Below are 72,089 nucleotides of genomic sequence, written 5' to 3'. Positions count from 1 at the left end.
CTGGGGATTCCATAATATGGACTCACTCATGGCATGTAGATCTAGGGCTTCGGAGCGGGATCCAAGTGCCGGTGGGTGCTTGGGCTTGAGATTGCCGTACTTAAAATTGCATTAGAGTTGTCCATTGCATTAGGTGGAAACGGGATGGTGACCGACCGACTGCCTTCGGTATTCACATCTCGTACTTGTATACGTACGTATGGGCTAGAGGGGCGAGAGGATAGCCGGCCGACCGTATTTCAGTATCTATGGACTCGGCCTCTGGCCTATGCACATGCGTACCTCACTCATACAATAGGTGAATGCTGGCTAGGATAAATGTTTACCCAGTACTATGACCCTTACCGACAGGGGGTTAGGTGTCGGTCAAATCCGTGGGTTCCGACCGTTATTCGGGTATACCCACCCGGGAAGTTCGAGCGCCAACCGTATTTTGGGCTGAACGCTAAGACGGGATTTGACTTGGGGGTTTGCGTATATCTCTTGGTGGAGACCGGTACGGCAGGCTTCCAGCGTGACTCGGGTTTGTCATCGCCGGTATACCATCCATTTATGGTACCGATGTCGGGGATGCAACCTAAGGTGTTGCTATAGTACTATACCTGACTTAGTTGTGTGTTAGGTGGATAACAATAAAACTATACATCATCATTCATTCATGTAGCATGATTGTAAATTGTATGTGATGTACGGTCTACCTTGGTGGTATGGGACACCTTGGTATCCGTCCATCATGTATGGTTTGCAGTCAACCCCATTCATTATTATTATTGTGTATGCTTGTGTGGCTTAGCCACTCATTGGGCTCAGTTGGAGCTCACTCCTCGAGGAAACATATTTTTAGTTGATGCAGGTACATTCGAGCAGAGTGGCACAGAGTACGAGACTCCTGAGGCTGGTTACGTTGATTGGTGGGCTCCGGAGATCGTGGAGCACGGACCAGAGTGTTGCTGCGATGTGTGTTCCTTAGCGGGACAGTGACTTATGGCCGGTGGCCATCTTTTGATGCACTTGATTATTCATTTTGAATTACAGGCGTATTCTTTTGATTCCTTTCATGATAGATGTATTATTTATATAGTAGGTAATACATAGGTCCTGATTGGAATGATTTGTACTGGGAGGATTACGTAAACAACATTATATAAGTTATCACGTAGATTCTGTAGACTCTGATATTACTATTTTAATCTGTTTTAATCTTCTATGGTCATGTGTATGAGTTAATCCTATTTACTGCATCTGCGATCTTGGCAGTTTGGGAGCGTATTGGTACGCTCTAATTGCATTCCCCGTGGTTCGGGAATGGGGGTGTAACAGTACATGCCCTAGATTCCATAATGATGGTGTTGATTAGTGGGGGGGTTGTATATGATAAATTGTTATCATATAGGGAGTTATTTGGAATTTGCTAATTTAATTGGCTCTTTATTTAATTAATGGATTTGGTACTAATTATAATTATCCATTAATAATTAAATAAAGAATCTAATTAATACTTTCCCTATTAGATTCTGTTTCTTCACCTGTGTAGCACTTTAAGTTTAAATAGAACTGTCAGACTGAGAGAGAGAGAGAGTTAGACTCTCACTAGGGCTCTATTAAATCTATCTAGGATTTAATTAAACCTTATTATTATAAATAGGGGACCAACACGCAGAAAGGAGAAGAAGCTCTTCACGTTTTTGAGCAGACACTCTCTCTCCTGCATTTATGGTTTCTCTCTCTCCCTCTTGTGATCTCTCTTCTTCTTCTTGCTTCTCTCACCTGTGTTTGAGAGTTAGGGTTTGTGAAACCCTAGATCTGTGCTGAGGAGTTTGAGGGCATCTGGGATTGACGTGTAGAGCCTTGGTAGCACCATTAGAGGTTCAGATCTGTTTGCTTGGAGCGCACACTAGAGGAAAAACCACTGTCTATTGGAGGAGCAACACTTGAGGCTCATCAGGTTAGCAGTTCTTTATTAATTCCTTCAGTTTATTGATTATTAATATTTATGGGATGCGAAAGAAACTTGAATCGATTTAATTCCGCTGCGCATTCGAGTATGGGATGGATCCCTCTTGCCATGTGATGGACAAGAGATGAATTTCTTCGTCCCTATTGTGATAATTAATTTTATGGGACGCAATAGGGAAGGAGAAACCCTAATAGGGATGCACCAGGGTTCCCATGGGCGACCATGGGAAACCCTAAAATTTAATGGGGCAACCATGGGACACCATGGGATAACCCAGGGCGTGCAAAACTTTAATTTTGTAGTATATTGGTTTCCCTAGGGAACCATGGCATGATCCCTGGACCGTTGTTTGGCCAACAGTGTGGTATCAGAGCCACCTTTCTCACCCATGAATATTGAATAATTAATGGATTAATATGATTGTCATGAGTGGGATGCAAGTTGCACATGGGTGGTTAAAATTATGGTTGTTGTAACAACCTTCTCATGTGCACATGGGTAGTTACAAGGTTGTTAGTATAACAACCTACCCATGTGATGATGGATTTGGTTTGTTTTATTTATTCCAATTATTGAAGCATGTATCCAATTAGGTTGTGATTACTAATTTTTAATCATGTTCTATATGTGGGGGGGGGGGGGGAGCACACGCTGCCAAGCCTCTGCGCACACCCTCCCCCATGAACCTACCCTTATACGCATCCCTTTGCGGGCTGCTGCCTGCGGGCAGCAAACTTGCTGGCTACGGGCCTGCAGGCTGCTGTCCGTGGGCTTTAGACTACGGGCAGCAGGCCTGCGGCCTGCAGCCCAAGGCTACTGTCCGTGGGCCTTGTGCCTATGGGTTGCGCAGGGAGTGCCTGTAGCCTGCGCATGTGGGCTGCATGCACCCCCCTTGTTTTCCCTCTAGTTTAACAATAAAAAAAAATAAAAAAATAAAAAGAAGATTTTTTCAAAACAGTATTTTTATTAATTTGTTTTGTTTTTGGGAGGAAGAAGATGGGTGAAGGGATCCTTCCCTCCACCCACTTGCTATTAAATTATGATTTTAATTTTATGGGTTGGGATACATGTTATCACATGTGATGTGGTGGTTCAATGATTGAAGGAATCCATGTAATTTTTATTAGTTTACTTGCTTTAATGCCCATGCATGAAATTATATTAGGATGTGATTATGGGAATGGCATTCTAATAAATGGATGGATTATTTATGTATGTGATACATGGGGTTATGGGTGGATGTGATGCTTCTCTCTCTTTCTCTCTCTCCCCCTATCTTTTTTTATAAACATATGTACTCCACCCCATGGGCAGCCCAAATGGTGGGTTGGTTTCTTCATGCGGGGTCTCTTTATTATTATGGAAAGGAAAGTGTATAGAATTTTTTCTAGGTTTCCATTGTAATTTTAGAGGAGTTAGGACTCCCAGGGCATGTAGATGGTGATCCACATGTGGCGTTCAAAGCTTATGGAGATGCAAATCACCTACTTTGAAGACGTGATCGGGCGGAGGAGATGATCAAGGCGTGGCATCCATGGCATGATAAATGCACCCAAAGTTATTAGTTTTATTTTATTGGGAGGGTTCTTTAATTGCTTCTGATAAAAATGCTTCCATCCCATAATCACTTTTAATTAATGTTGATTAATTATGTTATTTTATTCCATCCATGATATGTATGAGAGTTGCTTAATCCCTCTTTAACCATAATACATGTATGATATGGACTAGTCTTAATCGGTAGACATGTCCATGGACTCCTATTGAAGATAAATGTAGAGATTGTGTGATATGGCCCACATACGCTGACAGAACATTGCCAGGACCACCGTCACATTTATCTATATTTACCTCTATCGGGATATGTTAGGGTATGGATAGTGAGAGGGCATTGCGATAGTGGGCCATCTTTCATGATTCCATGATTCTAACTAATGCGATAAGTAAGTACATGACTTGGGTGTGTGTCAGCCAACAGGATCTGGACATAGCACCCAGGTGATCGAAAATATTGGAAGCCCATGAGGCAGACAGCTTAGTCCACACTACCATGGTGTGTATAATGACTCCCGATAGGGTAAGTTATGCATGCAAGGGTTGTAAGTATCCAATTCATCTTTTGGGTTATGAGGGAATCCCAAATCACGAAAGACCATTGATGTGTGTGTTCAATTTATTATTTTCAATGGTCATTAATTGGCATGTAGTTATTTACTTGTGCATGTGTAGATTAATATACGATGGCTGCCGTTAATTCCAACCTGTTAACACTCATTAGAGAATACAAACTTAATGGTACAAACTATGTTGATTGGTACCGGAGCATTAAGTTGCTCCTGACTGCTAAAGGACTGTATACAATTCTAGATGAACAAGTTCCTCTTCAACCCGACCCGAACGATTTTGAGGCAAATGAAGAGATGCAGGAGTTCCTCATGAGGGATTCCATGGCATCACTATATATACTAGGATTGTTGGAAAAGTCAGTTGTAGACTCGGTCAAGGATATACGCACTGCTGGGGGTAAAATGGATAAGCTTGCTGAATTGTTCAATAGGCAGTTGACACACGCACATTCTGATGCTGTGAGTCAAATCCATAACTCCAAGATGTCTCAGGGGACTCCAGTGATGGATCATATAATGAAAATGATCAATCTGTTTGAAAAATTGGAATCCATGGGGACTGATTTCAGCCTGTGATACAAGACTGATGTGAGCTTAGCGTCACTCACTTTTGCCTACGCACCTTTTAGGATGTCCTACAAGATGTCCGAGAAGGAGATGGAGCTCACCGAGCTTGCTAATGCACTGGTAGAGGTTGAAGCGTCCTTGAAAAAGGACAAGGCTGAGGTCAATGCAACTGAGGCAAAACCTTCTTCAAATGGGAAGAAGAAGAAAAAGGGAAGTAAGGGTAAGACCTTGAAAGCCAAGGGTGGGAAGTCTGGCAATAAAGGCAAAGGCAAGTGCTTCTATTGCAAGAAGGAGGGTCACTGGAAAAGAAACTATCGTGCTTACCTAGCTACTGTGAAAGATAAGAAGCCGGATGAAACAAAGGCTGCTAAAGAAGGTATATGTGATGTTCACATTCTGTATGAGTCTAATTTGTGTTTTGAACCGATCAATTGTTGGTTGGTGGATAGTGGTTCCACTGTTCACATTTGCAATGATTTGCAGGGGTTCAAGGAGACAAGGAACCTGGAAAGAAATGAGGTGCATCTTCGGATGGGCATTGAAGCTGAGACCATGGCAATGGCTGTGGAAACTTTTATTTTGAATTTTTGTTCTGCTTGTTTAGTTTTAAAGGATTGCTATTATGTACCCTCTTTTAAGAGGAAGATTATTTCAGTTTCAAAACTTGTTTGGGACGGGTATAGCTTTTCTTTTAATACTAAGTTAATTATTCATTTTAATAATTCCTATGTGGGATCCGGTTATATGCAAAGTGGTTTGTATTTTCTAGAATGCCCTATTAGAACGAATGTTGTTTCAAATGTTGATTTGAAATGGAAAGCAGCTCCAGTGAACTCAACATACCTGTGGCATTTAAGATTAGGTCACATCAATGTGGACCGAATCAGTAGATTAGTGAGGAATGGACCCTTAAAGAGTCTGAGGGTGGAACCATTCCCCACATGTGAGTCATGCCTTCAGGAAAAAATAACCAAGAAACCCTTTAGCAATAAAGGTGCTAGAGCCACAAATCTGTTAGAGTTGATACATATTGACGTGTGTGGACCCATAAACATACAAGCAAGATATGGGTATGAGTACTTTATCACATTCACCGATGATTACTCGAGATATGGTTACATATACTTGATGTATAGAAAATTGGAAGCCTTTGATAAATTCAAAGAATTCCAAGCCGAGGTCGAAAGATAGCTCGATAAACGCGTAAAGTCCTTATGATCAGATTGTGGAGGGGAATAACTATCGGATGAGTTTAAAGATAATCTCATATTCCAAGGGATAGTTAGTCAGCTAACTAATCCAGGCACACCACAATAAAATGGTGTATCTGAACAACGCAATCGGACCCTATTGGATATGGTCCGGACGATGCTCACTTATAGTGAGCTGCCTCTTTCTTTCTGTGGGTATGCTTTAGAGATGGTGATATATATCTTGAATAGGGTTCCATCTAAGTCTGTAGCCAAGACACCTTTTGAGTTGTGGAAAGGGCAAAATCCCAGTATTCAACACCTTAGGGTATGGGGTTGCATAGCACATGTGCGAAAGCAACAGACAGACAAGTTGGAATCCAGGACTTCAAGATACTATTTCTTAGGCTACCCCAAAGGCACAATAAACTATTATTTCTATGACCCGGTTGACCACATGGTCATTGTAAGCAAACACATCACATTTCTGGAGGAAGAAATGATGACCCAGAGGTCCGAACCAGTAGTCATTAAAGAGCTATCAGATGGCTCAGAAACGTCACTTCCTGAAGTGAGACCAATTGACATACCCATTAAAATACCAAACCCTGAAGAACCTCGACGCAGTAGGAGGACTATTAGACTACCCACCAGGCTTACTCTTCTAACCAAAGAGGAAACAGTGGAAGAGTTCCACATGGTATCGGTTGAATCGGATGATGATCCGATAACATACTCTGAGGTTCTAAAGGATGTTGATGCCACTAGGTGACTGGAAGCAATGCGCTTTGAAATCGATTCGATGCATTCCAACAAGGTCTGGACTCTAGTCGATCCACCACTTGGCGTCAAGCCGATTGGATGGAAATGGATCTTCAAGAGGAAGAAGGGTGTAGATGGAAAGGTTGAGAGATTCAAAGCGAGACTGGTGGCAAAGGGCTATACCAAGAAATAGGGTATAGACTATGAGAAAACCTTTTCACCAATAGCGATGATGAAATCCATCAGGATTTTATTGGCTATCGCCGCACACCTTGATTATGAGATCTGGCAGATGGATGTGTAGACTGTATTTCTAAATGGGTTCCTTCAAGAGGAAATCTACATGGAACAACTAGAGGGGTTCTCTTCCTTGGAGTAAGAAAGAAAAGTGTGCAAATTGCAGAGGTCCATTTATGGGCTGAAGCAGGCTTCCATGAGCTGGAACATCAGGTTTGATCAATCAATCTAATCATTTGGTTTTGATCAAAACATGGATGAACCATGCGTTTACAAGAAGATCAGTGGGAGGGCAGTATGTTTTCTTGTTTTGTACGTAGATGACATATTGCTGATTGGTAACGATGTAGGTTTTCTTTCATCAGTAAAATAGTGGTTATCCACAACGTTTTCAATGAAAGACCTTGGTGAAGCTAGCTATATCCTTGGGATCAAACTCGTAAGAGATTGCTAGAAAAGAATGCTAGTGTAGACACTAATTTTTGTCACCTCCCTAATTGGTGATGATGACAACGGGACATGGACGATGAACGATGCACACTCCCTCCTTTTAGACCCAAGATACCTGACCCATAAGACCAAGAACCATGCTGATCACAAAATGGCCCATTTTAGGCCCAAAAACAAGGAAAAATGGCACTGCGCCCTCACGGCGCCGTGGGGATGTGTATCAGATTTCCACGGTACCATGAGGGGGTGTGACATCAGCTTGCTGACGTCACCCAAGGCGCCATGGAAAAGTCCCCCACGGTGCCATCCGTGGACATCTCCACGGCGCCGTGGAGGACTTATCTGGCCAGGAGAGAGAGGGGGTCCCTCCCTATAAATAGGAGGGTCCTCTCCCACATTTCCCAAGAAATTTTGGGTGGAGAGACCCTCCCCAAGTGATTCTTAGCCTCTTTTCCTCCCTTTTCTCTCTCATTTCTCCTCCTTTTCTCATGAGAGTGTGAGTGCTTGAAGTTTTCTTGTGGCGGACAGATCCTTCGATTGTCCCTTTGAGTATAGAGCGCTTTTGCTCCTTGGCATTGTTATCCCATCTGTGCACGGATAACCATCAAAACTCCTTTATTATAGACATTATTCTGTCTGTTTACTCCTCTCCAAATCACTTGAAAGAGCTGTTACTCCGCCGAAAAAAAAATCGACGTCAGTCCATTTGTCTATCTCCCCTGAGCTAGGGGAATACAACCATACAGGTATAATTACTGCATTTTGTTGATTCAATGTAGTCCTTTCATATTTCATTGTTTTAGTCCGTATTTTTCATATATGCAATGTAGTTTGTTATGCTTTAGTTCAATTCATAGCATCTGAATGTAGTTCATAATATCCCCCATCCCCGTAATAAAAGAGAGAAAACATTCATCCTTATGTAGCATCTAATACAGAGAGACCGGCTTTGGCCAGGCGAGGTGGGTGCCTAACACCTTCCCACACTCGTAACTTGACCCCTTACCCAAACCTTTGGTCGGATCATATGGAGTCACATAGCCCGATTCCACTCACAACGGGTAGGGCTACACTTAATGGGTCCTAGGCCCTAACCATAGGTGGGGACTTCACATTATATTAGCATATTTTAATGCATGAACCCAATCCCTATTTATCAATATTATACATTGACAATATTATCCATATCCATATACACACACACATACATCTCCCAAAACCCTATGTCGCCATATACCATAAGGGCTAAGGAACCCTTGTCCCGAGGACCACGGTACTTACAGTGGCGACTCCGCTGGGGATAGGTGGACAAACGTCCACCCGAGGTCAAACTTTCTAAATAGGTGCTATTAATAAATGACAGAATGTTCTCTCTAAACTTTTATGTAAAAAAAAAAGAATAATATATATATATAAAATAAAAAATGTACAAAACAAAATACAAAAAAAAAAATAAAAATAAATACCATAATATGTTTGTCTGGCTAACCCCTGTGTGTACTAACCGCATCATGCATAGTGCTCGAAGTGAAATCAAACGACGAGGGTACTCCCTGTCATGCCTTTCCCCCCGGGGAGGTAAGTCACATCATACTAAGTACTCTGAGATCGGATGATAGCCGCTTCCTGTACCACTTTGTTGCACACATTCACTGCATGGGAACCCCTCTTACCCCCGTAGTTAGTCATTGGACCCCATGAGTAGTCATGGGTAATTCGCGGCGAAGCTACAACCCTTGATATTTACTGTACAAGTTTAGAATCACCAGTGAGGGTATTCACTAGTGTGCTGTGGAGTGCTTTGCCACTCAAAAAAGGCACTAGCTCGATTACTCTGAGTTTGTGTGACTTATTCTCCAGGTATATCAAAAGAACCACGTGCCTACAATTTGCGACCACGAGCGATAGGTATATCGGTTCTGTCAAGGGTGACCTTGTTCTGTCCTATAAAAGCCTACCCATTACATGCATCATGTAGGAAAATAAACCATATATGACTAGGGTACGACACAAACTAACCTTTGTTAGCTGTAAGAAAGATCGAGTTTAGGGTCATTTGACGATTAACTTGGTTTTGATATGAGATGCCACCAAAGATAAGGAATTCCATAGTCCCACGATGGTCCCTCGAAGAAAAATGGAAGTCCACTTCCATATAATGGAACCTTACATGTCCCTCAAAAAAAAAAAAAAGGGCATCTCATTTTGACTCCAGACATAATCGTCAATAACCCGGTAACTAGGATCTTTCTTTTGTTTGTTTTTTTTTTTTTATGTTGTGTTCGAAAATGCTTGGGCAATGACGGCATTTGAAGCCCACATTCAAAGAAGCCCAACCGGAACTCTTATGATGGTTCCAATTACTTGAGCCAAATAAAAAAAATAAAAAAAAATATGATAAAATACAAAAAAAAATAATAAAAAAAAAAAAGAGAAGGGAATTAGAACAAGAAAAAAAAAAAGATTGTTGAATAAGATTTATTCCTTCTTAGGACCTGAACTAGACTATTCTTCTCTTTTTCATAGAAGCACAATTCCATCCTTGCCCATCTGAATCTGACGCGGTGGAAGGCTAGCTCGAGCCAGCCCACCATTCTCCTCAAGATCCCTGATTCCTTCTCATTCTTCTAGTTCATCTTCTGAGATATCACTTGTGAGTAACATGAATCCTTCGGAGGACCACTTGTCTGAAAGTCATGTCAAAGATCGAGTGGATAGGCTGCAAGTAGACATGGCCGAAATGCGACAACTCATGGCACAACTAGTTCAGTCGGTCAATGAACTATGTAAGGGTGGATCCATAGCTGGACCAGCAGAGCAAGAAGTCCGAAAAACTAACCCCGCAACCCTCAAGACTCCAATCATCATACCAGTAGAAGAAAGGGAAGATAGCCACCCTATGGACCCTCCTGAGACTGAAAGGGAGAAGAAAATGAAAGAAAAAGTAGCTGAGTTGGAAGTGGTTGTCAAGGGCAAACTCAAAGAAAAAGATGAAGAAGACCTGGTGTTCTTTCCCGAAGGGAAAATCCCCGAAGATTTCAAGTGGAAATTGGATAAGTTCGACGGATCGGGAGATCCTAGGGCTTATCTCAAGATTTTTGCCACCATTGCCAGATCATGGGGACTTTCTGAAAACCAAATGGGACAGGCGTTCTTGTATTCTTTGGCCGGATCTGCTTTGAGATGGTTAACCCAGCTTGATCACACTCAAACCCAGTCATGGGCCTCTGTGGTTAAAGCCTTCACTAAGCAATATTCGTACAACACCGAGATGGATATTACTCGAAGAGAATTGGAAACCTTGAGGCAAGAACCAAGTGAAGAGTTCTCAAACTACATCATGCGGTTCAAGGAGAAGGCCATAAAAATGTGGAACCGCCCTACTGAGGAGGAGCAAGTCAAGATATTGTTAGAAAATCTGTACAGGGAGTACCGTGAGAAGATATACTACCAACATATCAAGACATTTGATGCTCTTATGACGATTGGGAAGAAGATTGAAGATAAGATCTTTAAAGAAAGGTAGAATCAGGGTATGACCCGAGAAGCATCAGGAAGCTATTCGGCGAGGAAAAACCCAAGAGCCAAAGGAGGAAATACTGCAGGGACAAGTAGCCAGGCGGCAGAAGTCCAGGTGGTAGCTGCAGGATCCACCCCTCTTGTGATCCAAACTGAATCTGAAGCATCCAGGAGAAATTTCAACTTTGAATGAATGACACCCTCGTTATTATTCATCAAGCTCAGAAAGCAGGGAATGATCAATTCAGTTCCTCCTAGGCCTATGGATTTGAACAATCCACCTACCTGGTATAAGCCCAATCTGTACTGTCATTACCACGACCAACAAGGCCATCATACAGATAGATGCCTAGCTCTTAAGCATGCGATCCAGGACTTGATTGACGAGTGCAAAATTGAACTTCAGAAGAAGCAGCCGCCAAATATCACCACAAATCCTTTGCCTAACCATGGAGTAAACATGCTTCAAGAGGATGCCAAGCAAGTAGATCCTACCACTTTGATTCATCCAGTCGGGAAGAGGAAGCTAATGAAGGCACACATCTATATAGCAATGTTGACTAAGAAACTTAAGGAGGAAAAAGAACCATAGATTCGACAAGAGGTGTCTCAGGAAGTGGATCGGCCCGATTCCCCTTTCTATCATCCAAAGTCAGAAGGTGCCACATGGGTAGAATACCAGATACCTGCATAGAAAATCTCACAACCACTGGTGAAGGGGACCTATTCCCCAGAGTCATCTACAGGGTTAGTAAACATGTTGCAGGAAGAGACACCAGTCCAAGATCCTACTACATTGATCCAGCCCATCCCATGGTATTTAGGAAGAGATGAGCAGTCACGGCAAGCACGGGTAGAAAGGATGCAGGTTTGCATTTATTGTGCCCGAACCAACTGTGACGAAAATATCCGAACAGGCGACCAACCACGTGATCAAGGTAGAGGTATAGCATCCATCAACCGGCTTCAAAAGTTGGGTTTCTTGGAGTATGGATTAGAGGGTCTTGAGACAATGACACCATTGTGCAAGTATGGTTTCTCATCATCCAAAATATGTCACCTAGTTCCTGAAGAAGAAGAAGGGAATGAAATCACCAGAGTCACACCTTAGCTCCTTAAAGCAGTCTCAGCACTAGCTATTGGTCAAGCTCTAACAGAAGAAGTCTCTCTTATCCATATAGGGGGGGATACTGATGATAGCTCAGATGAGGTAGACGACCAAGAAATCCATGAGGGATGGATAGAGTATGTCGAACAAAGTCCAATGATGGAGGACAAAGGAGTAGAAGCGATGGATTGGGTAAATAACATCGAAAGCAATGATAATAATGATCCTACCAGCCTTATTCAACCCATATCATCAGATGAGGATGAAAGCAGAGATGATGAAGAGATATCATCTCCAGAGGTCCCCAGAGGCAATTGGGTGGTGTCTAAAGAAGATTTCGAGTGTTGGAGCATGAGCGCCTTCTACCAGGTCGCAGATATACTCGATGTTTCCACCAATACTCAAGAGATCCTGTACAAGGCTACTTCTCTATTTCCAGATCTGGTGTGTAGTAACTTCGCAGCATGTTGTGAGAGCTTGGTGATGCCAAATGAGAGCGATGTACTCGCTTGAACCCTCCTTGGGCTGAAAAACATGACTTAGTTAGTCAATGCTTTGGCCTGTGATCTGTTTGGAACTCCTCCAGAAGACCTGGTGTTGTATTCGGATTCATTCTCCTATCCGGATCCACCCTGAAGAAGTGAAACATGGGACACGTGGATCAGTGATATCAGCCTCGGGGAATTTCAGAATGATCCCACCAGAGGTATCTTTCCTCTGGACATCGATGATGAAGGGGAAGAACCGTTAGAAGAAGAACAATCATCTGAAGAAGATGAAAGTGAGCAAGAATCTACATTAGAAGAATCTGATGATGAAGGGTCCGAACGGGAAGAAGAAACAGAGGATGGGGAACCTTGGCAACCAAGGACGTGTCTGCAGAAGTACGAAAACATTTACGGACCCACACCATGGGAATTATCATTCCTGGTGAACAAGATCCACCGGGATGTGGATAAAATCTAGGAAATGCTCATGAGAACGGTGGTCTTGGATGATAAGTACCAAGAAGAGCTTCAACAGCTGGAACCTGTTAAAGAACAGTGGGCGCTCCCTTAAGCAATTCATCATTTGGAAAACTCTGTAAAGCTAACTTTAGCCTTGGCACAAGACCTATGCGGGACTCTTCCCTCGTATTCGTATCAGGGTAACAGAGAATACCGTACGTGGGCAAGAGCACATGACGATTTCTATATGTGTCATGTCAATGAGGGAGGAGCAGTAAATGACCCAACAGGGAATATCCACCCAGTTATTTCAAGCCCGGAAGAGAGGTCCAAAAGTTCAGTTTCTCAAGGAGAAAAGAAGAATCGCAACTTCTATAAGTCATTGGCGGCAGCCAGAAAGATGTACCAAGCTACTTCGAAAGCCTTTCATGCCATTAGCCAATTGATACCAGAAGAATCTCATACAGTCCAGCAGGTTGCTGAAAAACAAGAAACCTTATTAGGAATCCTAAATCAGGCTAGAAAAGTCCATTATGGCCTTATCTGATGAAGGAGGTAAAACCCGAATTTATCCCAAGGGTCCTCTTATCATCACTGATAGTGACGAAGAAGATGGAGACTTTTGCCCAGTCCAGTTGGTCATCAAAGAAAGAGAGTCAGAGGTTACAAAAACCAGGAGTGGCCAAAACTTCAAGAATAAAGAGTTGACAGTGGAAAAATATCGGTCTAGCCAATCAACGGCGGTTGTTGAGCCAGAAAACCGAGTACTAGACCAATTGAAGAAGGCCCAAGCTAACATCTCAATCTGGGGATTATTAATGGCGTCACCAACCCACCGAGAAGCTGTTTTGAAAGCTCTTACCAAGGTTCAAGTGCCCATAGAAATGGGGCCTGAGGAATTATCTCACATAGTGGGGGGCCACTTATGCCATTCAGTCACTCTTTTTCTCAAAAGAGGATTTACCCCCCGGAGGAAAGAATCACAACCGGGCACTTTACATTACGGTGGAATGTAACAAGAATTAGGTCCCCTAGGTTCTGATAGACAATGGGTCCGCCCTCAATGTAATGCCCCTCAAAGCAACCAGATGCATGGGTTTATCTTTAGACAAGATGAAGACGTCCAGTCAAACCATCAGGGCATACGATAATTCCAGGAGGGAGGTAATTGGGATTCTTACCACCAGTGTCAAAATTGGACCAGCCTGCTTTACCATAGACTTCCAAGTCATCGACATTCAAGCATCCTTTAATATGTTGCTTGGAAGACCATGGCTGCATTCAACAGGAGACTTAGCATCAAGTCTTCCCCAAAAGCTGAAATTCATATATGACCAGAAAGTGATTACCATTTTTGGGGACCCAGAAATGGTGCACACTTTAGCCAATATTGAAGTAGGTGGTTCATCCTCGCAGGAGATACAGCTGGGTGGGTTTGAAATCGACCACATTTTTACTACCTCTGCAAGCGAAGAAGATCAGAATATAGGGAAATTCCCAACAATGTGGAGCGAGGCCTCTGTAAAGATCATGAAAAAGATGAAATATTTCCCTGGATTAGGATTGGGAAAGTATCAACAGGGGGTACCGACATTCCCGGAGATACCAGCCAATGCCAACCGTTATGGATTAGGGTTTAACCTGAAGGACCCAAGGAAGAAAACTGCAGGACAGAGGGACAATGTAACGAATGGCACGCCATATTTCAAGACTCTGAATGGGTACTTCGTGAAAGAGGGAGAAGACTTCCCTTACTGTGGAAATCAAGAACCATGGTTCAATCAAGAGCAGGGCGAATGTCTACCAGGACTTGAAATATTCTTTGAGAATGAAGTGTATTGGATAGCCATGGAATTTGATCAAGCCAGCAAGAAGGAAGTCACAAGGGATCAAGGGATCGACGAGCTGTCAAAGTGGCGGTGATCATTGAAGAAGAGGAAGAAGGACTGGCACCACATCTTCTAATACAACCTCTCCAAGGATCCATAACGAATTGGGCAAGAATGATGGAAGATTTCCATATTAATGAATCTGAAGTTGTAACCAGCTCTAGCATAATCCTGTCTAAGTCTATCTCTGAGTCTGTATCTGAGTCCTGCGAAAATGTCCAGTCCATTGGGTCTGTCTGTACTCTTCCCCTTATCATGAATGAAATTGCTGATTCTAAGTATGTTTCTTCTTCTTCTTCCTATTCTTCTGATGATGATAATGTCCTAGAACATCATAATCTGTTAGAACAATTAGAGCAAAGAAGAGCTCAACCCGTCCGAGAGGACACCCACCCCGTTAATATAGGGACCGATCAATGCCCTCGAATAATCAAAATTGGTGCTTCTCTCAATAATGATGAAACATCCCAAATGATCTCTCTCCTCAAGGAATTTGAGAAAGTCTTTGCCTGGTCCTACAAAGATATGCCTAGCATCGATCCAAAGATTGTGCAACATGAACTACCAACATATCCGGAGGCTCGCCCAGTCAAGCAGAAGTTAAGAAGGATGCGACTGGAATGGAGTGAGAAGATCAGGGAAGAAGTCATCAAACAATGGAATGTAGGATTTCTCCAAGTAACCCAGTACCCTCAATGGTTGTCCAATATTGTCCCAGTCCCTAAGAAAGACCGAAAGGTCAGAATGTGTGTGGATTTCCGTGACCTAAATAGGGTCAGCCCGAAGGATGATTTTTCGTTACCCCACATTGACATTTTGATAGACAACACTGCAGGCCATGCTCTACTGTCCTTCATGGATGGTTTCTCAGGATATAACCAAATTCGTATGTGCCCGAAGGACAGAGAGAAAACTGCCTTTACCACACCCTGGGGCACATTTTGTTACAAAGTAATGCCTTTTGGGTTGAAAAATGCTGGGGCAACATATCAAAGAGCGGTCACGGCTATCCTACATGACATGATACACAAAGAAGTAGAGGTATATGTCGATGATATGATAGTGAAACCCATTAATCGACAAGGCCATTTTGTGGCCCTTAGAAAGTTTTTTGAAAGAATCAAAGAATACAAGCTAAGGCTGAATCCTCAGAAGTGTGTGTTTGGGGCCAAAGCAGGAAAATTACTGGGGTTCCTTGTCAGCGAAAGAGGGATAGAAGTGGACCCTGACAAGATAAAAGCCATCACAGAAATGCTACAACCCCAGACAGAAAAAGAGGTACGAGGTTTTTTGGGCCGCATCCAGTACATCATTAGATTCATATCTCGGTTGACATCCACTTGTGAACCTATCTTTAAACTCCTAAGGAAGAAAGAGCGGAAAGAATGGAATGAGAAATGCCAAGATGCCTTTATGAAAATCAAAGAGTATCTACTTTCTCCTCCTAAACTTGTCCCTCCAGTGTTCGGTGAACCTTTGCTCTTATATTTTTCAGTAGGAGAGACAGCGGTCGGATCAATGATGGCCCAAGTTGGTAAGGCGGATGGAGAAGAGCACGCAATCTACTATGTAAGCAAAAAATTCCTCAAGTATGAAACTCGATATGCTTCAGTAGAGAAGACATGCACATCTCTGGTTTGGGTAACTAAGCGTCTGAGGCACTACATGGTGTCACATCCCATCAGGTTGATCTCTTGAATGGATCCAATTAAGTATCTCTTCGAGAAACTAGCATTGACAGGGAGAATGGCTAGGTGGTTGTTGTTATTATCAAAATTCGATATAACTTATGTCAATCAAAAGTCTGTGAAAGGGCGGGCAATCTCCGACCATCTAGCAGCATTTCCCTCAGAGGATGATTCCCAAGCAACAGAGGACCTCTTCCCAGATGAAGATTTACACTCCATAGAAGTCGAACCGACTAGAGAGTGGCAATTGTACTTTGATGGAGCCGCCAATCAAAAAGGATTTGGCGCAGGGGTATTATTGATAACCCCAGAGGATTTTTACTTGCCGATGGCCTTTAGACTAGAATTTAGTTGTACCAATAACATAGCAGAGTATGAAGCTTGTGCTATTGGGTTAGAAATGGCTCTGTCTGTAGGGGTTGGCAAAATTAAAGTTTACGGAGATTCCTCCATTGTGATCTGTCAAACACAAGGAAAGTGGAAGACTAAGAATGAGAAGCTGAAGCCCTACCAAATTTATCTGGAACAATTGACTCAATTCTTCAAGGAAATTTCTTTCGAGTATCTACCCAGGGATAGCAATTGGTTTGCCGATGCTTTAGCCACTTTGGCGTCCATGGTAGAATGTGATACCCGGGACAAGATCCAACCTTTCTTAATAGAAAGGAGGATCCTCCCAGGCTATGGAGAGCCAGTCAATGCACTCACCGAGGATGGAAGGCCTCGGTATGCTCCAGTGGTCGACTACATCAAGGAAAGGAGGTACCCCCAAGAGTTTTCAGAAAAAGAGAAGAGGCATTTGCGAAAATATGTTACTCAATTTATCCTCCAAGAAAACTTATTGTATAAGAGGTCTTACGATGGTATCCAACTATTATGTGTAGATGAGGATCAGACTCAAATCATTATGGAAGAAATCCATCAAGGAATATGTGGACCACACATGAATGCAAGGATGCTGGCCAAGAAAATTCTTAGGATGGGATACTATTGGGTCACTATGGAAGTTGAGTGTGCTGCCTTCGTGAGGCGATGTCATAAATGCCAGATATTTGCCAACATCATTCATATTCCTCCGATAGAGTTACACTCATTAAATGCCCCTTGGCCATTTTCTACCTGGGGAATTGATGTAGTTAGTAAAATAACTCCACAAGGCTTCAAATGGACACCAATTCGTGTTAGTCGCCATCGACTATTTCACAAAATAGGTGGAGGCTCAATCTTATGCAGTTTTAACTTCCGCCAAGGTGGCAAAGTTCATAAAAGAGAATCTCATCTACAGATACGGTGTGCCACAGCAGTTGATTTTAGATCAAGGCCTGCATTTCAGGGGAAAAGTGGAAGAACTCTGTAACCAATTTGGCATTAAGAGGCATAAGTCTACTACTTACCGGCCACAGACTAATGGAGCGGTAGAAGCAGCTAACAAAAATATGAAGGTCATATTGCAAAAGATGGCAGACACACACAATGACTGGGCAGAGAAACTTCCACTAACCTTATGGGCATATCAGACATCCATCCGAACCTCTACCGAAGCTACCCCGTATTCTCTGGTTTATGGGACGGAAGCCGTATTGTAGGTAGAAATTCAGGTCCCTTCTCTTCGAGTCTTACTCGATAGTCAATTGCCAGAAGGGGAATGGGTAAGGGCCAAATACGAAGAGCTCAATCTCCTGGATGAGAAAAGGATGAAGGCCATGGACAATCTCAAGAAATATCAGCAAAGAATGGCTAGGGCATTCAATAAGGGTGTCCGCATTCGAAGCATTGAAGAAGGAGATTTGGTCCTTAGAGAGCAGCGAGCCACAATCCACGACCCAAGAGGAAAGTTTCGACCCAATTGGAGTGGACCCTACAAAGTCAAGACCATATTGCCAGGATAGGCAGTCCAACTCTCTGATCTTGACGGAGAAGATCTTCGGGGATTAGTCAATATGGACCAGCTAAAGAAGTATTTTGTCTGAGATATGTGAAGCAATTTGAACTACGTTCGACCTGATTCCTCTCAAAGGATACGTAGGCAAATCGATGTATTCGGGTACGGTCTCATAAAATAAAAAAAAAAGAGGACAGGGCATTGTGTTGATTTCCTCCCATAAATTTTGTCAGTCAGCGTCCCTTACACATATGGGTAAATCTCGTCATGTGGCCTTCTATTCCTTGACCTAGCTTAGGAGTAGAGTCATTTAGAGCTGGTTATTAACAAAGGATTTGTTCATTCTATGTCACAAATTGATAACCCAATCCTTGATACAGGTAGTATAAGGGGACCAAAGAAAGAAGGACTCGACGAACAGTTGCGCCAGTGGACTCTCCAGATGAATGTGGATGGGCCTACACTTCTAGAGGATCACCATCTGACAGTATTGGGAAGAATCGGTTGCTTCAAGCTCCATCATGACTTGCTAAGGGAAGTGACAAAGTGCTGGAACCCCCAATTGCATGCATTTTGCTTCGGAGAAGTCTGGCTAGCTTCGACCATTGAAGAATTCCGGGCTTGCATGATGTCACCCCCTTGAGGAAAGTTGTTCCTCCCAACTATGAAGAAAGAACAACTTTTCAAAAATTTGGAAGATTTCTTTGCCATGAATAAGAAAGAGTTAAAGCAAGTTCTCAATTATGACAAGGTGGATGCGTTGAAAATTGTGAAGATCTTCAACAACAATAGATTTGAAGAAGAAAGACAGATCCGACGCAGAAAGTGGGCGTACTTATTCTGTATGATTGGGAGGTACTTGTTAGCATCTTCGAGAAAAGGCATCTCCAATAATTGCAGAAGTGATTAAGCAAATTGAAGAAGGATGCAACATCGCTCCTACCATTTTAGCAGAAACATTCAAAGGGTTTGATACCATGAGTCAGTCTCAGAAATACGGAACAGACTTCCTTCATGGATCTCCGACGGTGTTCCAAATGTGGTTAATGGAAAAACTAAAATTGGTAACACCAATTCCGTGTCCTCACCTTCGGCCTATGCATTATCAAATAAAAAGGGAAAAGTCAGAATTCCACAAGGTCCAAGACTGGAAGAAATATTTGGAGGGGAGAGATGTCCAAGAAATCCAATGGAAAATCAGAAACATCAGGGTACAATTATGTGAGATTCATGGGTTTAACTCATACCAGTTTTTATATCCCTTCCTTAGTATCTCCAAGGTAGGAACAACCTAAGTTGGAGAATTTTAGAACTCTAGAGATGTTGACACAAGAAGTGGTGATTCTGTTATCCGAAAAATGTTACAAATAAGTGATATCAATTTGATGTTCCTATCTTTACTTGTTTGTCTGTCCTTTCTCAATTTCTCTGTCCTTTCTCATGTAATGAAACCATTTACCAATGGAATTTGTGCTTCTAAGGAAAGGGATGGAGTCTCATGTGCATTTCAAAGAAAGAAATATCCAATGAATTCATAAACAATTCGTTTATGTGTACAAAAAAAAGAAGAAGAAAAGTGTACATAAAAATTGCACCAGTATCCATACCAAAATGTATAAACAAAAAAAAAAGAAGAGGGGAAGGAGAGTAAATGTACATAGTTGTAACAATACTTCCAAAAAAAAAAAAGAAAAAACAAAGGGAACAAAAACAATAAAGAAGAGGAGCGCTCACGACTCAGGGGAGTAATCGTTAACATCCAAGCCTTCTCCCTCTCCGCTTTGGGACGCCATCAAGGCATCCCTCTTGACCTCAGCCCACGTAAGGTTGAGCTGCAGCTGCTCATTTGCAAGCCTGAGTCTCTCAATCTCTCTCCGGCAATGGTCGAGCTCAACCCTCTAAAAAAAAGAAAGAGAGAGAGAGGAAAATCAAAAGATAAGCATGAATAAAAAAATAATAATAAAATGAAATAAAAAAAAAGAGAGGGGGGGGGGGGGAAAGAGACGAAGCATTACCATCCTATGGCCCGCGTCCACACGCGAGATGATTGTCTCATCCATGCTCGCCATCATGCGCCTCATGTCGGCGTATTGGCTCGCATCCACCTAAACATGATAATCATCCAAGATGTCAAGAATTTGAAAAATAACGGATGAAGTTAGGAAAGTTGGATGTGCTTACCCCATCATAAGGAAGAGGGAGGCCTAGGTCCATGTCTGCAGCTCGAGGACGTGGTAAGATGACCTCAATCTTCCCAGGCTCGTGGTGGCAAATAAACCATGAATGATACCCTGGAATGTGGTCATCTGGATCAGCAATCCGCAGGGCTAGAACCTCTCCAAAAGGCCCAACACCTGACTCCACTTCCCTTACTCGGGAGGCGCGAGAAGAGCTCCCACCACCATAGACCCCTGGAATCATGGGACGACCTGGAAACTATCAAGAAAAGAAACAAATCAGGATAAAAGCTAGCTTAACAATCTGAGGAGAAGAGGGAAAAATGGAGAAAATCTCACCTGAGGCCCCTCGCGGGTAAGGGGGACGCAGACTGTCTCTCAGAGAAGGAAGTCGGTATAGTCTGTCTCGGCTAGCACCAGCCCAGTCGCAGGCTTACCAACCCTCCAGTGCTCGATCTCATCCCGATCCATCAAGGCTGGCTGATGCACCCGAGCAGGAGGAGGGCAGGGCACCAAGCGAGCCTTAGACCACTGCAGGGACACTCGCTCTCCCAAGTAAAAGGCAAACCCCCATGGGCCCTCGAAGAGGACCCTACAAGTGGAGAGAGCTAAGGCCCTGTCAAACAGGTCCGGCTCTAAAATCATCTCCTCCAAATAAGGGCGGAGAGAAGCCTGTCAAGTAAAGAGTCAGGATCAATGCAAAAAAAAAAAAAAAAAGAGAAAGAGAAGAAAAGAGAAAATAAGATAAACAACCACTTTAGATTTACCTCAGTAGGCTGCAGCTCGTTCAGGAGGCCACAAATGGACCCAAGGTCCTTATGGCGACCATTCTTGAGAAAATGGAACTTATGCCATCGCGTAGTCCGAGGAAAGTTGGTTCTGGGGTCATCCCCAGGTCTAAAAGTGGGGACCCAAAACCGAAGGATCTAATAGCTCCACGTCTATAATAGATAATCATAAATGAGCTCAAATAAATAAGAATAAGATAAAAATAAAAAAGGAAAGAGAGAAATGCAAAGTTGAGAGAACTAACCCATAAGACATAATAGCATCCGATCAGGTTCGGCGACCCCATAACCAGATAGTCTAACATATCTAGGAAGTAGGCGTACGCCGAACCCCCCAATCGTAGCCCACGACCACGTCAAAGTGCTTAAAGAAGCGAATATATGCGGCATCGGCTGTCACCGTACCCGTCATATCGCTAAAGATCACCTCCGCCAGTAAGAAGAGGAGGAAGCATCGAGCCTGCTGATCCTGAAGGACGGACGGCGACTGGTCTGTAACAACCCTCTCATCCCAGGTACCCCTCAGGACCAACGCGAGGATCTCTCTCCCTATAACGACAATCCCCAACTGCTACCTGTAATACTCCAGGCGCTCTAATGGCTTCTTCGAGGCTATAATCCTCTCCTCCGGAGTCAGTGTCACGGGTACCCCACCAAAGGGTAATCCCGTGATCATGTAGAAATCTAGGGGGGTGACCGTCGCCTCACCAAAGGGAAGGTGAAACGTATGGGTGCTCGGCCACCACCTCTCTATCAAAGCCCTCACAGTCGGGCTGTCCAACTCACAGGCTAGGGATGAGGCGATGTGTCCCAACCCGTTCCTAACAACCCGCAACTGTACAGTCGGGCAAAGTGTGCGGTACCACTCTGAAATAGCCTCCAGCCCACAATACTTCTTGGGCGAAGGAAGGGGGCTGCCCTGCAAAGAAAAACAAGGCAAATGGTTAGCCAAAATAGTTGGGACAACAATTAAATAAATAGTAAAAAAAAAAAAAAAAGAATGAGAGAGAGAGACTATAAAAAAGGGGGCATTACCTAGATTTGTATGCCAAAAGATAGTTAGGGTAGTGTCTGGTGGCCTCACTTTGATTTGCCTGCCACTAGGTGCCTAGGGTGGTATCTAGAGGCGTTACCTAGATTTACGTGCCAAAAGACACTTAAGATGGTGTCTGATGGCCTTACTTTGATTTGCGTGCCACTAGGTGCCTAGGATGGTAACTAGAAGCGTTGCCTAGATTTGCATGCCAAAAGACACTCAGGGTAGTGTCTGATGGCCTCGCTTTGATTTGCATGCCATTAGGTGCCTTGGGTGGTATCTAAAGGCGTTGCCTAAATTTGCATGCCAAAAGACACTTAGGGTAGTGTCTGATGGCCTCGCTTTGATTTGTGTGCCATTAGGTGCCTAGGGTGGTATCTAGAGGTGTTGCCTAGATTTATGTGCCAAAAGATACTTAGGGTAGTATCTGATGATCTCGCTTTGATTTGCATGCCACTAGGTGCCTAAGAGGGTATCTAGAGGCGTTACCTAGATTTGTGTGCCAAAAGTCACTTAGGGTAGTGTCTGATGGCCTCGCTTTGATTTGCATGTCACTAGGTGCCTAGGCTGGTATCTAGAGGCGTTACCTAGATTTGCATGCCAAAAGACACTTTGGGAAGTGTCTGATGGCCTCGCTTTGATTTACATGCCACTAGGTGCCTAGAATGGTATCTAGAGGCGTTACCTAGATTTACGTGCCATTAGGTGCTTGGGGCAGAATCTAGGGACGTTACCTCAAATCTATGCGGTGAGGTATGAAGCTAATATAAATAAAATGCATAAATTGAAAGGGAAAGAGTAAGAGTACTGACCTGGCCCCATATGGAGCGGCAACCATGGCGGGCAGTGTTGGCTAAGATAACCCCTGAAGGATACCATGCAGCTCGTGCATCGCGAGCAGTAGTACTGAGTAGTGGCTCTCGGTGAGACTGGCGTCCTCATCGGCGAAAAGACATGATGTGAGTGAATAAAAAGGGAGTGAAGTAAAAAATGAAAAATAGCAGAGCTTCGCAGCAGAAATGAGAGTGAAGAAATGAGGGAGGGAGCCCTCTATTTATAAACTCTCCATCACGCCCACGGCGCCGTGGAGGTTTGCCCATGGAGCCATGAAGTCTGGTACGGAGCCATACACGTGGGGCTGTGCAGACCCCACATGGCGCCATGGACCAAAAAAAAAAAAAAAAAAGAAAGAAAAAAAAAAAAGAAGAAAAAAGAAAATAGAGAAGAAAAAAAAAGAAAGAAGAAAAGAAAAGAAAGAAAAAAGAAGAAAGAACATTAAAAAAAAAGAAAAAAAAGAAAAAAAAAGAAGAAAATATAAGAAAAAAAAAAAGAGAAAAAAAAAATAATAATAATAATTCCCAGTGAAATCCCTCAATACTGAATGCTTCGGTCGAGTGGTGCCTTATCACCCTCCAAACTTGATGGTTTTGGTCGAGTGGCACCTTATAATCATCCAAGTTTGACTTTCGGTCGAGTGGTGCCTTATCACCCTCCAAACTTGATGGTTTCGGTTGAGTGGCACCTTACAACCATTCAAGTTTGACTTTCGGTTGAGTGGTGCCGTATCACCCTCAAATTTGATCTTCGGGTCGAGTGGTGCCTTATCACCCTCCAAACTTGATGGTTTCGGTTGAGGAGCACCTTATAACCATCCAAGTTCGACTTTTGGTTGAGTGGTGTCTTATCACCCTCGAATTTGATCTTCGGGCCGAGTGGTGCCTTATCTAGATCTTCGGTTGAGTAGGTCACCCTCAAAATTCTATCCCAGTGGAGTCCTTCATATTCGATCTTGTGGGCCGAGTGGTGCTTTATCTAGATCTTTGGTCGAGCGGTGCCTTATCACCCTCAAAAATTGTTTGAGCAATGCTCACAAGATAAAGATTTGGTTCTTTCGAGTTTTTCTTTTGAGGATTATCGAAAGATTTCATCGCGATTAACTGCCTGTGTTTAGCAACTCTGTCACCTTTGAGCAAAGCGTCAGCAGTACATGCTCTTGGTGACAAAATTAGTCGGTCTTTTGTCTTTACCCTTCGGCTGTTGGCACAAGCCTCGGCCAAAGTGGGGCAAACTGTAGACAATGATTTTTGTCACCCCCCTAATTGGCGATGATGACAACGGGACATGGACGATGGACGACGCACACTCCCTCCTTCTAGACCCAAGATACCTGACCCATAAGACCAAGAACCATGCTGATCACAAAATGGCCCATTTTAGGCCAAAAAATAAGGAAAAATGACACTGCGCCCCCACGACGCCTTGGACTCCTTCCCGCGGTGCCGTGGGCCCCTTCCCACGACACCGTGGGGATGTGTATCGGATTTCCACGGCGCCATGAGGGGGTGTGACATCAGCCTGCTGACATCACCCACGACGCTGTGGAAAAGTCCCCCACGGCGCCGTGGACATCTCCATGGCGCCGTGGAGGACTTATCTGGCCAAGAGAAAGAGGGGGTCCCTCCCTATAAATAGGAGGGTCCTCTCCCAGATTTCCCAAGGAATTTTGGATGGAGAGACCCTCCCCAAGTGATTCCTAGCCTCTTTTCCTCCCTTTTCACCCTCATTTCTCCTCATTCTCTCATGAGAGTGTGAGTGCTTGAAGTTTTCTTGTGGTGGACAGATCCTTCGATTGTCCCTCTGAGTATAGAGTGCTTTTGCTCCTTGACGTTGTTATCCCGTCTGTGCACGGATAACCATCAAAACTCCTTTATTATAGACATTATTCTGTCTATTTACTCATCTCCAAATCACTTGGAAGAGCCATTACTCCGCCGAAAAAAAAATCTGTGTCAGTCCATTCGTCTATCCCCCCTGAGCTAGGGGAATACAACCATACAGGTATAGTTACTGCATTTTGTTGATTCAATATAGTCCTTTCATATTTCATCGTTTTAGTCCGTATTTTTCATATATATAATGTAGTTTATTATGCTTTAGTTCAATTCATAGCATCTGAAAGTAGTTCATAATATCCCCCATCCCTGTAATAAAAGAGAGAGAACATTCGTCCTTATGTAGCATCTAATACAGAGAGACCGGCTTCGGCCGGGCGAGGTGGGTGTCTAACACCTTCCCACACTCGTAACCTGACCCCTTACCCGAACCTTTGGTCGGACCATATGGAGTCACGTAGCCCAATTCCGCTTGATGAGCATATTTATGTGTGAAATCTTAGGGCATAAAGCATACATTTTACCACATTGGACAGAGTTACTCGATGCTTTCTTGTGCTTTTCAGGTTTTAGGTGAATTCTTGTGAAAATGGAGGAAATGATGCTAAGAAAATGTTTTTAAGCTGTTTAAAGGTGTTAATGGCTTGGATACGTAGCCCATCGAGTCAGTTTCGCAACGGTTCAAACGGCACTTGATTCTGAGTTGAAACGAAGAAGTTACGGCCGTTTCCGTAACGAAGCACGAAAATGGTCTATTGGGGTTTATTTGTAATTATTGACAGTCGGTGGGGGACAAAGTGAATCGAAAGTTCAATTCCAGGGGCCTTAACGAAATTATTAGAATTTATATTTCCTATACCCGAAAGATTCCATTTGGAGGGATCTGGACAGTCCAACTTCAACTTGAGATATCTTGGGCTCCCGAACTCCAAATTGGACGAAATTTGGGTCTATTTTGGGTGATTTTTCACAAGGAACACAATGGTGAGGCCTATATAAGCACCCCATGCTCCACGTTTTCTGAAGAACAGAATGGGTATTTTAATTATTCTTGAAGGAATCCTAGCCATCACCCTTACTCTCTCTCTCCTCCAACTTCTCAAGGGCACTTCTGGAATTCTACTTAGGATAGATTTATTTTGAAAGATATTCTCTCACCTATGGAAAGTTGAAAAGTCAAAGATGCTTTGATTTTATTGCTTGGACAAGATATCTACAAAGAAAAGGAAGCACTTGTTAGAATTGGAAGTTTACTTTTCTAAAAATAGAAGGTCTATGTAAACAATCTTCTCTTCTTCTTCTTTCTATTTGTTTCTTTTTTCTTAGGATTCAAGGCATTGTAAAAGAGGAAGGAGAAGAGAATATTCTCTTTTCTTAGGGAATATTTCTCCTACACTTCCCTCTTCTCTCTTCTCCTCTCTTCCCCCTATAAATACCCCTTGCTCTTTGGGTTGTAAGAAGTCAATTTTTTTAGTTTAGTTTTTAGTTAGTTTCTAGTTCAATTTTAATTCAGTTTTTTTGTGTAATTTTTAGTTCATTCACGTAGTAAAATTTCTTTTCTTCTTCTCCTGCTAAGTTGTGATTTTTGGCCTTTCTAAGTTCTAGTTTGCCTTTTGATTTTCATTTAATGGTTGTAATAGATTTAGTTTATACTTTAATTTCAATTTAAGTCTTCAATTGGGTTGTAATTTCTTAATTCTAGTTTAGGTTTTAAGCCTTCTAGTCTAAGTTCTTAAGTTGATGACAAAACTTGAAGATTTAGAAGAGGAGGCCATGATAAGTTTATGCAAGTATTTAAGCTTTTCAATTACATTCATGCAAGCACATCCAGGTTTTACTATCTAAACTCTCAATCTCATTCTCCCTGTCCTCTATCTCTCTCTATCTTCTTCTTCTTCTCCCTCTATTTCTTTCATTTTTTTTATATGGCTGTGGTATGTGGATGCACTTTTATTCCCTTATTTTTTTTTATGTGATTATGAAGTGTGGCTGCGTTTTTGTTATTCCTTCCAATTTACGTTAGTTTGATAGGTTAGATGTTCATGTGTTAGGACGCCAATTTAATCCCTTAATTTTGTTAGATGCTTATGAGTTAGGATGCATTAATTTTCATTAGTTTAATTAGTTTAATTTAACACTTTAATTTGGTTCACTTTGCACTACTTTTAAGTTAGTTAAATAGAGTGGCGTATATCTCCTCGTGTTCGACCAGTAGCTACGATTGACCCGTACGCTTGCGGTAATTTTTAAACTCAAACAAGTTTTTGGCACCGTTGCTAGGGAGATTATTGTCCACTTTATTTTTCTGATTTTTAAGTAGTTCGAAGTGTTTTAATTTATTCTCTTCGCTTCTTTTTTCTAAAAAAAAAAAAAAAAAAGTTTTTGAAAATCTCTTCTTGTTTCTCTTCTGTTTCAAATAGTGTGCGCCCAATCTAAAGTCCTTCATATGCCCAAACCCAGCCAATCTTGGTGCACCTTGATTCGTTGGGTGGTTTGGATTGGCATGTGACTTATCTTTGGAGGTGACCACTCTTGATAACAGGAAAGCGACATAGTGAGAGCTTTGAAAACATAAACGTATAGTAGTCCTCCCCCTTACATCAGAATCCATTTGGAGTCGTCCGTAGGTGGTTCGTGAAGACTATATGGGTTCCCTTGCTGTCAACCTATATGGCAACCTTACAGCTTTGGAACCATTGTTTTGATTTCTGAGGGATAGATGCACTATCTACCTTGGGCTCCCTCTTGTTTTTAATATTTTTTTTTCTAGTCTTTTATTTTTCTTTAAACTTTTTTTTATGGGAGACCTCAATTTGGGATAGGTGGTTAATTTAGAATATGGGAGATACACTTCCATATAAGACTTTGGGGGAAAGATGGACCTATGCTAAGGCAACCATGATTTTGAAGGAAATGTCTAAACAGGTTAGGAAAGCCAAAAGTAGTGAGATAGAGAACAATTTTGCACTACCCCAATACAATTTTGCTCCCCAACCCAACTATGGGCTTTCAAAAAATTTTGATTGGTCACATCCCCAGACTATCCATGTTATGGAAGGATGCCCTAATCTTTATGGGGGTAGCAATGGTGATGAGAATGCGAGCCCTCAATTTCAATACAATTTTTTTGGCACTTACAATCACGGGTGGAGTGATCATCCCTATTTCTTGTGGGATCAATGGAATAACCAAGCTGGACCACCCAATTTCCAATATCATGGTCAGTTTGGTCCTCCAATGCCCAACCCTCCATTGAATCTCAATGGGCCACCTCTCCTTGAACCATATCACCAACCCCTTGAGTTTCAAAACATGGGTGAGGAGGCCAGACTGAATGAGCTTGAGAAATACATAGACCTTCTCACAACAAGCCAAAATACCATGGAGAAGCAACTCTCTCAACTAATAAACATGGTGCAAGAGGAGGAAACGGGTACATTACCTAGTCAGCCTGAACCGTCCCATCCCCAGTTTAAGGATATTGAAAGTCCACCACCCCAGTTTGAGGTTAATGAGAGTCATTCCCAACAAGCTTCTTTTCATGATGATTTATTTATTGAGATTGAGTCTCCTCAAGATATTAGTGAAGCGATATTTGATGAGCTACCTGGGGAAGTCCCACTTTTTCCTAAAATTTTTTATTTTAGTGAGCCTAGTGTTTTTATTGATTTAGAATCAGATTTTCATGATAATATAGAAACCCAGGAAATTCGATCTCCCCCTCTCTCTTTGGAAAACTTAGATAATTGTCATTTTGAGGATTCCATTGTCTCACATGTTAATTTATCCAAACCTCCTAGGTTTGACGATTTTATTGAGGAGGACAATGTTAGTCATAATGCCTTTCAAGCATATTTCCATGATCCTTATTTGGCAAACCAAGTTCTGCAAAGAGCGGATAGTTGTATTGCTATGATTGATTTGAGTAAACCTCCAATTTTTTATGATTATTTAGATGAGGTTATTCATAATCCTTTTTATGCTTATTGTGATCCCTTTTTGGTTGCTTTTTCAAAGAATGATAGGTGTTCTACATTGTAAATGGGAGAGAAGGGAAGGATTTATGGCCTGAGTTTTATTGCCTTCATTTTTCACTGTCCCATGAGGACAGATTTTTCTATTGGATATTTCTCAGTTGTGCTTAACTTCCGTATTATTTCTCGCTTTACTAAAATTCATGGTCTAGTGTTTTTTGGTTCTAAAGCTATTTTTCCATTTACTGGTCATGGATTGAGATTTCTATTGCTGCTCCTAGCATTTTTTGTAGAGCTCATGACTCTTCATGATCCTCTTTGTTAATTATATCTGGTAAACCCCTTCATCTCCTCCCATGTCCTTATTTTTTTTCTTTTATGCATGCATTGAGGACACTGCATGAATTAAGTGTGGGGGGGATGTTAGGCTTAGTTGGTGAATTTTGATTGTGGCAATAGTTTGGTTTTGTGCATATGTCTCTTTGATTGCAAAACAAGAGAGAGAGGGAATTAGGTGTCTTAGCATGCGAAATAATAAAAAATTCCTTTTCAAGGACGGTGGTTGGTTTGTATCCGGTGAGAGTGATTGAATTGGAAAATATGAGCATTATTTCATTTGATGGTTAGATTTCTCTATGTATTTTATGGACCCTTTGATCTTTTGGCTACTAGTTGAGACCAATTTGTTTCTGACAAGGCAAGGCATGAAAGTGAATGAAAGAAAAAAAAAGAAAAAAAAGAAAGGAAGGTGGAATTCCTTGGGACTAGATAGGACACTGTGCCTCATGAAGCAGGGTGACTTGATTGAAATTCCTTGGAAGGAAAATCAAAAACAAAAAAACTCTTGCATCAATGTCTCAATGTCTTATGGATATATGCAAAAAGCGAAGCTACCAAGTATTTGGGTGTCTGGTGTATGCTCCACCATGTCACTCAGGGAACAGTAGTGGAGTAGAAAAAGAGTTTGTTGTTGAGAAAGAAAAAAAAGCTTTTGCCTTAATGCCTGAAAAAGAAAGTATGGTCAACAATACTCAATGCCTAAGTCTTTGGTTCCATCGATGCTATGGGGAGGTTTACTTGAAGGTGAGTAGTGTTCAAAAAATATGAGGAGATCCCTTGAACTTGATGCATGCTTGTTACTTGAATTGATGTGGGGTGATAAAATTCAAGTGTGGGGGAACCTTTGGCTCCTTGATCTTTAGTTGAACACTTTTTTGGATTATGTGCACTGTCCTACTTATGCTATGATTAAAATTTGTAACATTCATTTATAATTGAATTTTGGGTGTATATTCACTGCAAACACCCACGAGACACAACTCGTCCACTAGGGGTAACCTAGGGGTTCAAAGGCTTGTTGCACATGCTAAGTGCAACCGTGATTCCTACGAAAGTGAGTTAGGATTTTCTGCATTCTAAGTTAGTTTTTCTTTTGCTTTACTTAAGGACAAGTAACGTTCAAGTGTGGGGAAATCTGATGAGCACATTTATGTGTGAAATCTTAGGGCATAAAGCATACATTTTACCACATTGGACAGAGTTACTCGGTGCTTTCTTGTGCTTTTCAGGTTTTAGGTGAATTCTTGTGAAAATGGAGGAGATGATGCTAAGGAAATGTTTTTAACCTGTTTAAAGGTGTTAATGGCTTGGATACGTAGCCCATCGAGTCAGCTTCGCAACGGTTCAAACGGCACTTGATTCCGAGTTGAAACGAAGAAGTTACAACTGTTTCCGTAACGAAGCACGAAAATGGTCTATAGGGGTTTATTTGTAATTATTGACAGTCGGCGGGGGACAAAGTGAATCGAAAGTTCAATTCCAAGGGCCTTAACATAATTATTAGAATTTATATTTCCTATACCCGAAAGATTCCATTTGGAGGGCTCTGGACAGTCCAACTTCAACTTGAGATATCTTGGGCTCCCGAACTCCAAATTGGACGAAATTTGGGTCTATTTTGGGTTATTTTTTGCAAGGAACACAATGGTGAGGCCTATATAAGTACCCCATGCTCCACGTTTTTTGAAGGACAGAATGGGTATTTTAATTATTCTTGAAGGAATCCTAGTCATCACCCTTACTCTCTCTCTCCTCCAACTTCTCAAGGGCACTTCTGGAATTCTACTTAGGATAGATTTATTTTGAAAGATATTCTCTCACCTATGGAAAGTTGAAAAGTCAGAGATGCTTTGATTTTATTGCTTGGACAAGATATCTACAAAGAAAAGGAAGCACTTGTTAGAATTGGAAGTTTACTTTTCTAGAAATAGAAGGTCTATGTAAACAATCTTCTCTTCTACTTCTTTCTATTTGTTTTTTTTTTTCTTAGGATTCAAGGCATTGTAAAAGAGGAAGGAGAAGAGAATATTCTCTTTTCTTAGGGAATATTTCTCCTACACTTCCCTCTTCTCTTTTCTCCTCTCTTCCCCCTATAAATACCCCTTTCCCTTTGAGTTGTAAGAAGTCAGTTTTTTTAGTTTAGTTTTTAGTTAGTTTCTAGTTCAATTTTAATTAAGTTTTTTTGTGTAATTTTTAGTTCATTCACTTAGTAAAATTTCTTTTCTTCTTCTCCTTCTAAGTTGTGATTTTTGGCCTTTCTAAGTTCTAGTTTGCCTTTTGATTTTCATTTAATGGTTATAATAGATTTAGTTTATGCTTTAATTTTAATTTAAGTCTTCACTTGGGTTGTAATTTCTTAATTCTAGTTTAGGTTTTAAGCCTTCTAGTCTAAGTTCTTAAGTTGATGACAAGACTTGAAGATTTAGAAGAGGAGGCCATGATAAGTTTATGCAAGTATTTAAGCTTTTCAATTACATTCATGCAAGCACATCCAGGTTTTACTATCTAAACTCTCAATCTCATTCTCCCTCTCCTCTATCTCTCTCTATCTTCTTCTTCTTCTCCCTCTATTTCTTTCATTTTTTTTTATATGGCTGTGGTATGTGGATGCACTTTTATTCCCTTATTTCTTTTTATGTGATTATGAAGTGTGGCTGCGTTTTTGTTATTCCTTCCAATTTACGTTAGTTTGATAGGTTAGATGTTCATGTGTTAGGACGTCAATTTAATCCCTTAATTTTGTTAGATGCTTATGAGTTAGGATGCATTAATTTTCGTTAGTTTAATTAGTTTAATTTAACACTTTAATTTGGTTCACTTTGCACTACTTTTAAGTTAGTTAAATAGAGTGGCGTATATCTCCTCGTGTTCGACCCGTAGCTACGATTGACCCGTACGCTTGCGGTAATCTTTAAACTCAAACACCGCTCACAACGGTTAGGGCTACACTTAATGGGTCCTAGGCCCTAACCCTAGGTGGCGACTTCACATTATATTAACATATTTTAATGCATGATCCCAATCCCCTATTTATCAATATTATACATTGACAATATTATCCATATCCATATACACACACACATACATCTCCCAAAACCCTATGTCGCCATATACCATAAGGGCTGAGGAACCCTCGTCCCTAGGACCACGGTACTTACAGCTAGGCTTGTCACAGGCTACCTATATAGACAAAGTCCTGACCAGATTTAGTATAGAGAACTCCAAGAGGGGAAGTGTTCCCTTCAGACATGGAGTCAGTCTTTCCAGATCTCAATGTCCTCAGTCTTAGACAAACATTGAAGAGATGAAAAGGATTCCCTATGCCTCAGGAGTAGGGAGTCTTATGTACGCTATGTTGTGTACGAGGCTGGACATTTTCTATGCAGTAGGTATGGTAAGTCGTTATCAATCTAACCCTGGACGTGACCATTGGAGTGCTGTCAAGAATATCCTCAAGTACCTGAGAAGGACTAAGGAATATTTTTTGGTTTTTGGATCTGATAAGTTGTCAGTATTGGGATACATAGATTCGGATTTTCAAACTGACAAGGATGACAGAAAATCCACGTCTGGGATGGTATATCTAATGGGTGGAGGTGCCATTGTGTGGTGGAGTGCAAAACAAAAGTCTATAGCCGATTCTACTACCGAAGCAGAATACCTTGCAGCTTGTGATACAACAAAAGAAGGTGTTTGGCTGAGAAAATTCCTATCAGATTTGGAGGTAGTCCCTGATCTTTTCAAGGGTCCTATTCCCCTGTTATGTGACAACAGAGGGGCCATTGCACAAGCTAAGGAGCCTAGGGCTCATTAGAGAAACAAGCACGTGCAATAGAAGTATCACCTCATCAGAGAGATTATCCAGCAGGGTGATGTAAGTATCTTTAAAGTGGACACAACTGAAAATGTGTCTGATGCCATGACAAAGGGTTTGTCACCAGGTGTGTTTGAGAAACACATAGAGGGCATGGGTTTAAAATGTATGGGGAATTGGCTTTGATGTACAAGTGGGAGATTGTTGGACAAGTGTGTGTCCATCAAACCCAGTTCGGTCTGGTTCAACCCGGTTCACCTTTGTATTGAACATTTTTACATTTTAGTTTGATATTGTCACATGCGGTATAAACTTTTTGAGCATTATGTGTCCCTAAGTTTTACTTAAAATGGTAGTCACGACTAGGGTTTGGGTTGGGCACCCTTATCATATGGTCGTCGCATTGGGTATGCCTAGACATGTGATGTCAGGGTACGAATGCGAGTGCTCACATGTTTGATGTGTGCATTGGCGAAGAATCTACTTTGTCGATTCCCTCATGTATTACTGCCAGATGTAGGAAGGGATAAACATGTGTCACCGACACCCTGTACCTGAGGGAACCCTGTCACTGCAAAGGGTGATCACATTCTTTAGTTCATCAATGACTGAGACTCAAGCGAGTCAAAGTCGGTGTTCTGGGAATGTGTGAACACTTTGTGAGTGAAGGAGTTATCCAACACGGTCACCACTGCCCGATTGGGAAACACCAAGATAGAGACTATCTGTGCATGGTCAGATCAAAATCTGGATCCAGTGCCGTTTTGGAAATGGTTTTGCAAAAATCTATTTTACATAAAATGATACATTATTTATAGTTATTTTAAATAAATTGTTTAATCGAGTTTTGCGGGACCCGATCAGATGCACAGACGCTCTTATATGGACATGTACTATGGATTGGGGTTTGGCAGTACATGTGTATATGCCCTAGATTCCATAATGATGGTGTTGATTAGTGGGGGGTTGTATATGATAAATTGTTATCATATAGGGAGTTATTTGGAATTTGCTAATTTAATTGGCTCTTTATTTTATTAATGGATTTGGTGCTAATTATAATTATCCATTAATAATTAAATAAAAAATCTAACTAGTACTTTCCCTATTAGATTCTGCTTCTTCACCTGTGTAACACTTTGAGTTTAAACAGAACTACCAGACTGAGAGAGAGAGAGAGAATCAGATTCCCTCACTAGGACTCTATTAAATCTATCTAGGATTTAATTAAACCCTATTATTATAAATAGGGGACCAACACGCAGGAGGGAGAAGAAGCTCTCCACATTTTTGAGCAAACACTCTCTCTCCTATGTTTTTGGTTTCTCTCTCTCCCTCTTGTGATCTCTCTTCTTCTTCTTGCTTCTCTCACCTGTGTTTGAGAGTTAGGGTTTGTGAAACCCTAGATCTGTGTTGAGGAGTTTGAGGGCATCTGGGATTGGCGTGTAGAACCTTGGTAGCACCATTGGAGGTTCAGATCTGTTTGCTTGGAGCGCTCACTGGAGGAAGAACCACTGTCTATTGGAGGAGCAACACTTGAGGCTCACCAGGTTAGCAGTTCTTTATTAATTCCTTCAGTTTATTGATTATTAATATTTATGGGATGCGAAAGAAACTCGAATCGATTTAATTCCGCTGCACATTCGAGTATGGGATGGATCCCTCTTGCCATGTGATGGACTAGAGATGAATTTCTCCGTCCCTATTGTGATAATTAATTTTATGGGACGCAATAGGGAAGGAGAAACCCTAATAGGGATGCACCAGGGTTCCCATGGGCGACCATGGGAAACCCTAAAATTTAATGGGGCACCCATGGGACACCATGGGATAACCCAAGGCGTGCAAAACCCTAATTTTGTAGTATATTGGTTTCCCTAGGGAACCATGGCTTGATCTCTAGACCGTTGTTTGACCAATAAAGGACCCATCGGTGATTTCCTGACACAACAGATTGGCGCCGTCTGTTGGAACGACACTAGCCAACATTTCTACTAGTTCGCTTCCTCAAGTACTCAATGACACCATGTAAGAAGGTCGTTCCCTCTACCAATGCTCTGAGGGAGAGGAACGAGACACTACCACCGAAGAGCTCTCGTCAGAGAGCCGATCATCATGGACTTTAAGAGACGGAGAACCCAGAGAACGATCACGTTGATGCAGGGGAGATAAACCTCAATGAAGGGATACCCATGGAAATAGTAGCTAATCCAAACACGCTAGCAACAATGAGCCAGATTACTAACTTGTAGAGACAGATTTTCCAGGACCAAAGCCTCTTTTGGGATTATCTAAGACAGCGGGCGACTTCCTGCATGAGGGTAGTGCCACTGCCAAGGATGGAACCAATCCCTCGGCAGGAGCAAAACCCTGGGAGGCCCACCAAAAGAGCAGAGAAAGCTACGAGTTGTGCAGGTTCAGCCCATCTATAGGGAGATCCTTTACATCATCCAGTGAGAACTGTGGATTTACCGATCCAATCGGAACATGGGGCATGCTGGATGCGTAGATCGGTGGAACTTAATCAGAATGATTTGGTCAGAAGATCAGTATTCCAAGGGCGATTAAGAGAAAATCGTCCACCAAGGCCAAGTCGAACGCATCGTGAAGAGAGTCCCTCATGTTCACATTAGGGCTCAACACGTCGGGACGTCTAATGATCAAGTCGAACCCTACCATGGGAAGAAACAACAAGGAGGGGTCGAGAGCAGGTTCACAGTGAGCGTCCAACCGAGCGTGATAGACGGTCATGTGATACAGAGTTAGATAAAAAAACTCCGAGAGCTAGACGAGCAGTTTGAGGTATTGAAGAAGTAGACAAAGAGTGGAACACACTCTGTGCCAAGCCAGCACCCATTCTCGGCAGAAATCATGAGTGCATCTCTCCCCTCCTGATTCAGACTACCTACTTTCGAACTTTATAGCAGCACCACGGACCCCAATGATCACATCAACTACTTCAATAGGATGATGACCCTATATGGCGGATTAGACGTTCCTTGTCGAGCATTCCTGACATTTCTCAATGGTGCAGCCACTTCATGGTTTTCAAGGCTTAAGCCTTGATCTATGAACACCTTCACAAAACTCTGCAAGGAAATTGTCGTCTGCTTCCAAAGTAGTATAAAGCAGAAGAAAACCACGATCAACCTATTGAAAGTGATACAGAATCTAGGGGAGTCCCTCAGGGAGTATGTCACCAAATTTATGAAGGAATCCCTGGAGGTCAGAGATCTGGATGACCAGACTCAACATGCAGCCCTGGTCGGGGGCGTCAGGGACCTGGACCTCATCAAGGACCTGACACGACACGAGACTAGGACAATGAAAGAACTATTGGACCGTGCAATGAGTTTGCCAACACGATCGAAGTATTACAAGCCCGAAAGAATGTGATTGAAGCAAAACCTTAGGAGAGTAAGAGATCGGTGCTGGATGATTGCAGAGAAAGCAAACGACCTAAAATTGAGCGCTGATAGGAGAAAGGTAATCGTCGACCGAAAAAAAATGAGTGCCGCCCAGAGAAGACCGATCGAGCTGGAAGTCCTGATTACACTCCCTTGAATACTACAAGGTCTCAGATCCTCATGCAGATTCAAGACTGTGGCTTGCTTCGTTAGCCTCGACCCATGCTTGCTGGACCTGAGACGTGAAATCCAAACAAAATTCTGTCTCTTCCACAAAGACACTGGTCATGACACAGAAGATTGCATCCAACTGAGGAGAGAAAAAGAACAACTTATAAGGTTAGGGAACCTAAGTAGGTTCGTGAAGGGAGATTAAGACAATCATTCAGGTTGAGGAGGCAGGGATCACGATCGAGGGAGAGAGGAGCCACAATGCTAGGAGAGGAGAATAGATCACAATAGAGATAGAGGCCGTCCAGAGGAAAGAAGGGATGGTTTAGGACAAAGAAACACTAGAGGTGTCCCAATCCTTATTATATTAGGAGGGCCAGGGCAGGAGTCCATAAGAAAGGCGAAAGCCTATGCTTGGATCATAGGGGTAACAGAGATGCCAAGCAAGGTAGCCAAGATTAAGACAGTAATCTCCTTCTCGAATGCTGACCTAGAAGGAGTAAGCTTACCACATGAAGACACCCTTATGGCGCAGGTAGAAATATCCAATCGAGCTGTGCACAGGATGCTGTTGATATCAGAGTATTCGTGGATGTGATCTCACTGGAGGCCTACAGACAGTTCAGGTTCAGCGATGACCAGTTCAAGCTTGAGGTAACCTATCTCCACAGGTTTTTAGGTTCCTCCTCCTCCATCAGAGGAAAAATCGAGTTGCCAATCACCATCGGAGAGCACCTTCGACAAGCCACGATCATAGTTACCTTTATGGTGGTAAGGTCGATCATATCCTTTAACGACATTCTGGGGTGACCAGCTCTAATGGCTCTCAAGGGGATAATATCACCGATACATATGAAGATGAAGTCCCAACAGAGAATGGCGTTGGCGAGATCAAGGGTGACCAAAAGAAAGCTAGGGAATGTTATGCACTGTTCATCAAGAAGAATAATGGCAACACTCGAGGGATGGTTCTATGTATAGAGAACCTTATTAGCGACCAGAGAGATGAGTTGATGGAACAAAGAGGAAAGCCGGTGGAAGATCTTGTCCCATTCCCTCTTAGCGAGGATGAACCCACCAAAAAAGAGTAGGTCGGATTGTTGCTAAATGAAGAGCAGAAAAAAAAACTTAGGCGATTCCTAAAGGAGAACTCAGATGTCTTTGCATGGTCAGTCTCAGACATGTCAGGCATACCTCAGCACATAGCCAAACTCAGGCTGCACATGGATCTAACTAGGAACCCAATACAACAGAAGTAGAGGAATTTTACCCTTGACAGACAGACTGCAATCAAAGAAGTGGTTGAGAAAGTGAACCATTCGGCGTTCATCAGTGAGGAGAAATTCCCCACTTGACTCGTAAATGTAGTGATGGTTTCTAAACCAAATGAAAAGTGAAGGATGTGCGAGGATTATACCGACTTGAACAAGGCGTGCCCGAAGGATGAATACCCCCTGCCAAGGATCGACTTGCTAATCAACGTGACCGTAGGTCATGAGGTGTTGAGCTTCATGGACACGTACTTGGGCTACAACCAGATCATCATGAATAAGGAGGATGAGACCTACATTGCATTCAGGACAGATCAGGAGAACTATTGTTATCGCATCATGCCGTTCGAGCTAAAGAACACAGGAGCAACCTACCAGAGGATGGTCAATAAGCTGTTCAAGGCACAGATCGGGCGCAATATGGAGGTGTACGTACCACCTCTCCCCTTCAGCATCACTGCATCACCTCATTGTTCATCATGCTTAATGGAAGATCATCGTCGTTGCTGTCGTTTGTTGATTTGCATCATGAGCAGCTAAGTCTTCTATCTATCCTTAGGTTTAGATGAAGTTTTGGTTTATTATTATTAGATTTTTGGTTGTAAAGGATACTTGATTGTTTGATGTTAAAGACCCCTTCCCTTGTGGATAATTTAAATAGTTAAATCAGTTTAGAATATTTGTCTCTATGATTCACTTATTCTATTCAAACAATGGTTTCTCTGTATTTGATTTTTGGCAAACACCGAAGATAGTCTTTAACCAATCAAACTAAGTGTGCCAAGCGAAAGCAATGGAAGATAGTGCTTGACAGGATAGGTTATACTTAGGGTAGCTTGGAACCATATTTCTTTTTGTGGTTGCATTGAAACTTGTAGTTTTAGTGAACCGAAGTATGCACTAGAGATTAGGTAATAATGCCAAAACAAATTCAAAACCTAAGGATAGTTTCTTTTTATTAATTCACTTCTTTACTAATTAGCTTTTACTTAGTTTTAATTTAATTTTAAATTTTACAAATTTGATTTTCAAAATTTCATTCACATCAATTTTAGTAAATTTAGCCTTTCAGTTCCCCATGGATTTGATCCCTTCTTACCATTGTTCTAGCAGTAATTTAGGGTTTATTTTTTTATCACATACTGACACGATCAACGGCGCTAAAATTTGATTGTGTCGTTATATGATAAAAAATAAAATCCTAATTAAACTAATTAGAATAGTGGTAAGTATGGATCAAATCCACGGGGAACTAAAAGGCTAAATTTACTCAAATTGATGTGATTGTTGTTTTGAAAATTAAATTTACAAAATTCAAAACTAAATTAAAACTAAGTAAAAGCTAATTGACAAAGAGGTGAATTAATGAGAAGAAACTATTCTTAGGCTTTGAATCTGTTTTGGCATTATTACCTAATTTATGGCACATACTTCGGTTCACTAAAACTACAAGTTTCAATACAACCACAAAAAGAAATATGATTCCAGGCTACCCTAAGTATAACCTATCCTGTCAAGCAGAATTGTCCATCGCTTTCGCTTGACATGCTTAGTTTGATTTTTAAAGACTATCTTCGGTGTTTGCCAAAATTCACAAACAGAGAAACCATTATTTGAATAGAATAAGTGAATCACAGAGACAAATATTCTAAACTGATTTAACTATTAAAAATCATCCGCAAGGTAAGGGGTCTTTAACATCAAACAATTAAGTATGCTTTACAACCAAGAATCCAATAATAATAAACCAAAACTTCATCTAACCTAAGGATAGCCAGGAGACTTAGCTGCTCATGGTGCGAGTCGATAGGAGGACGCTTTCGAGATGATGTGTCACACCCCCATTCTGGCAAGGGATAAAATACTATAAAAAGGGTATGACTAGGATATTTAGCAACATCCTAAATCGCCTCCAGGATCACGGATGCAGTGGCTTACCTCACGGTCACACAAGAAAGAATTATAACTAATATCAGAATTATGAAAAGCTAGTAATAAATACCGTTAATTCTCATTTAAGGAATAACTACAGCGATAATAAATACATAAGGTAGATTATCCTTGAATTTAAATGCTATTACAATAGAAATTGTTTGATAAGTACAGAGAAAGGAAGGAGACATATATCAAGCGAATACAATAGCAAAACCAACAAGAAGTAAAATAAGCATCAACGGTTGTAGACCAACTTTTGCTTCCACATCCTGTACCGTGTCTTCTATCATCCACTAGTACCGTACAACCTGCATCACAACCTAAAAAAAGTGTTCCATGAGGGGTGAGCTCCACTGAGCCCAATGAGCAGGAAATTGAACCACACACACATAACAAAAATGGGACTGCAAGCTGAACCTGATGAATGAACATCCTTGACGTCCCGTAGCACTAATGATGACTCCCACATCAGATCCGATTGACAATCATGCATCGTATGCAACGGTTCAAAATGCAATGCGAATCATGATGGATGTTGTTGATGAGATACAATGTATGCATGAATGCTATGCTATGTAGAGTAATGGAACTGTATCCCTGATATCGAAACTTACTCTCGATCCCCAATGATACAATGCCATTAATCTACGATATAGTAAAGCCATATGCCTGGTATCGGAACATACCCTCGATTCCCAATGATATAACTCTAACTACATCAATGGAAGCCTGCCGGTCTCGAAACATATCATCGGTCTCCCAGCAAATCTTCGATAATCCCAAGCCACGGTATTAGACCCTCGATCCCCGGGCTAGATTATCAATAAGGCGATCATGGTGTAGGAACATACACATCTACCACCCGTATCCCTTTATCACATTTAGGCGATCACGGTGTAGGAATTAACACATCTACCACCCGTATCCCTTTTATCACATTTCATAAACCCAAAGTGTAAATTACTATAAGAAACTATCATATCGAGAGGTATTCCGGGTGCATCGACATCCCATACCATCTAATACCCGAGTACTAGCACGACAGGGCACATGACAAACCAAATATAATATATGATGAAGGAATCAAATAAACCACAACATCATCTCATCCATTTCCAACCACATTCACAATACAAAATCATCAATCATCACAAACATGAATAAATTCATAGATCTTTACCAAAAAAATAAAAATAAAATAAATTCATAGATAAATAATGCAAGCATGTATTTATGCATGAAGTACAACACATAACATGAACGTATCAAGCATTACATTTAAACATAGAAACCCTCAAAATAAAATAAAGTCCAATCCCCTATTCACAATATAGTTCGTGTTCCGTTGATTTGATTCGTCGTTTGATGTCCGCTAAGTGCTTCTCCTCACACAATTAATGAAGCCTAGGATAGTGTAGAAGAGTGTTAGAAAGGATGAGGGAAGGTCCCTTAGGGAAACCCCATAAATTACATAGGCTGCAGGCCTTTAAGGTAACATCGGATGCAAGCCCAGTTGTAGGCAGGGCCTTGCATCCACCCTTGCATTTGATCATGGGAAGATACAAATTTTGAAGGTGTTCTTTAACCCAATATGTCTCACTTGGATATTTAAGTCCCAAGGACAAGGGAAGGGTGTCCTAGGGTCCACTAGGGCCTGGTTACATCATTAAATTCATTGGGTCTAGAGAACTTAATGGATTGAACTCCCAAAGGTCACATTATAGGGTTTTGAGTAATGAAACCCAAACTCAGCAATAAGGTTGCAAGGAGGGGGTTTTAGGGTTATACTTAGAGGCAAGGCCTCACTAATGAGGTTCAACACTAAACCAAGGTCACCACTTGGGTTCCAAGTGGAACCCCAAGATTCAACTTCAATTTCCAAAGTTTCCCAACCCAAAACCAATGAGGGAAAGGGGGGGTTTAGGGGCATCAAAGGTAGGCCTTGGCACCATGATATGTCGCTTAATTAGTATAATTAGGGGCACTCTAGAGTGTAATTAAACTTCCACTAAAATTTAGCAAGACCTACTCAAATAGCCACGACGTGGGCGAGGCCACTAGATTCAAATTCTGCTCTAAAGTTGCTGTCAAAACACAATCTCAGTGTTTGGGCCCACTTTCGAGGGTCTTCCCACTGATTGGGTTCAAGGTTTATCCATAATAATTATAGCCCTTTGGGTCTAGTTTACAACACAATTTGAATTGTATCGATACGATATGTATAGACAGAGTTATGGCCAAAATAGTGAGCAGAGGTCGAGTGGTAAGTAGTTCTAGAGATGGGCGATTTTATGGGTGATTTTACCCCAAATTCCTAAAACCACAGGTCAAACCACTCCCAGCAGAGACCTTTAAGTCTTGGCAGTTTTATGGGTGGTTATACCCAAAACGTGAAACCGTATGTAAAACCACTCAATTCTAAGTCCGAGATTTTAGGGTTTTTCACGAAGGATTTCATCTCCCAAGGGTTTGAGGGCATTAGGGTTTCAAAGGGGAGTTACCCTAAGGTCTTATAGGGTCCCAAGACCCTATTAGGTCCATGAAACCAAGGATTTAAGGGAAGAACCCTTGGTGAATCCAATATTAGGTAAAATAGAATAAAACCCTAGGTTTTAGTAGTAGGGTTCAAGGATAAGTCTTTGGGGTCATGTATAGAGGCTATTGACCCCATATAGGCATAAGGTAGAAGTTTCAAATGATCCCTGGGTTCCAAGTCTTCCCATTTTCCCAAGTTCCCAAACCCCAAAATCGATCAAAGAGGGGGAGGAGGTGTTAATGGCTTATCTTACCAATGAGAGGAGTTTCGCAATTTGGCCACCAAGGGTTGTGGGTTTAATCTTCAGCCAATCCCCTTCTCCCTTCTCCTTCCTTCACTCCTTCCTTTCCACAGCTTCCTCTCTTGGCTTGGCGTTCAAGAGGGAAGGACGAGATGAGCTTCAAGGGAAGGACAGCAAGGGCTCCCTTCCTTCCCTTCTTTTTCTTCTTCTTCTTCTCCTCTCCTTTCTTCTTTCTTTCTCTTCTTTCCCTTCTTCCCACGTTTTTAGTTGGAGGAGGGAATGAAATGGATAAGGGAATCCAAGCTCCTATTTATAACTTAAACCCTTCCTAAGGTCCGTTTGGTTGGATAGTAAATAGGTCAAAACCTATTATTGGACTATAAATGGTTAAATGGGTCAATCTATTGGTCCCATACGAAGAGGAAAGGTTATGGGTGGGATCCACAAGGTATGAGGACACCAGTCCCTTGCATATTTCCCAAGGTAAGTGGGACCCATAAAAAATCAGTCCATTTAAAGTTATTTAAGCCTGGGTAGTTTTATTGGTGGTTTTACTCAGTACCTAAAACCATATGATAAACCGCCCAAGCAAAGATGGGTTATTTTTCACTCCAAATATCCCCGACTTTGTCTCGTACTTCGAGGACTTCAAAGGGAGCATGTACACATAATATTTAAGGATTAAATGCTCACTTTCATGCGGTCACATCGCCCATCAGATCGAATTTCACCCTTTTATTCTAGTTATCCCCTTGACTGCCATGGCCCAAGGTCACAGGTGTTGACCGTTGGTTGCATCGCAACATCTACCAATAGAAAAATCAATTCAGCCCTGAAATTTAGGGTGTACATTGGGCACAGGTATAACATGATGATCCATGGAGTCAAAACACAAGAGGTTGAATTGATGCAATGTTGATTGATGGTGCTTAATGGAGGTTAAGATGGAGGTATGCTTGGTGATCTCTGCGAGTTGCTGTCCAAGAAGAAAACGTTGGAACAAGATGAAAGGGTTTGAAAAGAGAAGAACCCTGGTGGAAGATGAAAGGGGCTGGTATATAGATCGTGGATGGAAGGGAGAGATTAAAAAAAATAAAAAAGAATATATCCAAAGAGATTTTAGAGGAGTTTGGATTTTAGGAAGATGGGAAACCGTGGAGAGATTAGAGGGATTTTGGGGAAAAAGAGAAGAAAATGTGGAGGGATTTAGGAAAGAGATAAAGAGAGTTTTAGAGGGCCAATGGGATTTTAGGGAGAAGGATTTAGGAGATGGGAGAGAGAGAATCATGGGAGAGGGGGATTGGAGAGAGAAGTGGAAGGTAGGAGAGAGAGAACAGTGTGAGAGAGATAGAATTAGAGAAGGAGAAAGAATTTAACATATTTATTTAATCTAAAAATCAATCTAAATTCTAAATTTGGTCAAAATCCTCTTTTTGAAAATATGTCTCCATCCTAGTCTCAGATGGACCCAATCCGAGAATTAAAGTTGCTCCAATTAATATTTCGGATGATATGAGCCCAATATTGGATATCTTCTGAAAATTTCCTAATTTTCTGAAATTACGATTATGCTCCTGTACTAATTTCTTGGTCATACTTCTAATTTGAGGTGAAAACTCTTCAATGCCCTTGGGTTTTCAGTGAAACTTCTTCCCATCTCACTCTTGATCACATATGAGTCGATCCATGGGTAGACCGGTGCCTAGATTGCATCAAATTCTTCTATTCAGCATCTTTTATGTGCATGACCCTGTAACACTCTACAATCACAATTACATAGCAAAATGGAATTAATTAAACTAAAGATATTAAATTAGATCCAACAATTAAATAGAAATTCAATGCATAATTGTGGCCAGATCACACTCCCCAACTTGCTCTTTTGTTCGTCCTCGAGTGAAAGAAAACAAAAACTACTCTGCTTATTACTCCTTCAACTTAATTTAACCACTTAGAAGCAAGTAAAATCATTATCAATGAATCAATAGCAAGGACCCTTAAGCAAGTCAATAAAATCTAATAGAAATCTAAACAAGAACAAGAAACTCTTCCAAGTTAGCCAACTCATACTCATGCATTCAAAATCACTCATTTTAAGCTATGTCATAATGTCCAAGTGTTACACAAGCCCACTATTCATTATCATGCTTTATTTTTTTTATTATATATATATATATATACTTTTTTTCCTTTTTTTTTAACTTCTTCAATCAGTGCAATGTCCTGACCCCTTAAGCTTTCTAGATGGATCATGTAGCGAGCTTTGGGTCAATTACTCTCAAGCCAGAGGGCTTTAAGGAATTAGGTGTAAAAACACCCCTCAGACTTACTTACTCAACCCAAATAGGCTACAAGTCAAGACTAGATTAAAGAATCAAACTTTTTTTTTTCAACTTTCCAACCGTTTTATGTGAAGCTCAATGTTTGTGACAAAGAGACCCGGTTACTGAGTAGGAAGTTTTTATTTTTATTTTTATAGGCGTTCCAACTGTTTGACGCGAAACTCAATGCTTGTGACAAAGAGGCCCGGTTACTAAGGAAGAAGTAATTAATGCATGATTTTGGAAAATTTTCAACCACAAAGGCTTGCATAGTTACACATGAATCATCATAAACATTCATTAAAGATGAAAATCAATATCTTAAGCAAAAATTTAACCAACAATGGAAGAGAAATAATGTTCTAAGTTTAAATAACTGGTAAAAACATCAACAAACTCTAGAATCACTTGCTATAACTCTTGATAACGATATTGAATTCTCTAGATTGAAAAATTTTCAGCATGAATTCGCAATAAAGATCAGAGCTCAAAGTTGTGCCCTCCCCAACTTAAATGATATTGTCCCCAATAGTATGCAAAAGAATAGAGCAATAGAAAACAAGGGAGAACAAATAAAAACAAAGGAAAGGAGCAATACAACCTTGAAAAGTGGAGTGCTACATCAATCAACCTGCACCTGCCACGGCGATCTATTGTCTACCTAAAAAACTATAAAAAACTAAAGTAAAATGATGGGTTGCCTCCCACAAGCGTTAAGTTTACTGTCTTTAGCCAGATAAAGAGTGGGAGCTCAAGAAAACTCATAAACCGGGTCAATTAAGTCAACAGACTCAATGACATGCCTATCTATGATACCATCCACATAGGGCATCCACCTAAAAGCGAATGTATCCTAGGGGCATGTGAAAGTGGTTTTCTCTTGGTCCTCTGGGCACACAGACACCTGGTTATAACCTGAATAGTCATCAAGGAAACAGTAATGACTTTGACATGCTAATTTCTCAAGTATTTGGTCTATGAAAGGGAGAGGGAAGTGGTCATTGTGGGTGAGACGTTGGCCGCGAGGCGGGAGGGGCGAGACCGAGAGAAGGTAAAGAAAAAAAAATCTCAAAGAGGAAAAATGGCAAACACTTGGGGGGCAAGAAAAGTGCACTTGATGAAAAAGGAAAATAGTAGTAAAGCTCCAATGAAGAGAGAAAATGGGAGAAAAATGATGAAAAGGAAGGAAAAAAAGAGAAAAAGAAAGCAAAAAGGGAAATAAAAAGGTAGTAAGGAGGGTTTGAACCCCTCACCTCTCCCACTTACCAACTTCCTACAAGGAGAAAAAGCCATCTACCCCAAAAATCAAGATCAAAAAAGGTGGAAAGGTGTAGTGATGGAGTTTTGAACCAAACATCTCCCTCAATTACCAATTTTCAGAAAAGAAGAAATAGCCATCTACCCCAAGATGCAAAGTCCATTCAACGGTCACGACATGCTCAATCATACAACTCCTTCTAAAAAGCTTTATTTGTAGCAAGCCCCTCATAAGATTGAAGACAATAACAAAGACATTACTCTCATGAGCACTCCATTCCAAGAAAGTGAAGGACAAGTGATAAACCAAAAATACACTGGCCAATCTCGAGACCCTGCGTGTCCTAACACGAAGAAGAAGCCAGCCTAGGCCGGGCTACATTAAAACCCATTCCGTAATCCAAGAGGAATAGACCCAAAAAGTCATCCAGGGACTAAGTCCTCCACGTGGGCCAACGAGGCCCAACTATGACATCACCACCAAGGTCCACGCCATCTTATCACTAGAAGGTCGGAGCATGGGTAGGTATAAGAGGGACATTATCCCAAAGAGATATAATTCTAGTCAAACTCAAACATCAATGGTCATTACCCAACACGTGAAGAACACGCTTATCTAATAGGGAACCTCTTCCCTACTAAGACTCAATGTCTCACAAGGATGCACTTCCAAATACGACTCTATTACGTGATGACCTACTCCGCATAGACCACACATCACCAACTGGGACTCTCCACACCGCCACACTCAACTATAAATACTTAGGTATTCAAGCCCATTAGGGATCTTGGATTCCAGTAATTCATCTGTTGCTAAGAGAAATCTAACTTAGGCATTGGACAGTCCTAGGCCAGAACCATACCGGTTCTCCTCTTTCACTGACGTCCTTTTACAGATTGTGGCCCCCGAAGGACCTATCAGCGATTTCCTGATGCAACACTTCTCAAGCAATCTAATCCATCCCCAGCCAACTATGGCATTTCTGACAAGACTAATAAACTTTGGCTGGGGGGTTGTGTGGTAAGGGAAAACCTTATTTTGTGCCTGTTCCCGCCCCTATTTCCAATTCCCTTTTTGTTTATAATTAGGTTGTGTTGTAGCAAAAAACTGACCTTCCACAAATATGAGCTGCGCTATGTGAGGTACTTGTGGAACACAAATATGGAGACACAATGAGAGGGTTGGATCTGTGTCCGCCAAAGTCTCTCCGATGCTTAAATCAGATTTCTGGCAACTGAAGGAAATAGCAGAGCAATATCACATGAGTGTACAGTAGTAGAAATCGCACCATACATTGACCTGTGAAGGAGGTTCTATTTATATTGGGTGTCTAGTGGCTTGAGTCGAGGGAGAGAGCCCTTCTGCTAAAATTTAAATAGGGCACCCTAGGGCATCCTAGATTCTAATTCTTATGAATTTTTGTTTATGAGTGGGGATCATTCCTGGAGAGTCTGTTTGAGGTAAGCTTCTATATCATATAGATCCATTGGGATTCCTTCCCTTAGTTGGGAGCTGGAAGTGTAGAACTCCTTGATTTCTTATTGGGAGTGCTCTTCCTTGTCTTGGTATCTGGTTCTCAGAAGGTTTCCATATTGGGAGAATCGGGCTGGTGATTCATTGGATCATGTTTCCCATGTTGTGTATCCATGTGTCTCGCTATGAGTGATGGATATATTTTACCTGTAATAGAGGCCTCCCACTCCCTCAGTTGAGCGAGTAGTTCTCCTAAGGGGTAAGAGCTATGAAATCCCAGAGCTACCCTGAGGTCTTCCTCTCAAAGGAAGGTATTTTGGTAATTGCATTCTAGGGAATTTGTAAAGCTTGCCTTTTACGTTGTTGTGACATTTTAAATACTGCGGGTTCTCGACTTTCACGCCTATTGCTTCGAGTAGTCGAAGGGACGATGATACATTTGATGAGATCCCATGATATCTGGAAAAGTTACAGCCACGCCGTATGTGCGAGGACATCTGGACCATTCAATTGTGATTATTTTGTTAAGCTTTTCAGTTGCAGGTTCTATTTCTGCTACTTCGCCTTCTTCAGTTGCTTTGCCCAATCTTGTTTCTCTTCTGAAGATTCAAGTTCTATACTGTCGTGGTACTGAAGTCTACCTTGTTTCTGGTGTTCTTATTATTATATCAATCAGTAAGGTTTTTCTTGCTTCTTTTCTTTAGAATGTCTGAATCCACCAAATCTACATCTAGCAAAGGCAGCGGCGAGGGTTCCTCTGGTCAAGTCCAGGGTATGGATGCAAGTTCAGAATTGGGGGCTAGAGCCTCATCCTCAAGTTTATCTGATAGTAGTTCTACCACACAAGTGTCTAGTAATTCTCAACCAATCTTAGAGAGGGGCGTATTAGTGAAACGTCTGATGGTGGGTCACCAGAGTGGGGTCCTCATTGCTTTGGGGTTGCCTAAGCTGTTCGTTGCTACTAGGTCCTCTACAACTTTTGGTGTCTTTAATTTGTCATTGTTGAATCTCTTCAAACCTTGAGGGATGTATGTTCCATTCCTCTGAGTATTAGTCTTAGGAAACCGGGATCCCGGGAAAGTACTTGTATGGCCAGACTTGGAGAAGTTTGTTGTACTAACATATGTTTGAAGCAGGGTTTAGGTTCCCTGTTCATTATGTGGCGAATGAGGTGTTGAGGTATAATGGGGTGCTTCTTGCTCAAATTGCGTCTAATGGGTGGAGATTCAAGTGGGTTTCGCCGCTCCTTTTGCCAAGTTAGGGAGGTGTGCTACTCCTGAGGTTTTTTTGCACCTCTTTGTCATTAGGAATCAGAACATCAGTCGAGGGTGGTTTTATTTCACTAGCCGTCCGAGGTTGAAGGAGAAAATTTTCACACACTCAGCATCCTTTAATATAATTGGAAGGATAAATTCTTCTTCGCTTAGACCAACCAATTCTATCCCACATTGATGTGGTCAGATGTTGAGAGTTCGGTTGCCAATGTAAAACCTTCTCTCAATGATGAGGCCTTAGAGTCTGTTAGAAGGGTCTTAGATGGTAAGACAGTCGACTTACAAAACCTTAGTGATGAGCGTGTTCTTAGGAGTTTGAGTTTGAACTAAGCTGAGGAAGATGAGGGTGAGCCCTAGTTTCCTCTTCTTCATTTGTTTTTGATTTTGTCTTTCATTTCTTGACCTGTATTTTATTTCTTCTAGTGAGCGTGAATCTGGATAGGTTCGAGGCCAGATTGAAGAAAAGGAATGATGTCGCAGCCATCCCTATGTCCTCCGTGGCTTAGGTCGTCTAAACGACATCCAGCAAGGGGAGTTCTCATAAGAAAAGTAAATTTCTTCCAGAGCCAGGGTCTGGGTCGACCCCTAATTCTGTCGATAAAGGCAAGGGCATCACCACTAATGTGAGTAAGAAGACTGCCTTTGGTGTTCCTCCCCCTTCTACTACTAAACCTGGAGCAGTTACAACAAAGGGGGAAGTAAAGTCCCTAATAAGGGGAATAATTATAATGAGTAGACTTATGTTCGTCCTCCTCTTGAACCTGCTTTCTATCGCGAGGAGGCCCCTTTATGGGCCTGGGGGTACGACCACCTCGGTTATGGACAAAACTCTCTTTGTCCCTCCTTTAGATCTTTATGCAGACCAATTGGCTCTGGAGGCTGCTGACGTTGCTTGGCAGCTCCTATATAGGTGTTGTCTTCCCTCGGATGCCATGCATGTCTGGGAACTTGGTGACAAGTTGCTCGTCGTAAGGGTCCATTAGATGTTTGCTTCAGTGAGGCCCTTTCTCTTGTCTTTTTCATTAGTATTATTTTTATTTCTTGCTGACCATGTTTTTTTCTAGGCTATGGTCGATGGTGTCGAGGCTCTTGATTGACTGGATTACATTGTGGACCACTATGGCTTTTTTGCATCTGAGAACAAGAATATTTTACCGCATTTTTGGTTTATAGAAATGTTTTACCATATTAAGATTTATGGAATTTATAGATTTGAAAAAAAACCCAGCATTAGAAAGTTGAAAATTTCACCTACCGTCGAAAATCCAGTTTTTGTTTTTGAATTGGGGGATTGAATTTTTATCCTTTAGGAATTTGATTTTTTTTAACTTTTTTTTTTTGGATTCAAATAGTGGGGTATTTTCTTATCTATGAATAATATCTTAAGTAAATGAAATAACAAATATAAAAACATTTACTTCATTGGTATTAGTTCAAAACCATACATTTTTTCAAGTACCTGGCCAACTTGTCTCAGAAACCTGCAAAATCGAGATTTAGTTCCATGTTATGTATGAACAACCTCGACGTAGAGGTCTTATGAGATGTGGCCTTAACTGAAAGATTTTATGTATGCATTGCCTCGACTTAGAGGTCTTATAAGGTGAGATGCCTTAACTGAAAGGTCTTACGTATGCACTGCCTCAACTTAGAGGTCTTGTGAGGTATAGTACCTTAGCGAAAAGGTCTTATATATGCACTGCCTTGACTTATAGGTCTTATGAGGTGTGGTGCCTTAACTAAAAGGGCTTACGTATGCACTTTCTTTTAACAACAATGATACTATAATCATCTGTAATCTTATTCATAACTTATAGAAAATCATAAAATAAAAGTGACTACAAAGCAGAGAGCTCATGCTAATCAATCCTACTAAATATTCTAATTGGCTAATATATCAAAACAAACTTGTTGCAGGCTGGTGGGTTGAGAGTTGATCACTAAGGCTACATTTGGTAAATGTCTGAACAAAGAACGCCCATTTTTTACTAGAAACGTTCTTTGGCGTTTCTTTTTTGGAATGGCGTTCTGAGACAAAAAATGACTGTTTGGTAACGGTCTCAAGAACGTTGTTCAGAACGAAAATGGTGTTTGGTATAATTTGTTCTTCCTATTTAATGTTAATTACAATTATGCCATCTATATAAGGAAATAAATGTCTCTCTTACATAACAAACTGAAATTTAAAATCTCTTATAAAAAAAATTTAACATAAATTAAAAGTATCTAATAAAGAACCAACCTTAACCTAAATTCAAATATGGTGCCTTATAGTTAATTAAATCTGAAATTACAACTTTAACAATCTAAAACTTGTATTAATCTTTTTCTTTCTTCAAATCTAACTTGGTAAGACCTTCAAGGATGTCATTGAATATCTTGGCTTGATTCTCTGAGGATGTAATTGCACTATTGCAAAAACCTTTCAGAAATTCCGATGAAGGCGTAGCCGATACAGCTGTTGAGCCTGAGGGACAAACCCTTGAGATATTAGTCTGTTGGCTAGAAGATGAGGTCGTGCCTTCTTCTATCCATTGGAAATATCCACAGTCTCGATTATCATTCTAAAAATTCATGTTTGTTACGGGTGCCATATATAATATATAAATCAATGGTAAAATATGTAAAAAAAATTGAAATAATCTAATTGCATGGTGATCGTACCATAGTTGAATTTGGACAGCACCAAAATGAGCGATTATAGTTTCTTTCTGTTTTTCATTGTTCTAACTTTAAATTGCCCTTGTGCACATGCACACCATTTCAATTGATTCACCCAAAGAAAAAATGGACATCCCATAGGACATTTGAAATAATCCCTTCCTCTATTATTTTCAAAATTAGATGTCCATATCATGCATTCTCTTCCACATTTCTCGCATTTTACAACGGAATATAAATTCATATTAGGAGACATTTGCACATTGAATATGAATGGTCTTAAATTGCAATGTATTGATGCAACATGTCAGTTTATAGGACAGTTATAATTAACATCATAAAAAAATAGCTGAAGCCCATAAAAATTCTACATACCATCAACCTCTAGAAGTGTGTCATAACAAATTCAACATAAGTTACATAAACTATCTGTACTTTGGTTATAAACTAACAAATAAACTCATATAAGTCAGATTCCTACCACCCTACTACTTCTAGCCAAAAGATTTACATTGTCTCTCCGTAAGTTATTTATCAATCTTACACTGTCTCTCTAGTTGAGAGTAGACATAGATCCTTCATACGATTCGGGTTCAGGATTTAATGGATCTATGACTACTTTGTTGCCCCCACTTAAGTCAGCAAATATTTTGTCCGCCTTTTGTTCGTCACGAATATAATTTTGCACTCCACAACATGCAATCACAATGTATATCTACAGTCTGATATTATAAAAAGGCATATTTCTTAATATTTTGAATCTATTTTTCAGAACCCCAAATGTACGCTCAATTACATTCCTAAGTGAGGAATGTCTGTAGTTGAACAACTTTTTAGCAGTCTTTGGGTTCTCCCAGCTCCCTGGTAGTCAGGAATATGGTAACTCTCACCTCGAAATGGGGTCAGGTATCCAACTTGATTTGCATACCCAAAGTCTACAACATAATATTTTCCTACAGAGACAAACCATTGTAAAGAAAAACCAAAGTTAGCAATTGAAATACTTCATACCAACTAATTTAATTTATCAGTAGCTTTGAATAGGTTTTACCTTCAGGTGGGTGTGGGAACTCTAATGCGGGATGTCTCCTTGCATGTTCAAATATACGACAATCATTAGCATTGCCCTCCCAACCCGCATAAACATACGTGAATCGTATTTCAAAATCACATATACACATCACGTTTTGTGTGGTAATGCCCTTGCGATTTCTATAACGAGTAGCATTTGCCTTTGGGACTATGGCACTAATATGACTACCATCGATTGCTCCAATACAATCCTAAAAATAAATTTCAAATAACAAAAGCATGTCATACATAAATAAATGGAATTATAATAAAAGTATGTTATAATTTTTTGTATTGTTTACATATTACCTTAAAAACGGATAGAATTTAGATTTTGCACGCAAATCCTCTTCAATTTTGGCGATATTTGGTGGTCTGATCCTTTCTTTTGTCAATTTTCCCATAGCTATTAACTCACCTCTTGAATCTACGGCTAATGGCCTCCCCGGAATGTTGAAAATCCTCTTGAATTTTCCGATTAGAATAATCCTTTCCCACCATCATCATAAACATGGCTATTTGCTCATTCACCCTTAAATATCGAGTGTCTTTCAACCAATTTCTATGTACCATCATTGTACATAGATTTTGAAACACATATTTTTTCATACAAAACTCTTGATAGCAACGATCTGCATGACCAGTCAAAATCTCATGGACCTTTATAGATCCTGTATGTCTACCATCCCTACAAGGTTCTCTAGTGTATAAGATTATGCTGCAATTAAAGTTGTGGCTATCATGATCAAATCATCCTCATCACTTGATGAATCATTACTGAATTGGTGTATTGTAGCCATAACTGTTACAATCCACAACAATATGTAAAATTGAACACAATGACTTAGCACAAACATATTTATTGAAGCAACAAATTGTTCAACACAATCATCCACATAAAGTTATAACATATACTTCACAAATTAAACACCATGCCAGATTCAAATAAAATATAAGTTCTAAAATCAAACCACACAAATTAAATATAACAGATTAAAGTTCAATCAAAACAACATACTAATCTAACTCCTCCAACAACTACATCCTCCTGTCAGGCCTTCAATAAATGAATGACTCTCTCCAAGGAGCTGACTCCCTAATTTATTTTGAGGCCTTCAGATACATATCCTTACTTATATCAGGTATTTCGTCAAGGACACGTGTACATGCCAAAACACTAGTGTCGATGAAAGCTGTTGTACTAAATCTTGAAAGTGCAGAAGTAGCTTCAGTACTTGTAGCTACCTTCTCTATCTTCATCTTATACAACTTCCCAACATATCCCAAAGCACTTGAGAGATTATTGGCAGCACTCTGCTTCCGTTTAGCTGTTAGAGTTCTATCTTGGTTATAGGTTGAAGTATGTATCCCTTCCCCAACCTCATTGACTTGTAGGTTATCTAGACCTATTGGAGTGTCGTGGAATGGTGTAGATATTTCCTCATCAACCTCTAGATCTTCAATCGCTGTTGTCACCCAGTCTTGCGTGTTATCTACTCCACCATATCCACATGCATAAGAATCTCCAAATATAATTTGTAGTTCATGCCATTGTGACAAGCCTTGATGCCTAAACTTTTTCAATCCTGAATTGACCTATATACAATATAAAATAAAATATTAAAAATTTACTACATAATTACAAACATAAGAACAAATATAATAGTGTATATCAAAATAAAGGAAGATATTAGTATAGTATTTACTGCAATAACTTTATCCCAAACACTGTCATCGTCAACAGTAACCGTGTTGGTGATTGAGTTCCATCCAAACCCAGTCAATTGAAGCAATGGTTTGAAACTTCCATACACTATCCTCATCTTATTGAACTTGTTCCTTATCTGTTCCCTATCAAACACCCTACCAAGAGTGGCTTCTAACCGGGTATGAATGTCATCCCACCCATTCTTGTTAAAAGTTGCATCAGTCTTGTTTCCAGACCTTATATTATCTACCATGAACGTAAATAGTACAACAACCTCATTGCTGGACCAAGTGATAGGACCTATCTGAATATAGGTAACAAACATTATAAAATAAAAAGACTACATAGAATTAAAGGGAAGAGGAACTGAATTTCTGGTTGTACTTTAGGCCTATAAATCATCTATAAACAATTAGCTATATATGAAAACAAGAGCTTTATCAAATAATTAAAAATAGATATCTACCTAGTTATCCAAAGTTCAACATTTCAACACCAAATCATATCTTCCCACAGAAAGATCCAAAGGTTAAACGCCCATTGTTAGCAAATCAATTAAACGAAATAGTTTGGCTAGAAAGATGTAAATGCCCATGAACTAGGTGCATGAAGGCCTCACCTTCTTCCTGTTTTGTTTAGTTTTGAAAGTTTCATTTGCTGGCAAATCTAACATTTCAAAATACGCTTTTAAGAGATATCCCATAATGCAAGATGAATGAATTGATGAAGATGTAGAGAAGAGCCATGTATCTCCTCCTAACATTATATACCATGCAAATAAAGAAAGAGACAACCATTAGGAAGGAAATGTAAAGCCTAAAATAAAATTTCTAAGTTGCCCCTTGTTGTTCATTGATGACCCAAGGAGTGGAATCACGGTTGTACATAGATTATCTAAAGAATCATAGGGCCTTTTGCCCTATAGTTATTAATCGGCAGAATTTTTTTTCAAAATGCCCTCTATTAGCACAAGTATACTCAAGGTAACACAATACACCAAACAATACCTACCACCTTTTTGATTAACTCTCTTAAAACCATCAATGGTGCCATTACAAGGGTCACAAAAGTCATGGGGGAAGGGGATCGACCATTCTCCATCACCTGTTCCTCTCTCCGATCACAATCCCTCTCCTAACCCTAAATGGGTTCTTTTCCTTTCTCTGTATTTCCTCATGATTCTACTTGCAATTGACAAAGAGGACACTGTCATGAACTAATTCAGCACAAGGCATGCCGTCACTACTCAAGTTACATGATGAGAGCATCACAAATGCACATAAAGTCACATCATTGCAACACACACTAAAATCCCAAAACCCCTAACATTCATACCCAAAAAACAAACAGGAAATTAAAACAATATGTAAAAACCCTAAAATCCTTAACATCTATTCCTAAAAATCAAATTTGCTCAATTAATTCCATAAATCCCATACCCCTTTCGGTTGAATCCTTCAAATTTTAGGGATGTTGATTCTATTCCTGAGACAATGAGAGATAAAAAATGAAGAACTTATTAGATCTTCATAGAATAGGGACGACCAAGAGGGAGAGAGAGAGACAGAGAGAGCAAGATAGAGAGACAGAGAGAGTGTGAGGGAGAGAGCGAGAGGAAGAGAGAGCGAGACATAGAGAGACAAAGAGAATAAGAGAGGAAGCGAGAGCGAGAGAGGGAGAGAGAACGAGAGAGAGCTAGAGAGAGATGAGAGAATGGTACCTCTGATCACCTTCAAGGGCGCAGTTGTAGTGATGCATCTCCTCCTTTGGTCCTTCTCTTCTACTTCTCTTTTCCTTCTTTCCCCTCCTCTTCATAAGCTTCTTTCTTAGACCATCAACGAGTTTTGCTCGATTATTTGCTCAAGTTTTTATTCTTGTTCTTTACAGACCCTCTCCGAGACGGTCTGTAAAGAACGTTCTTTAATGGAAAGATTCCTTCAGTTTGTCCTAAAAGAACAAAAAATGAACTGACATGCCAAACATTTTTTCCTATTTTTTGTTTTAAAAGAACGAAAAAATTAACCAACATGCCAAACGTTTTTTCCTATTTTTTTGTTCTAAAAGAACGAAAGAACTGTTCTGAACACCGTTCAGGCATTTACCAAACGTAGCCTAATAGTATTTTTGCAAATTCTCGACGTTCCACGCTTTGTCAATTCTCTTACCCTCAAAGGTTTTTAGGTAGTATGTCCTTGGGTAGATTTCCTTGGTGACTCTATAGGGCCCTTCCCAATTGGGAGCAATTTTTCCTATATTAGATGGTTATGAGGTTTCCACCCTTTGCAGTATTAGGTCTCCTGGTCTAAACCTTTTCTCTCGTACCCTTGAGTTATAATATTTTACAGTTCTCTGACTATAGGCTGCCATCCTCAAGAGAGCTTGGTCTCGTACCTCATCGATCAAGTCTAAATTAGCTCTCCGGCCTCCTGATTACTCTGGTCCTCGTAGTGTTGAACTTAGTAGGTTTTCACTACAATCTTAATAGGGACTACGACTTCTCCTCCATAGGTCAACATGAATGAAGTCCCTTTTGTTGTTAATCTGGTAGTAGTTTGGTATGCTTGCAGTATAATTTGAAGTTCTGACGCCCACAGTCCTTTGGCTTCTTCTAGTTTCTTTTTAATGCCCTGGAGGACCGTTCTGTTTATGACCTCAGCTTGCCCGTTTGCCTGGGGATATGCTACAGATGTGGTTCTACAATCAATCTCTAATTCTTTGCAAAGAGCTTCAAATTTTATACCAACGAATTGCCTTCCATTGTCAGTGACGACTATTTGTGGGACACCATACCTGAAAACCACTGAATGCTTAAAGACTTCTCGACTTTCTCCTCACTAATGAGCATCAGAGGCTCTGCTTCAACCCACTTTGTAAAGTAATCAATTGCTACTATTACAAACTTTTTTTCTTGGGCCGCAGGTGTGAAGGGTCCTAGGATATCAATCCCCCACATTGTGAATGGGAGAGGGTTGGTCACCGGGATAAGAGTCGATGTTGGTTGCCTTTGAACTAGTGTGTAGAGCTAACACTTCTCGCATTTTTTGGCATAGCTCATGCACTCTTGGTGAATTCTTGACCAATAATACCCTTGTCGTAGAATCTTGTGCTACTGCTCTTCCACCAAGATGTTGCCCACGGATCCCTTTATGCACATCCTGAAGTACGTAACATACTTTGGAGGTCCTTAGGCACTTTAAGTAAGGTAAGGTATATGATCTCTGGTACAACTCTCCATCAATTATGAGGAACCTTACTGCTTTCATTATTATTTTCTTGACTTCTGTTGGCTGCTTTGGGAGAGTACCTTCTTTAAGGTAATCGATTATAGGGTCCACCCAATATGGTTCTGCATCAATCTACTTGACTTTCACCTCCTTTCCAATACTAGGAACTTGGAGCTCTTCTAGATAAATGGTACATCCTAGCTCCAAATAATCTGAAGTCGTGAGAGTGCATCTGCAGAGGCATTTTCCATCCTGGGGATGAGTTTTATTTGGAAATCTTCAAATCTTTGTCTCATCTCTTGTACCTTCTTTATATATTCAGTCATTCTGGAGTCTTTCTCCTCATACTCTCCAGTGACTTGCCTAACTATAAGTTGAGAATCACCATCACCATATACCAAAAGTTTGGATACTTTAAAGGCTCTTTCTAAATTCAAACCCACTATTAGGGCTTCGTATTCCGCCTCACTGTTGGATGTCAAGAATCTTGATCTCAAGGTATATTGCTCTGTGAATCTTGTTGGGCTGGTGAGGAATAGACCTACACCTCCTCCTCCAGAATTTGATGAACCATCTATATATAAGGTCCATATGTTCAAACTACCTTTAACATCTTTTTCTTGTCCAATGTCCTCTGGTATTGTTGATTCAACTAGAAAGTCTACCAACACCTGAGCTTTGATGGCGGTACGAGGAAGGTAACAAATATCAAACTCACTTAGCTCTATCGACCAATTTACTAGACAACTTGAAGTGTCTAGTTTATGCAGTATCTTCTGTAAGGGTTGGTTGGTGAGCACTTGTATGGTATGAGCTTGAAAATATGGTCTGAGCTCATGAGCAGCAATTACTAAGGTATGCAAACTTTTTGACGGTCATATACTTTCTTTCTGCATCCCAAAGAACTTTACTATCATAGTAAATTGGATGTTGTGTACTGCGTTCTTCTGTCACACCCCAAACCAGCCCCTAGGAGAATTAGGTAGGTAACCTAGATTACGCAACGGCAATCTGCCAAATCCCATGGATCTAGAAGCAATTAATACATTCATGGAACCACATTCATTCACTTTACTAAAGGCAAGATCAGAGTGCTGCAGATAAACTACATTTACAATAACAAAATAGAAAGCATAGTGACACGGGAAATGATGATAGTATAAACATAGCTACGTTTGTCCTGATACATTTCCCAACAACCCACAACTTAAGAAACAAAGCTGATAAAGTCAAAGCTAAAGTTACTACATACATATCTATACACAGGGTGAGTAGACTCAACCCCAAAAAGAAAATAGGAGAAACTACAACGAAACCTCTAATAGAACGGGGATAAACTCCTAGACAAAACAAAAAGGAGTCCCCAACACAAAAAGCATCAAATGCACCCTTCAACGGTCTTCATCAATGACCACCGAGAATGCACGCATCATCGGCACGACCTCCGTCGGGGTCCATGCCAAGATCATCATAATAACCAGGGCTCTCCTCCTCGAAATGAGCCTCCATTCCACAGCGGCATTGATCTGCAAAATCATCTAAAGAAAAACATATATAACAGAGTGTGAGCCCCACTGAGCTCGTGAGCAAAACATTATCATGCATGCACTTGCAATCACAATCCACATGATCCTATACGATATGCAAATCCAGTTTATTATTAGCCACCTAGCAAAACAACTACGTCAGGTCAGTGCTACTACAATCCCCAATACATGTATCCCTGGTGTAGGCTTGGTTACCTCGTCCCGCGATACACCTATTTAGTTTTCGGAGAGGACCGGTCAGCTCCCGCATTCGTTCACCAAGGTCAGCCCGACCAGCCCTCTGTGATTAACCCGTGGGACAATCCATTTCTTTTCTTTTCTGGCTCGTAGCCCATTTTCACCATTCCAGTGTTCTTTTCATTCATTCACCATTTCGGTGTTCTTTTCATTTCTTTTCTCTTTTCTCATATACATATGGTCGCCCCCATAGGCATCCAACACCTTAACCCCTGTTGGCAAGGGTGCATAGCACGGGTGATGAAACTCTAACCCCATGTCTATATGGCATCGTATGAGTCAGGTGGTGTCAACTGCATCCCATACTACGGGCTACCACAGGCCTCATTTCCAAGCCGACTACGGCATCTAGTCTAACATTCACATTCATCAGATAAAATTCACAGAGTTGATCAACAGACAATCAATGTATAATAGTTTGAATAATTGAACTGAATTTAATAAACACAGCATTAGAATTTGAATTTAATTGTTGGCACAGCATCACAGATTACATGTACACATATGATAACACTTCACTCACCTGAGTTTGGTTCTAAGACCTCGGTCGCAAACTCGATTCCACTAGCAGTCTGGTTATTGACCTCGAGCGCGGGATCAAATCCAAAATATAAATCAAAAGGTGTCATATTGAGTTTTCAATCTATCTTTGGTAGTCCTAGGGTTAACCTAAGCTTACTGGGTTGACCCAGTTGTTCAGTTGGTTGTCACCTAGAATCCTCTGGGACTTGCACTGGGCCTTAGGTCCATGTCCCGGTGCATCATCCAGAGTCAGTGGCACAGGGGTAAAATGGTCATTATCAGTGACTGTACTTGACCCTAGGTCAGAATAGGATCACAGTACTGTCCACAGCTTGTCAGTGCTGTAGGACCAAGCATAGGCAGGGTTTCCTTCACCTGCGGGGCCCACTTAGGTTCCAAAGCATTTCCTTTATAAGGACAGATGTGGGGAAGGGCATTTATGTCATTTATGACCTTCCCATACCGTCCCATGGCAATTGGGTGAGATTTCTTAGGTCAGATTGCAAAAACAACAGCAAAACCTTCACTGGGCGATGGCTCTGGGCGTTGGGTGCATCGCCCAGTGCCCTCAAATCGACAAAGGGTTGAGTTTCCAAGGTTAGGCTTCATAGGCAGTGTTCAATTCTGATCCCTTTGCATGTTAGGGGGTCAGGTAGCCCTAGGGATGATCTCCATTTTGGTCTAAATGGATCCTCCATCAAGCCCACCATTTGGCTGCTAGAGGCTGCCCAGACAACCCAGTGAATAGTATCACATGGTTTTCTTCAAGCATGGATCTCAGTTTCTGCCATATATCAGGTTGGAAATAAGTGTAAAATAGTGATTTAAGGCTGCTATCACTTAGAGTTTTGGTCCATGCAGCCTTAGCTTGCATCTAGGGTTCCAAATCACAAGGCAACAGAGCATCTGGTAGTGCAGCTTTGCGCAGCCAGATTTTGGCTTTAAGAACAGTGTAACAATCTTATGAAATTTAATAAAAATCACAGATCTCCCATGCTCTATGCTTGCATGGAAGATCTGGAGCTATCCAGGGCAAACCCTAGCTATTCTAGGCTGCCCAGGGAGCTGAAACACATCATCACAAGTAGAGATCTTAAGAGTGCAGCAGGTTTTTCATGAGAGTTTATACCTGCATAGGTGAGAGAAGTTCGATCCCAAGCTTGGATGGGTGGCAGCCTTCAGATCCCCTTCCTTCTTCTCCTTCCTCTTCTGTCTCTCTTCTTTCTCTCCTTTTGCTCCTCACGGTTCCAATAGTGCTAAGGGCTCTAAATGAGCCCAAGGCCTTCCTATTTATAGGCCCAGCCCACACTGAGGCCTTTTTGGCTATTAAGGTCTATTTTGAAAATGAGTTTTTAAATTGATTCTGAGTGTTTCTGGGCACACTGGTGGGGTCCACAGTGAACCAAGGGTATGAGGTGGTCCCTCAGACTCCCCTCTATCTATGGAGGGTGCCCATGTTCATGTTGGGTGGTCCCCATAATTAAAGTCCATTAAAATATGCTGTTTTACTCACTGGGCGATGTCTCTGAGCCTTGTCTGTATCGCCCAGTGCCATCGCCCAGAGTTTTCAGCAAGCTGATTCTCAGTGGGGCTTGCACAGGGGTTTGACCCTTGGTCAGGGTATTGTCCCCACATGCCCTTTAGAGGTTTTTACATACTTTTTCTGAGGTGGGTCCCACTATTATGGGGAGAAGAGAGATTACCTGGGGTCCAGGCCATACATCATGCTATGAGCTGTGCAAGTGCAGGGGTCCGCTATGCATCTCCTGACAGGTATATAGGGAAACTTGCACAGGGTTTTCTCATTGATCCCAGCCTCTGGAGTGATGCTCCACAGTGTTCCTGGTTGCCTGGTCAGGGGTTCTTGCCCTTCAATCAAAAGTCCAACCAGTCAGGTGCAAGGTTTGACATTTCTCCCCACCTTACAAAAATTTCATCGTCGAAATTTGCTTACCTTGTATTCCAAAGAGTTGAGGATACTTCTCTTTCATTTCTTCCTCACGCTCCCATGAAGCTTCTTCCCTCGGGTTGTTTCCCCATTGAACCTTTACAAAAGCGACAGTGCGGTTACGGAGGTTATGCTCCTTTCTATCCAATATCTCCGTAGGTTGCTCTTCGTAAGTCATATCCACATCCAACTGTTCAGGTTCAGTTGACAATACATGTGTCGGGTTATTAATGTACTTCCTCAACATCAACACATGGAGAACATCGTGGACGCCTGACAAAGATGGTGGTAGGGCCAGTTAGAACGATACGGGTCCCACCTTATTAAGAATTTCGTAAGGACCGATGAATCTTGGGCTCAACTTGCCCTTCTTGTTAAAACGTAGCAACCCTTTAGCTAGAGATACTCGAAGGAATACTTTTTCTCTGATCTCGAACTCAATGTCCTTCCTTCAATTATCTGCATAACTTTTCTATCTTGATTGGGCTGCCTTGATCTTCTCTCTTATAACATCCACCTTGTCGTAGGTCGCTTATATCATCTCTGGTCTGAGATATCTTCGTTCGCTGACTTCATCCCAGTATAGCGGGGTTCGACACTTCAGGCCATAGAGTGCTTTGAATGGTGCCATGCCAATGGTGGAGTGGTAACTATTATTGTATGCAAATTCCACCAGTGGTATGTGGGCATCCCAACTATCATTCATCTCTAAAATACAGGCTTTGAGCATATCTTCTAGAGTTTGGATAGTTCTCTCTAACTGTCCGTCCGTCTACGGATGGAAAGCTGTACTAAGATTCAATTGAGATCCCAATGCCTTTTGTAGACTCCTCCAAGACCTTGAGGTAAACTGAAGATCTCTGTCAGACACAGTACTGACAGGCATGCCGTGTAAGCAGACTATGTTTTCAATGTATATCTTGGCAAGCTTCTCCATTGGGTAACTTATTTTGATTGGTATGAAGTGTGCAGCTTTCGTTAGTCCGTCTACAATCACCCAAATTGCATTCATGCCTTTCCTGGTGTTGGGCAGATTTGTCACGAAATCCATAGTTATCCTTTCCCACTTCCATTCAGGTATAGGAAGTGACTACAATAAACTATACGGTCGGTGTCTCTCTGCTTTTATCTATTGACAAGTGAGGCATTTAGACACGTATATTGCTATGGTTGCTTTCATTCCCATCCACCAATAATACTTCTTTAAATCCTTGTACATCTTTGTACTTTCGGGATGGATTGTATAGGGTAAATTGTGCGCCTCTTTCAAAATTCGGTCTTGGACATTATAGTCATCAGGCACGCACAATCTGTCTCAAAATTTTAGTGCACCATCATGGGCTAAAGAAAAATCCGGGTCCTTATGGACGCCTTGTTATACTTCCCAAATAATCTTGGCCATCTTAGGGTCCAATGGTTGTTTTGCAATTACCTCTTCTCATATCGACGGCTGCAGATCCATGGCTACTAATTGCATAGCCGTTCCTTTGATCACGAGTGCCAGATTAAATTTCTGAGCCTCTTCTATCAATCGTTCGCTCATAACTAAGGAAGCGAGGGATGCAGTCTGAGATTTTCTGCTTAATGCATCTACAACAACGTTGGCCTTGCCGTGGTGGTACTGGATTTCACAATCATAGTCTTTCACCAACTCCAACCATTGTCTCTGTCTTATATTGAGCTCCTTTTGGGTGAAGAAATACTTTAGACTCTTGTTATCGCTGAAGATTTCACTCTTTTCACCGTACAGGTAATGCCGCCATATTTTCAACGCGAAGACTACCGCTGCCAACTCCAAATCATGAGTCGGGTAATTCTTCTCGTGTTCCTTCAATTTTTTGGAGGCGTAAGCTATAACTTTTCCTTTCTGCATCAAGATGCCACCCAATCCTATCCTAGATGCGTTAGTATATACTACCATTCCTCCGATGCCGTCTGGAATGGTTAGAATTGGAGGTGTTACCAACCAGTTTCTTAACTCTTGAAAACTTTTCTCGCATGCTTCGTTCCACTCAAACTTTGCACCCTTCTTTGTAAGCTTTGTCATGGGTGCCAAAATGAATGAGAAATTCTCGATAAACCGTTGGTAGTACCTAGCCAATCCTAAGAAACTTTGGACCTCAGTGGCACTCTTCAGAGTCTCCTACTGGAGAACCTCTTTCACCTTGCCTGGGTCTACTTTGATGCCATCTTTGGTGATGATGTATCCCAAGAAACCAATTTGGTGAAGCCAGAATTCACATTTACTGAATTTGGCGAAGAGCTGGTGTTCTCGCAACCGCTGCAACACAAAGGTAAGGTGTCGGGTGTGCTCTTCCTCACTCTTAGAGTACACTAGGATGTCACATCAATGAACACAATGACGAACTTATCCAATACATCATGGAATACTCTGTTCATCATATCTATGAATGCTACTGGGACGTTGGTTAACCCGAATGATAGAACTAAAAATTCATAGTGTCCGTATCAAGTTTGGAACGCCATTTTATGAATGCCACCACTTTTGATCTTCAGTTGATGGTATCCCGACCTAAGATCAATCTTAGAGAAAACTCTCGCTCCTTGTAGCTGATCGAATAGATCGTCGATGCGCGATAATGGGTATCGATTCTTAATGGGCAGTTTGTTTAGCATGCAGTAGTCGATACACAACTGCATGCTGCCATCCTTCTTCTTTACGAACAACATAGGTGCTCCCCAGGGTGATACACTGGGTCGTATAAATCCCTTCTTCAACAGGTCTTGAAGTTGGACCTGCAATTCCTTCAATTCGATTGGTGCCATTCGATATGGTGCCTTAGATACCGGTGCTACACTAGGGATCAGATCGATTACGAACTCTATTTTGCGGTCTAGCGACAGCTGAGTCATATCTTCTGGAAAAACATCAGGAAATTCTCTGATGACGTGAAGTTCCTCCAAGGGTTTTATCTTTGCCTCTATGTCTATTACAATGGCAAAAAAGCCTTGGCATCCTTCTTCTAGCAACTTCTGCGTCTGGAGTGTGGATAATGTTATCCTTTTGGTTTTCCTCTTCTGTTCACTTTGATAGGTGAACACTGGCCCATCTTCTAATTTAAACTTTATCTTCTTTTTCACACACATGACGTTTGCACCATAGGCGGATAACCAATCCATGCCCAATATCACGTCAAAATCCTTCATGTCGATCTTTATCAATCGTGCGGCTAAATTCTTCCCACAAATCTTTATTTGATAGGGATCATATACCTCTTTCAAACTTACGTCTCTACCTATCGGTGTGCTGACTACTAATTCATGCCCAATGTCTCTTGATTTGTCTTTCATCCTACTCGTAAATATGGTTGAAACGAAAGAGTTGGACGCGCCCGAGTCGAATAATACTCGTGCGGGTATGGTTGAGACATTCAGGGTACCTAGGGTTTGGATGTAATTTAGGTTACTTAAAGTATGCCAATTATCCCTATAAATTAGTAGTGTTTAGCAAACTTACCTGTCAGTACGTCGGGGTTTGCCTCAGCCTCCTCATTTGTCATTGCGTACACCTTTCCTTGCATCTGGCTATCTTGTGGTTGGAAAGGCCTAGCATAGGGTTGATTGGGAAAGTTGTTCCCATACCCACGCATTCTGTAATCTCTGGCCATATGCCCTTCCTTGTTGCACAGGTAGCACTTAAAGGGTGGGGCAGCAGGTGTTGAGGCTTGGCTCACTTGACTAGTTGCTGGTCACGCTACTGTGGCTGCTGTTGTCGCTTGACTCGTAGTTAGTTGAGCAGGTCGATTGATTGTGGGGCGGAAAGGGTTCTGACCCACGTTCGGCCTTTGATACGGAGTCGGATTCGGGCTTGAACTTGTTCCTCGATAAACTTTATTTGGCCACCCAAAAGTTTGAAAATTATTTGGCCTTTTGTTCAACCCAGGTGACGTCACAGCCTTTTCTTTCTCCTTTTCCTTAAACCTATCTTCCATTGTCTTCACCTTGATGACCATTTAAGCATAATCCCGAATGTCCATAATTGACAGTACAGATCCAATCTCAGTTTTGAGTCCCTTCTCAAATTTCTTGGCCTTACTAACTTCCCCCTTTAGGTGTTTTGGAGCAAAATGGAATAGGTCTTCAAATCGTTGTTGGTAATCCAGCACTGACTTGGTTCCTTGCACCAGTGCGATGAATTCAGCTTCTTTCCTGTCCCTAAAGCTCTTTGAGAAGTAGTTCTTGAAGAAGACTTCTTTAAATTGCACCCACGTGGGATTTGGGTTCGCAGGTTCCAAGTTAGGCTTAGTAGCTTTCCACCAAGCTTCGGCTTCATTTTGTAACTGATAACCCGCACATATAATCTTTTGTGCTTCCGTGCACTCAAGTACCTCAAATGCCTTTTCTAGGGCACTGATCCACTATTCCGACTGCATTGCCTAGGAAGTTATTTTGGAGAATGCAGGCGGTTAAAGTTTCTTGAATCTCTCCATAACCTTGGCGGTAGAGTTCTCTGCTAAGTGTTGAGGCACAGGTTGTGGAAATAGTATGGGTTGGTTGGGTGGTGGTGGTGGCGCAGCACGTTCATGCTTCATGGTTGCAAATTGTGTGGACATTTGACCAAGCAATTCTTGTTGTTGTTGCATGGTTCGTATCATTGTGGTCATGAATGCAGTCACGTCGCCGGCTGCCACATTTGACTGAGGTATTGCGGCAGTGGCTTGTGCAGCCACTGGTGCCTCTGACGAAGCAGCCGATGCTTCAGAGTTTTGTGCCTTAGTCCAGTTAGGAAGTTTAACTTCTGGTACAACTCGTGGTTGTTTCCCTTTACAACCACCAAGTGAACTTCTCCTGGAGCTGACCATTGTGGTTGCTCTGAAAAGAGGAGCATGTTTAATATTCCAATATCGTCCATAGGGGTCAACAGTTATTTCCTAGCTAGAGCAGGTACAAACCTAGTCCACAGTTCCAATGAGTTTCATGAGTCGCACCAGTAAGGTGGGTTATTAGATATGTTGTCTTGGTTTATTGTGAGATGTTTTATTTGGTTTATGTTTCGTTTCTCTTTCTTAAGCATTTTATGTATCAATATGCTATGCATGGCACTATATGAGAGGCTTCACATTTAAAAAAAAAAAAGGCTTTTAACTATTTACCTGATCTAACAGGCAAGCAACTCCAGCTTCCTTCCTGTCACAAACTCTATCATAAGTAGGAATTCCATGTCGGCTCTTACCTCTTTAGCTAAGGACATAAAATAGTCTCGCTCTTCCAGTCCACTAATGGCAGCGAGGGCTAAATAAAAATCCAATCGGTTCTCAACTCGGGGTAGTACTAGTCATATCCATCTCAGTCTCTCTTGTAGATGTCTAATATAGATCATGATGCTGGGATCTCCAGCCTTGGCTGAGGTAATAGGTCCTGTCATAGAAAATGGTTCTAAGCATCAGGTTATACTTAATTGAAAGAATTAAGTACGTGTCTACTGGAGTTTAAATAACTAAAAATCAATAAAATATACTTGGGTTGGCCCGAGGTACCTTAGCGGCTAAGCGTTTTGATTGGCTAGACAACCTATGATATCCTAGTCTTGGCTGTCCTAGACCTTTGTTAGGGCAAGATCTACACTCCTTGCTCATAGTAAATACGTATTACAACATACCTATGTATCTAAGTTCGGTTTTGCATAGCAACACTCCAGTCAGTTCGTACATATCAATATTCAAGCACGTAATAATTTAATATTGCACACACCGCTTCTCATACGTATGTATACATATAAATTTATATTCACATATATTAGAAACTCATATTAACATATTAGCAAAAATTTTCCAAGCCCCTATGTGTTTTACTCAAACCTCGTGTAGAAATTGCATCCCTTTGAATTCATGAAAGTTGTGTTTGTTTAAATTTGTTAATTTAACATCGATGCGTGGAATACATCATCGACTTCTGCCAATCAGTACGTTACTAGTCATGATTCTCGGATTCAACTTCCCTTTCTTATCAAACCACACCACCCCTTTGGTTAGTGATTCCCAAGGAAATACTTGATTGCCAATGACTTACTTCGGGCCCTTCCGTCTTGTAGCGGCATCGCTCATTGTTTCTATTGAGCTATAAAGATTTGGTCCTCAAATATAACCAACTCTCGACATGTTATCCAAATCACTCTCGGGTTTGATTGATCTAAGGTCCAGCTTGATCTTAAGGGCCTAAGGGAAATTGAACTCCCAACATATACCCCAAAATCAAACAATCCAACCACCTCCGCGTATTTTGTCTAATAATCTATACTTCTATGGCTTTGGATTGTGTGGCATAAGTCTACACCATCTTGCCCACACAGCTTTTCTTAAGAATACTTTCACTTCTGATTCCCCAATACCTAATCTCAACTTTAGGATGAGTTGGGATATTGATGGAATCCCTATTGTTCGCTCCCAATAGCAGAGGGGACATTCGGTGACCCATTACCCCCTTCATACCTATTGTTGAGCAAGGTTTTTGTCGGATCCTTTAGTTCCAGTTTCATCCTAATCTTGGTTGTTCTTGGTTATACCAACACCCATTTTTGTCCATGTCACCAACTTAAATTCTTCACCTCTATTATTCACTCCCAACCACCTAGTATACTTCATACTTTCCCGAATCCTACGTGAGATTTTCTATTCGTTTAGTTTACGTATAATGCTTTACCAAGGCCTAACTACGCGCCTACAGTCTTTTTTCATCCTTCTAGAATCTACATACGAATATAAAATTCCAAATGGACAGGGTCCATAATCTTCATTTAAATTCACAATGTTTCAAATAACAGTGCTAACCACCAATTTGTGTTTTAAGTTCTTCAAGGGCACCTTCCTCTTATCAACAAACTCAGTAGAACGAAAGAGTGTGATGCGGTACAATCAATTAATACTCGAGTAGGTGAGGATAATACGGGTGGAGTACCTGTTATTATTCCGAATTTGCCTTAGCTTCCCTTGTGTCCAAGGCATATACTTATTTTTGGACTCTATTACTTTGGGACAGGAAAGGCTGAGTAGTAGGTGGATCTTGTCGTGGCGCACAAAATCTGGGATGATGACAATCCCTAGCCATGTGTTCGGGCAGCTTGCACGTATAGCAGTGGCTAAGTTCAGCAGGCGGATAGACAAGTGCAATGGGTTGAGGAGAGGCCTGACTCGCTTGACTCGACGTCGATCGAGGAGGTTAAAAATTTTGTTCCTTTTTTGGTCTACTGTCCTGTGGTGGCTGCTCTGGGTAGATGACATTCAAATACGGCATGAATTTTGCTCCCTGATACCAACAATCCTAGGCCATATGTCTCGGTTGATTGCAGACATAGCATCGGTTGTTCGACTTAGACGGCTAGGGCTCAACGGTGAATTGTGCTGATTGGCTAGGTCGGTTTGCATCCTCCCCTTCAGAACATGCTGGAGTTGAATCAGGATAGGGTCCTCTGGAAGCCTTATCAGGTTCTCCAGGCTCTTGTGAGTTCATAGGTCTCTTCCTGGACCCATGCCATGTTATGCCCTCAACTCCTTATTCGTCTTCTACAGACTTATCAGGTACAGGTGATGAGTCAGATACAGGAGAAACCCCTGGTGCGACATGTGCCTATTTGCAGCTTGAAAGTGTGCGATCATGCAAGTCATGAGCTTTTCCTGCTACTGTTGCATTACAGTCACAATTTGAGTGGTCATGTGGGCTAGCAACTCTTGCTGTTGTTGCTGGTTCTGCAATAGGATTTGTTGCAGTTGTTGCATAACCTGCATCATATTGGTCAGGATGGTAGCCACCTCATTAGCAATCATATTAGGGGAAGATGCAGGTGAATGAGCTGAAGGGGCCTCAGGTGCAGATGCAGGTGGAACTTCTATGTTCTGAGCAACAGGTTCATTGGGAGGATTGACTGGAGGGTTAATAGGAGGATATGCTCCATGGGGAATATTTCTGTTGGATCGAGTTCGCACCATGTTTGCTTTCTGAAAGGAATTCAGGATTTATAATTACTTGGATGCAACAGGAAAATTTAATATATTTCATATATATCGAGGCGACATTTATGTACTTGAAATATTTGAATAGAATGATTTAGAGCAAGAAATTTGAAATACATGGTGCGACGATCTTGAGGCAGTATTGAGTAAGATACGCACCAGCATACCCTGAATCAGGCACTAGCTTCTGCCTGACCATCGATGGGGTAAGATTCGATACAGGTGGTATGAGTCTAAAGTTAGTTTGTTTCCCCTCTTAATTACACAGAAGTCCCTGGCTATCAAGGTTCAACTATAATACAGCTGGGTCTATAGGTATCTATGATTTGTTGGTTATCATCTCGAGCTTAAGGTTCAACTCAAGAGTAGATCTAGTTTTAGAATTGCTAGAATTTAGAGTCTTCTAAATTGTGTTGGTGTTTGTTTCTGTTTTATTGGTTGCATTTTCGTTTATAATAAGATTGGAAATAGTACTTCTAGTTTCCTTTCCGAATGTAAAAGGTTATGCCTCTTCAATTATAAAGTTATCGGCTTTTACACCTAGCTAGTCCCTCCTACTGTGTTCTTCTACTTCTTTATTTTGGTGTTTTCTTAAAACTTTTATTTCTTTGTCTCGATACCACCCACCATCCTACTTCTGTTGTTTGTGAATGTAAATAGAGCTTCTCGCTCTGATACCACTCTGTCACACCCCAAACCACCCCCTGGGAGGATTTAGGCAAGTGATCGGATATCCTACGACAACCGCCAATCCCCAAGGATCAAGAAACAGTACTTACACATCACAAACCACACCATGAGGGTAAAAGGATAACAAAAGAATATCAGAATGCAACGGAAGATTAGACTACCCACAGATGATCTATATCATCAGTAATAAAATCCCAAATACCTATGTTATACCATATGCATATCCATTTATGTTCAATAAGTACATTATCTTGGTAATTACACTTCTTAAAAGAAAGAAACTTAAATAATAACAAAATCATCACTAAGTAGTGAGATGAGGAAGATCTACAATTCCATCAACAGTTTCCTTGCCCATTAGCAAACCTGCACCTGCAAAATCAGTTAAAAAAGAATATACAAGAGTATGAGCTCCATCGAGCCCATGAATGAAATATAAACCATGCATGCACATGTAAGCACAACCAAATGAGTCCTACATGAGGTGCAATTCATTTTATTTATTAACCATGTAACATCACAACTAAGACGGATTAGTGCTACTACAATCCCCAATACATGTATCCCTGGTGTGGGCTTTTAACCCCTTCCCACGATACACCCATTGAGTTGTTGGAGAAGACCAGTCGGCTCCCGTATTCATTCCTAGGTCAGCCCGACCAGCCCTCTGTGATTAACATGTGAGGTAACCATCGACGTATAGCTCATAAACACATTCTTTTTCCTTATTATGGCTCAAGGCCCAGCATATAGCTCATATTCATATTTCTTTTCTATTTCTGGTTTTAAGTCCGGCATATAGCTCATATTCATATTTCTTTTCTATTATTTTTTCTTTGGATTATATTACAGCACAAAGCCTGGCATATAGCTCATTTCTTTCTTTTATATACGGTCGCTCTCACAGGCATCCAACACCTCAACCTCTATTGGCAAGGGTGTGTAGCACGGGTGATGAAACTCTAACCCCATGTCTATATGGCATCGTATGAGTCGGGTGGTGTCAACCGCATCCCATTCTACAGGCTACCACAGACCTCATTTCCAAGCCGGCTACAACATCTAATCTAGCAATTCCACATATAAGCAATTCATCCATTTCCAATGTCCATTAGGTAAGATTCAGAATTTAAATAAGAATATAAAACAATTTAAAGTAATTAAAGATAGTAAATATTATTGTTGTTGTTGTCATGACCCATCAGTCATGTTACACCTGCACTCATGGTGTAATTCCACTCACCTTGGTTTGATCCTATCGGTTCAGCTGTTTGTTCAGTTCTGACCGGTATCTGGCTGCGTACCCCGAGCACGGAATCAAATCCTAAAGTATTAGATCAGACATGTGTTATTAACATTTAAAATTGTTCTTAGATGTCCTAGTGTTGATCTAGACTCACTGGTCTGACTCGGTGCTCAGTCCAAGATCACTTGGAATTCTCTGGGCCTTGCACTGGGCTTTAGGCCTATGTCCCGGTGCATCATCCGGAGAATGTGGCTTAGGG

General features: G+C 41.3%; 1 protein-coding gene and 1 long non-coding RNA gene across 2 annotated transcripts; one reads left to right on the top strand and one right to left on the bottom strand.

The window, feature by feature from the left end:
• Positions 1 to 32,806: 32,806 nt before the first annotated feature.
• Positions 32,807 to 45,443, top strand: LOC122653075. The gene is made up of 3 exons (XR_006331700.1): positions 32,807 to 32,819; positions 35,831 to 35,833; positions 45,163 to 45,443. It is a non-coding gene; the product is annotated as an uncharacterized LOC122653075 (long non-coding RNA).
• A 7,019-nt stretch (positions 45,444 to 52,462) lies between these two features.
• On the bottom strand, positions 52,463 to 57,402 carry LOC122650740. The gene is made up of 6 exons (XM_043844130.1): positions 57,240 to 57,402; positions 55,069 to 55,205; positions 54,448 to 54,753; positions 53,912 to 54,337; positions 52,722 to 52,953; positions 52,463 to 52,623 (listed from the first exon to the last, which is right to left on the bottom strand). The coding sequence occupies exons 1-6, from the start codon at positions 57,400 to 57,402 to the stop codon at positions 52,463 to 52,465; spliced, it is 1,425 nt and encodes a 474-aa protein (XP_043700065.1).
• Positions 57,403 to 72,089: the final 14,687 nt, after the last annotated feature.

The sequence above is a fragment of the Telopea speciosissima genome, chromosome 2 (genome assembly GCF_018873765.1).
Source record: "Telopea speciosissima isolate NSW1024214 ecotype Mountain lineage chromosome 2, Tspe_v1, whole genome shotgun sequence".
Taxonomy (NCBI): domain Eukaryota; kingdom Viridiplantae; phylum Streptophyta; class Magnoliopsida; order Proteales; family Proteaceae; genus Telopea; species Telopea speciosissima.
This window is presented reverse-complemented; position numbering and strand designations above follow the sequence as displayed.

Bases quoted from the DNA above. Each gene is read 5' to 3' on its own strand.
- LOC122650740 (XM_043844130.1), bottom strand. From the start codon at position 57,402: ATGTGGGGGATTGATATCCTAGGACCCTTCACACCTGCGGCCCAAGAA. The intron at 55,206-57,239 runs GTATGGTGTCCC...ATATAATGTTAG, and splicing joins AAGCATTCAGTGGTTTTCAG to GAGGAGATACATGGCTCTTC. The intron at 54,338-54,447 runs GTAAATACTATA...TATTGTATATAG, and splicing joins TTTGGGATAAAGTTATTGCA to GTCAATTCAGGATTGAAAAA.